This window comes from Perognathus longimembris, chromosome 17, assembly GCF_023159225.1.
Source record: "Perognathus longimembris pacificus isolate PPM17 chromosome 17, ASM2315922v1, whole genome shotgun sequence".
Classification (NCBI taxonomy): Eukaryota; Metazoa; Chordata; class Mammalia; order Rodentia; family Heteromyidae; genus Perognathus; species Perognathus longimembris.
In genome coordinates, this window is record NC_063177.1 from 9,127,283 (window position 1) to 9,197,923 (window position 70,641).

General features: G+C 51.0%; 1 protein-coding gene across 4 annotated transcripts; it reads left to right on the forward strand.

Annotated features, from left to right (window-relative positions):
• Positions 1–4,138: 4,138 nt before the first annotated feature.
• Wscd1 (WSC domain containing 1) lies at positions 4,139–54,339 on the forward strand. 4 transcript variants are annotated; one of them, XM_048366181.1, is made up of 11 exons: positions 4,139–4,171; positions 9,297–9,383; positions 21,180–21,864; positions 27,960–28,074; positions 29,527–29,711; positions 32,527–32,648; positions 45,708–45,867; positions 47,286–47,450; positions 49,918–50,118; positions 52,548–52,976; positions 53,008–54,339. In XM_048366181.1, the coding sequence occupies exons 3-10, from the start codon at positions 21,444–21,446 to the stop codon at positions 52,898–52,900; spliced, it is 1,722 nt and encodes a 573-aa protein (XP_048222138.1). In that variant the 5' UTR covers positions 4,139–4,171; positions 9,297–9,383; positions 21,180–21,443; the 3' UTR covers positions 52,901–52,976; positions 53,008–54,339. The 4 variants fall into 4 exon arrangements, with proteins under 4 accessions (XP_048222138.1, XP_048222139.1, XP_048222137.1 ...); XM_048366182.1 differs by lacking the exons at positions 4,139–4,171; positions 9,297–9,383 and adding an exon at positions 9,873–9,919; XM_048366180.1 differs by lacking the exons at positions 4,139–4,171; positions 9,297–9,383 and adding an exon at positions 11,115–11,314.
• The last annotated feature ends 16,302 nt before the right edge of the window (positions 54,340–70,641 follow it).

Sequence of the window (70,641 nt, forward strand, 5' to 3'; positions counted from 1 at the left end):
TGTTCTGGGCTCAAGAGTGAGCATGGTAGATACTGAGCTTCCCCACGAAGGTGGGGTGAGCCTTTTTTGCAAGGCTCAGTGGTTTGAATTTAATCCTGTAGGGATTGAGGAACTGGTGAAAGATTTTAAGAAAGCAATGATCCTGTCTGAGCCCGAGCTTACACGTGGGAAATCCTCACAAACACAGAGAGGGAGTGAGGAGAAATCCCAATGGTGGTTTTCTTCACACAGCCTGTTGGGGATCTCTTGACTATTTAAGAAGCTCTGCCCAAGAAAGTTCAGAGGCCACACTGGGAAAATCCTCATTTAGGATGTTGAAACCATTAACAGTGTTATTAAAAAAATCTCAGCTGGAAGAAAATATTTAAATAGAAGTCATTAGCAAGTGTATTTTTGAAGCCAACAGTGCCTAATAAGTCAAAAATTGCTTTTCCTAAAAAAATGTATGGAAGAGTTCATCCCCTCCTTTCCTGAAGTGCTCAATTAGGAGGAAAAGGTATTGAAAGGCAAGGAGTGCTTTCTTGTTAGGCGTTGTCCAACCATAGTGATAAAAAGCAGCCCTTTAAGTATAATTTATGTCTGGGACAAGAGTTTGGAAATGGGTCTGCTTAGAGCTAAAAGCGTCATAAATAAGCTGGGGAGGGAGAAGGTGCTGGCTCTGTGGGGAGTGATGGAGTATGGTCTCGGCTGCCCCCACCAGAGATGAGGGGGCTGCTGCCTCCCGGGTGGGTGGGCGACAGGACATACGACTGTCCTAGTGGGAGAGGACGTCTCTCAGCCAGGCAGGGCCAGAGCTTATGCAAAGGGCCATGTTCTGACACACCTCCTTCGGCTTTTTGCCAGCCACTGGACACAGGACTGTCTCCTCCCCATGGCCTGGCACTTGAGGTGAGAGAAAAGCCAGTGCCAACAAACCCATGACACTATGACAAGCACAGTGTGCAAACCCATGGCACCATAACAAGCACAGTGCCAGGTGTTATCAGGGTCAGACTGCGCACAACACAACAATAAGACTGCATGGGAGCTGGGCCCCAGTGGCTCAGGTCTGTAATTTCAGCTACTCAGGAGCTGAGATCTGAGGATCGTGGTGTGAAGCCAGTTTGGGCAGGAAAGTCTGTGGGACTCCAATTAACAAGCTAAAAACCAGATATAGAGGTGTGGTTCAAGTGGTAGAGTGCCAACCTTGAGCAGAAAAAGCTAAACAAGAGTGTAAGGCCCTAAGTTCAAGCCCCAAGACTAGAATACACACACACACAAACACACACACACACACACACACACACACACACACACACACACCCTGCTTTTCTGTGTGCATGCACATGCCTGGGCTCCTGTGCGTGTGTGTCTATGCTCATAGGTGGCTGTTAATCACCGAGCAGCCTCTGCATGCATACTTGCATTGCTGAGGGTGCCTGTGTACAGGTGCGCAGATGCCCTGTGTATGCATGTGTGTACATCCTTGTTGCATGCATGTATGCCAGAGCATAAGAGTGAGGAGCATTATGTGTGTGTGTGTGTGTATAGGTCTACCATTCGATTGGAAACACCATTTTGAGCACATCTGAATTTTAGATACCATAAATTCCTACAGGCAAGAAGACATTTTTTTCTCTCAAACTTTGCCACTGGACCTGCTGCTCCCCAAGTCTCTCTCACATAACAAGCAGAGCACATTAGACAGTTTCAGAAAGTCATGCAGGATGGTTTGGAGAAGACACAATAGCCTAGAATTCCCTCAGTCTGTCGTAGATGGTAGAAAGTAAGAGAACTTGAACACAGATGGAGCAATGCATTATTCCCTGAGTCTGACTCCATAATGTTTGGCTGTTGTTCTAAGCAAACCTTTAAAGGTTGTTTTAATAAAGCAACAAGGAGAGTTATTTATTCTGAAGAGACAATCCTTAAGATGAATAAAGAAGTGCTCTGGCTGTGGTGGAGCCAGGCCTGTCTTCATGGAAGATGGCCGGTGGGGGTTGCTCCTGGGAGGGAGGACTGAGGCTGAACCCTGGTGGGGTTCCAGACCCCAGAAGCATCTGAGCCTGTTGTGGGGAGGGACCAAGGAGGTGGGAGGGTGGTACAGGGCCACAGAACAGAGCCCTGGAGCCAGGTCTCACTGTCCCCGTTGGATTCCACAGGGGCACAGTGTCTCTGAAGTGGTGCGTTCACTCAGAGCCAGTGCTGTCAGCCTGGAAATCGAGGTGACAGAGGCTTAGTGACTCCTGGCACTTGCTGTCACTTCCCATTTCCTTGCTCCTTGCAGCCTGGTTGGAGCTGGGGGCAGGCTGATTCCAGTCTTTCTCTCAGGTGTGAGGAACCAGGATGGGCCCTGGGCCAGCCACCCAGGGCTTTGGCTGCTAGCAGGGGCTACAGGAAGACAAGCAGGCTGTGGAAGCCCCAGTTATTTCCCCCCAAACACAGCCTGAGTTTCTGAAGGTCCTTCATGAACCCAAAGACACTTCTCTGCACTCTCCATCCCTGGCTGCCATAGCAACCTACAGGCAGGCCCAGAGATGACGGTGAGGACCTGTCACCCCTCCCTTCTCTGGTCCATGGCTCCATCCCTGGCTGCCATGGCAACCTACAGGCAGGCCCAGAGATGACGGTGAGGACCTGTCATTCCTCCCTGCTCTGGTCCATGGCTCCCATCCGGTGGTGAAAGATGTATAAAGGCTCCCAGGATCTGGCCCCAGGACCAGGGCCAGATACTTTTAGGGTGCCCTACCCTCCCTTCCCTTGAGCATTTGATGTGCTTTCTTGCTTTAGGGTTGGTTAAACCATACCTTTCTCTCTTCATCCCAAAATATTCTGCACTGTTTACTTTTTGCTTCTTTAAAGTGTTCTCAAATTCTACTTCTCTTTCTCCAAATGTCTTCCTTGTTATTATGAGCTTCCCAATTGATGAAAGCAGAGTGAACAGGGCTCTCTCTCTCTCTCTCTCTCTCTCTCTCTCTCTCTCTCTCTCTCTCTCTCTCTCTCTCTCATTTTATGCCAGTACTAGAGCTTGAACTCAGGGCCTGGGCAATGTCCTTTAGCTTTCTCCTTTCTGGCTTTTGCACAGACTTTCTTATCTGGGCTGACTTCAAATGGTCACCCTCACATCTCAGCCCCTTGACTAGCTAGGATCACAAGTGTGAGCCACTGCTGACAGAACTCTTCTGGTTAATACAGGCACCTTCCCCGTCCTCAGCTCCCATCCCAGCCCACTCCATCCACCCTCCAATTCTGTAGCTGAGCACATGCTTAGCTTTCTCAACCCCACCCCAGGGGCACATGCTTGGCTTTGTGTAGAGTTCTAAGACAGAGATGAAGTGAATGGACAGAGACAGTGGGGTGCACAAAGCACTGGGCCTGGGACCCATCCTCCCTGAGCCTGCCCCGTTCAGATGCCACCCTAGTCTGGGCAGGCCGCTTTGGTGAATGCGAGCAGAGTCCTTGCCTATGGGAAGGTCCAGAGAGTTCCACCATTAAGAGGCAGCACCCAGGCCCCTGTCGATCTTTACTCCGCTTGATTCCCACTTCTCAGAAGTGGAGACTGAGGCTCCAAGAGGCAAAGTAACATGACATGCTCTGGGTTGGCTTTGAACATGGATCCTCACAGATCTCAGCTTGTGGTGCTTGGGGAGCAGATTCTCCTGGCTTGCTGAGCTGCCTTATGTCACCTCCTTCCTGTTCCTTCTTAGCTCCCTTCACCTTTGGTTCTGCTGGGGGAATACATAAAGCCACACAGGAGGAAGCAGATAACTGGTTGAGGAACACTGCACCCGTCCAGGGAGCTTTGTCTTTCCCTTCCTGCCCCTGATCTGGTGAAGGGTGGGCACATGGCAGGCATTGAATTGCCTTTCCTCCTGCATCTCACTCTCCAAGAGTCCCTTGATCTGCCTCAAGGGTTCAAGGAGAACATTGGCATCTTCCTCTTCCCACCCAGCTTCCCGTCCCCTGGGCTTCAGCAATGATGACTGCATCCTCGCTTAGAAACAACCCAGCAGTGCTCTTCCTGTGGAACTTCCTCCACCAGCTGAACCTGGGGAAAGTGCCAAGATCAGCCACAAGGCGACCGCACAGAGGCAGGGCCCCAAACTCCTTTGGACAGCGGAGCTGCGGGTGTCCCTTTGGGGCCTGTGGGTGCTGAAGGTGGGGTGAGGGGTGAGTGGGTGTGATGATCCAGGTAGAGCCATAGGGATGAAGTGAGCTGAGTCCAAATGGACTGGAGCTCTAACCTTGCTGTCCTAACTTTCCTGCTGTGGGATCTTGGTGTGGTCTCTGAACCACAATGTGTGTGTGTGTATGTGTGTGTGTGTGTGTGTGTGTGTGTGTGTTTGTGTGTTGGCACTGGGGCTTGAACTCAGGGTCTGGGTGTTGTCTCTGAGCTTTATTGCTCAAAGCTGGTTCTCTACTACTTGAGCCACTGCTCCACTTCCAGCTTTCTATGGCTAATTGGAAACAAGAGTCCCAGGATTTTCATGCCCTGGGATGGCTTTGAACATGCAGCCTCACAGATCTCAGCTTCCTAAGTAGCTACAGCTTTGCAAAATGGACCCCAAACCAAATGGATTGCATAAGGCTGTGAGGAGGCTAACCAGCAATGTCATACAAAATGCCCAGCAAAGGACCCAGCAGTCCATGGCTTATTGGCAATAGCGGCTTCTCTGCTGCTTGGCAAAGGCCACGTGGCCAACATTGGTCCTTTCTGAATGATGAGGATGGGAATGGTTCTGCATGGCACACACACACACACACACACACACACACACACACACACCTGCTTTCACACCCAGGGGTCTCCACCTTGACTTTTAACCCAGGAGGAAGACTATGGGTGCACTGGTGGGGACGGGGGATGAAAACCACATGTAGAGTCCAGTAGGACTTCCCAGAGGAGGGAGAGACTGTCTTGGGGCCCAGAGAAAGGGAAGCCTTGGGAGATCGGGAGAGTGTAGCGGCACCAGGCAGTGGTTTCAGGTGTGACCTCTTCTGGATATGGGGCAGCACAGACTGATGGGAACATGGGAAAAGCCCAGGTTAGCATAGAGTCTAGAAGATGAAGCAGGGAGAGAAGAGCTGGGATGACTGGCTTCAGTGACTGCACTTGCTGTCCATGGGGAGGGCCCACCATGAAGGGATGAAGAGAAAACTGGCAAGAGCACACTGGCACCACCAGATAGGCAGGGGCTTCAGGTTGAGCTGTTGGAAGGATTTGGAGCATCAGGAAGTGGTCAAGATGGTGGAAAAGAGAGCCCCCCAAAAGGGACTTAGGGATACGGGATGAACGGGGGGCAGGGGGTCTGTAGTGAGCTGGGCTAGATGCAGAGAGAAGTATGGGAGGTGTACCCAGGTGTGTAGCTCAGGTCCTTGCTGGGTTGTAGAACAACTGACCAAGGGGTAAAAGAGGCTCAGGGATGAGAAGGGGAGATGAGCTGTCAGGTGGGGTCTGAGGTGGGCCGGTGGTAGGCTGTGCAGGGGCAGGCATTGGGCTCAGAGCAGAGATCAGCCTAGGAAGAAGCAGGATCTAGACGAGGAAAACACTTGGAGCAGGAGCTGGGCACAAAACTTTCAGGAACATCTTGAAGAGACGTACCTGAGACCTGAAAAGAGGACCTGTGACTGAGATGGGGAATACCACAGAGGGTGAGATGGAGGGAGAGGCAGCCCCTCAATCTGGTGTTCATAGAGTACTTGCACCCCAATTGTGCCTTGGATTCCTGTCCACCACAAATTTGAAATTTGATGTTGCACCCCTCCACTCCCCACCCTGACACGCAGAATTTTATTTCAGCCTCCAGCTACCCAACCACTCCTGTTCTGTTAGGATTCCTCCCATAGCTTTTCCCTCTCCCTGTCTCTCTCCAGGACCACTTGCTGGCCATTTCTTCATTTCTGGAGCTTGGTCAATGGCCTTATACCTCAAGAGACAACATTTGTAGTCACATAATGCCATCAGCTTCAGAAAGTCCCTCCAGTGTATTTACCTGCTGCCTGGCAGTGTTTCTTGAGACTGACAAGGCTGGGGGGGAAAGCAAGGAATTAATAAGACATCATTACAAATCAGAGGAAACTGAAGAGATGTGACAATTCGTGTCCTGTGCGGCCCTGCATGTCTGCCTGAGCAGAAGGGGACAGTGATGGGGAAAACAGTGATAACAGGAGTCTGTTAACAATATCATACCAACAGCATCGGATGGCATAGTTTTGATGGAAGTACCACGGTAACGCAAGATGGCAATTGTGGGGAGAATGAATATGAAGGGCCGGAGAAGCAGGGGACTCTTCTCTTTGTACCTTGACTGCAAATTTAAAATGATTCCAAAATGAAAAGTTTATTAACGTTTCAATGCTACATTTCTGGTTTCAGTGGTTTATACTTCAGCTGTTCCAGTGACTTAAAATAAACCACATGGTAGTTCAAGACCTTTGATGACTGACTTACAAGGAAAGTTGTAGCAAAGATGAAGCTTACCTGCTCCCCACACAGGCAGCAGGGAGCCGTGGGAGTGAAGCAGAGTCCACTTCTGCCATCTTCCTGTACCATAATCAGCTGGCAGGCTATACCTACTTACATCTTCCACTTTTTCACTTGGAGACATTCTGATTATAAGACACCTGCAAAACTGTTGATTGCAGCCCTCTCTACAATAGCCAGACAATGGAATCTGCCAAGGTGCCCAACAATGTGTGTGTGAGTATAATACATATGATATGAATATTTTACAGCATAAAGAAAAACAAAATCATATCATTCTTCAGGAAAATAAGTATAATTAAAGGACATCATACTGGGCGGGAAAAGCCAAGCTCAAAAAACAAAATATCATACGTTTGCACTGATACCTGAAAGATATATGAACCCATGGACTTGTACATACCTATAAATATCTATGTACATGACTTTATATGTGGATAAACACAGAACATGAATCTAACTAAGGAACTACTTAGGAAGAGACAGGGAAGGAGAAAGAGAAAAGAAAAATAGTGAATTCATTTGAAATACATTTTAAAAGAAGCTGAATATGGTCAAAACAGACTGCAGCTATAAAAATGGATCAAGGAAACCTGTTGAAATTGTTTGAGGAAGGGGGAAAGGAGGAGAGTGATAGAGGGATGAGATTGATTAGAATGTATTATAAGCATGTATAGAAATTATCAATAAACTCTCCCTCTATATAAATAATATATGCCAAGTCAAAAGCTTTGAAAAAGAAGACGTAAACAGTTCTTCAAGATCAGTCACTCACTGCCTCTGGAGGCAGGAGGGAGGACCAAGCAGATGTGAACCTAGATCTAACAACCATTATTCTAGCCCCTGCCATGTTATTAGACTCTCTGCTGGGTGGACCTGGAAAATAGTCAGAGATATCACTCATTTTACATATATGATATGTACATATGTGGAATAGATACATTATATACCATGATATATTTCATACACCATGTCCTATATCATATATATAACATATAAATCATTGTATATATTTTGTCCTTAAAACTCCAGCCTAGAAGAAAGCACTCTTCTCCACTTTTCAGATCTTAATGTCACCTTAGCATTTTACCCACAACAGAGCTCCTTTCAAAATTGGAGTCCATCCTCTTAGTTCTAAATGCCTTGGTGTATTTTGAGCCATGTGCCCGGCATCTCTACCAGGAGTACATTTCATCTTGAGAAACCACGTCCTCTGCTCACCCACAGACAGAGCTCTTCATCGGTTCAAGTTCGGTCAGGAGGTGGCAGAAGTCAGTTGCAGCTTGTGGCTCCACTTCAAACCCTCCTTATTTTAGTTGGTCCACACATCTTCAGTTACCACCTCCAGGGAAGTCTCAGCTGCTCAAAGCTCTCCATGCGGGCTGAGCTCCTTCTGCCAACCCTTCTTAATACTGACACTCCTCTCCCCCCACAAACCATGAATCATTAATAGCATCTACCATTGGGATTGCTATCTATGGCAGCTACTTCTTAAATAGTAAGACTTGAAAATCAAGATTACTTCCTGGTCCATGGGCTGCAGAATGGATGTTGTGTTAGAAGGCATAAAACCAAACCCAAATCTACTCCTGGGAGAGATGGTGTTAATTAGAAACCAGGACCCAAGGGGGTAAGTTTCAAAGGAGGCTGTACAACCTGCTCAGGTCCTGCCAGAAAAGGAACTGAGACTTTCTCACCTTTGCTTCCAGTCCGTCTGATTCTTACCATTCACTGGCTGCCTCTGGCACACACCTGGGGAGTCCAGCTGCTCCCAGAATAGGCCAGGCTCAGGGTCCATTGTGTCCTAGGCAGGCCTGGATGATCCTTCCTGCTCCAGAACCCCTGTCATTTCCTGTCTGCAGGCCTGGCTCACCAGGGGATGCGATTGTCACTGGCATTCAAGTGGCTTCCACATTCACAGAATGCAAGTAAATACACAAATCCCAGCAAAGTGTTGGTGCCAGCCTCTGGTCCTCCCTGTGGGAGCAGGCGTCAGACAGTTCACAGCATCCTGGGGGAAAGAAAAACACCAAGAAAGAAAGAAGAACCTGCAGCTCCCCTTCCAAGAGTGGCCGAGGTTCTCCAGGTCCCTGAAAGATGCTTCCTCAGATGAACAGGAATGAAAGGCTCCTCGGGACCCTACAGGCAAGGGAAGTGGTGGAGCCACAGCCAAGAGCTGTGTGGGCAGAAGAGGAGCTGCTTCTCATTCCCACCACTGGCCTCAGGCAGGGAGATGAGAACAATGAGCCATCCTCACTCTCCCTCCAGGTCTTTCTGGTGGTGTGCAAATGTGATGGCTAGAACCAAACAGCCAGAGTGAAAAGCAAACATTCCCTTAAGGTGGTTGTTGTTGTTTTTAGAAACATAGTGTCCATTGTGAATCCATTTCAGTTCATTAAAAAAACCATGTCACTCTAGACACACTGCATCTCAAAAATTCAATTTTTTTAATTTAATAAGTATTTATCAAACATGTTTATGTGCCAAGATTTAAGCTAGGAACTGAAAGGAATGCTCTGCATGAGAAAGTTCCCGAGCTATATGGGAGATCAAATTCTAGCTGGGGGGCTGCCAGGGTTGAGGAGGAGGAAGAGACATGCATAAACCTTTAAACATAGGAAATCTTTCCACCCCAGGCAGAGCTTCCCTGGGAAAAAGGCATTGGATGAATGGAGAGATGTGACATGGGTGGTGTTCTGGATGTTAGCAAAACCCTGGAAGAACCCCTTGTGGAGTGTTTACTCATGTGTGATCTGTGACTTGCTAATTCTGTGGCAGATGCTGTTCTATTTACACACTCATCAGCCTGAGCTTTGGATGTTTTCCTGTCCAGGTCTCTGGGCTGGTGACACCTGCAGGGAACTTCTTCCTATTGGAGTCTCCTTTTCAATGGGAAATCTCACAGCAGGCATTTTGCTGGGTGAGTAAGTGGAAGGAAGGGGGGAGGGAGGGACAGGGAGGAAAATGCACAATGAGTTAGTGTGTTTGGTAATAACAATATGAATATTCCTATTCTATAATGGATATGGATTTGTCAGGGGAGGGGCTGGAGTTTCTACAGGCCTAGAATGTGGAGGGTGCACAGAATTGGCCACTGTTTTCTCGCTCCCTGGATCCTGAACCAGGCACCTAGAGGGCTACAGAGAGCTCAGCCTTCATTCCTAAGCCACAAGTTCGGTTCTAGCTCTGTGCTTTCCTCCACTAGCTGTACAGACGTCAGCATCCATCCCCCAGCTGGGTGCCACTGTCTGTCATGCAAGAAACTGGTCCCCATCGCATTCCCTCCCTTCTGCCCTGCACCTGTTGAAAGCTTGCTGTTGGAGTCAGGCTGAACAGCTCTGCCCCTAGCGGGAGTCAGAGGCAGGAAACTTCCCTCTGGCAGACCAGTTAAGAGCAACCACCACCTGCTCCTCCTCTGCCCTCAGCCTCCAAGAACATCTGAGCAGCCAGCCCTGGGTGAGAACTGAGCCCACAAATGCACCAGCAGGGCAGGTTGGAGGCTGTGACCTGGGGCTCTGGGGGACAGGGGAGGGGCTCCTCAGTGGGAGGGGGGACCCTTAGAGTTGGATCTAGCCTTTATTGAAAAGGGGAGATTGTGTCTAGACCTGGGTGTTTGTCAAGCATCTGTTCATGTGTGTGTGTGGTGGGGGGGGGGGGTGCACACGTTGTGAGGCAAGGCTGTGGTCCCTCTAGGAGAGTATGCCTGTTAGTGGATCTGACTGGTGTGTGGCACCGATTGGATGAGTGAGGATCGGGGAGCTGGTCTGTCGCTGTGTGCCAGCGCAGGGCAGTGTGCAGCCGCTGGCTGAGCCGGAGTGCACAGCAGGGAGATGGTGCTTGGTGAGCGTCCTGTCTGGGCCGTGCTGCTTCTGTGGACCGTGGTTGGGGGATACTGAATATGTGTTCTCACACACACACACTGGAGTGGTTCTGTGCAGGGTGTGTGTGTGTGTGTGCACGCGCGCGTGCGCCTAGCCCTCCATGGGACACTGATTCTATCAATCATAGTGACAGGACACTGTGTGTGTGTGTGTGTGTGTGTGTGCGCGTGTGCGCGCGCGCGCGCACGCGCCCGCACCTGCCTCTGTCCTAGCTGGTGTCTGAGTAAGTGGGACGGAGCCCCAAGTGTGAGAGTGTGGGTGTCTGGTGATTCAGTGTGTATTTGTATCAGACTGTGCGTCTGTCACTGTGTCTGCATTTGGGTGAGTGTGGCGGTGTGCTCTGTGTCAGTGCCCGGTGTGTGCGTGCGCGCGTGTGTGTGTGTGGGGGGGGGGGTGTAGGGTGTTGGCGCCATGGTGTGAAGGCAGTGTGGCTCCAAGGTAAGGCTCTTGCTGAGTGTGTGTGGGGGGCACAGCGGGCAGGGGCCTCTGGACTGTGCGAGTCTCGCGGGCCGGGCTGGCCGCGTGTGAATCCCCGCGTCTGCGGAGCCGCGACCCCTCCCGAGCGGAGCGGCAAGCGAGGACGCCTCTAGGACCCGGCGGCCGGCCGCTGGGCCGCGCCAGTGAGCATGTGCAGACCGGGGGCCCGCCGCCCGCCCCGCGCCCGCCGCCAGGCTCGGCTGGGCGCCCGCCCCGCGCCCGCCACCCGCCCGCTCCGCCGCCGCGGCTCCGCGGACGCCCGCAGCTTCCGGGCTCTGGGAGGCGACCCCAGCCGGGCGTGCGGGCGCCGGGGCACCGGGGCACCGGGGCTCTGGACACTGCGGGGCTGCGGGCTCAGCCCGGGACTCAGGGAGCCCAGGTGCGGGCATCCCTGCCGGCCGCGATCTCCGGGGTGCCCGGCTGGGACCTCCGCGCGGGCAGACAAGTTTGTGTGGCGGCGGCTGCGAGCGCGGCGGGACGGCACCCACTCAAGGTTCGGGGGGCACTTACGGGGGGCAGGGGAGCGGGGAGCGGGTGCGTGTTGGGGAGCACTTCGCAACCATCACGCCGGGTGGGGGGCGCGGGGCGGCGGCACCAGCCACGCTCCCCTTCCGGAGCCGGGGGCCGGAGCGGGGCCGGGGTCGGGGACCGAGGGAGGCGCCGGGGCAGCATTTGGGGTGCGCACTGCCACCCTCCTCCTCCGCTGAGATGCTCACCAGAGGCAGCCCCCCTCTCCCGTTCCGCTGCCGCCGAGCCGGGCTTCCGGTCAGCCCAGGCGTTCGCAGTCCCTTGGTGAACTTGAACTGAGGCAGAGACAAAATAATCATCAAAATAATAAACGTATGCATTTTGTTAGGAAAATTCCGGGTATCGCGCTTTGCATCTTTCTAGGCAGGGATGGAGACGCTGGTCATGGTGCCCTGGCCGGGTCCCCTGTCTCTGCCTGGGGCGGCCTGAATGCAGCCTGGGCGCTGCTGGCTGGCTCTTGGGGAGTTGGGAGAGGGAGGGAGGGAGGAAGCCTGGTCCCCTCCGCAGATCCTGAGGGGGGCTCAGGTCTGGCTGCCCACTCAGGGGTGCCCTGGAGCCTAGCTCTGGCACTGGCGCATGGACACATTTGGTTACTCTACTGTACTTTTGTTGCTCAGATGCCCTCCACCTTCCTCCCTCCTCGCTGGCCCATCCTGCATCTATGTAAGGAGGCGCTTCAGCCTGCTCAGGGTGGGACCCCTGATTGGGATCAGAAGTGGGACACTTCTTTTCCCCTAGGAATTACTAGGTGCTGGAAGTGAGGGCTGGGAGGAGGGAAAGACTTCTATGAGGTTGAAGCTGGAGTCCTGTTCTGTCAGCCTCATTGACAGCTGCTAGGAAGAAGACCAGGGAGTGTGTGGGGGGGTGCTCCTTAGGGTGGGAAGAGGTTCATTTTTCCCAAGCCTGCTTCTCCCTACACACAGCTTGGCCTTTAGAACCATGAGAGGGGTGTGGGCCGGCCCCTGGAAAGAGCAGGACCTTTCCCCCACCCTCAGAAACTAGGCAGCTGTGCCTACTGCTCCATCCATAGGAAGCCACATGGTGTGGCCCTCACCTGTGTGTCCCGACTCCAGGCCTCTCAGGACAGTTCTCGCAGCCCCCCAGAAATAACCTCCTCGTTTGAGGTTCTCTTCAGCAGAGGTTGAAGCCCCAGATGTTACTGTCCTGTGACCTGTATCAGGTCTGGTAAGAAGCAAAGAACAACAACCTGCGTCAGACAGGAGGTGGCACTCCTGTTGGTAGGCCTGAGTCCCCAGCCCAGATCCCACAGCGTGAATCTGAGTTTAAGAACTGGCCCTTTTTAGTCAGCCTAGACAAGGTGCTTTCCATCTCCCTTTGTAAACACCTCTCCCCCCATCTCTGCCTCCCATCTGGCCCTGGTCCCCATCAGTCTTAGTAAGACCAGCTGCCTATCCTCCCCTTGGAGCCTCAGTGAGGTCAAGGCCACCAGGCAGCTCTCCAGGGTGTCACATCTGTAAGAGGATGTGATGAGAATGAGAACCATCCTAACATCTGAGCTAGGTAGCCATGTCCTTCTCCTTGCTTCCCCTGCACCTCCCTTGCTTGCTTTCTCGTTGCCTCTGTGGATCTATCCTCACCTTGGCTCAGAGAATCACTTTTTAACCTGTGGCCTAAACAGTTGCCACCAGTAATCTACCTCACAGAGGTGTGGGCAGGGAGGAACTCTGAGCGTGGAAGGAAGAATGTCCAGGCTACTGCACACCATCCATGAGTGCTAAGCCTCTTTCTCCACTGGGTTTCTTCCCCTTCCCTCATTTCCAGAGATGCCTGGGGATGCAAGCACCCTCCCTGGGGACTGCTCTTGGCACGAGGCATCTGTGTGGATTTTGAAAAGCAAGAACGCCCAGGCTCTCTTGGGCCTTGTTCCATAACATAAATCCTTCCCCCCTCATGGGCATGAAGCTGGAGAAAGGCAAAGCCACCTGGCTGGCTGAATGCCCCTCCCCTCTCTCAGACCTAACCATTCCCTCCAAGAAGTATGAGCGCTGTTTCCCATCACTGTGAACCAGGCTCAAGAATGCTCAGGGATTCATCTCCAGTGGAGGAGACTGGAAAGCATGAGGGTACCGCTGGGAAGGTGGTCCAGGGGCAGCCCAGAGAGGTTTGTGATTGGCTGTGCCACGAGTGGATGAGCTCTGGGTCAACCCACTAGAAAGGGAAAATGCAAGCCTAGCCGCCACCTCGCCTGGTGCCCTGTGTCCAGCTCCAGTCCCTAGCACTGTGGTTAGAAGAATCCACATCTGGTGCTGAGCCAATAAGGGCCGTGTGATCCCATAGGGTGGAAGCGCGTCCATGCATTTGGAATCTGAAACTTAGTTTTACTTAGCTGTTAGTATTTGTTCACGCTAATTAGATCTCTCTCTTCTCTCTCTCTCTCTCTCTCTCTCTCTCTCTCTCTCTCTCTCTCTCTCTCTCTCTTTCTCCTGGCTTGAACTAAAGTTCTGGGTGCTGCCTTTAGCTTTTTTACTCAAAAGCTACTCTACCACTTGAGCCACACCTCCTCTTCTAGCTTTTTTTTGGGGTGGGGGGGCATGGTGCTTGAACTCAGGGCCTGGGTACTGTCCCTGAACTTTTTCGCTCAAGGCTGGTGCTCTACCACTTTGAGCCACAGTTCTACTTCTGGTTTTCTGGTGGTTTATTGGAGGTAAGAGTCTCACAAACTTTGCAAGCTGGCTTAGAGCCTTGATCCTCAGATCTCAGCCTCCTGAGTAGCTAGGCTTACATGTTTGAGCCATTAATACTTGCCTTCTTTCTCTGTCTTAAATTCTCCATCTACATAATGAGGATAGTGACCCATCATAATAACTCCTAAGTTTATGGCAAGGTGCCTCATTTGTTTGCTCTTATATTCAATACCTTTGATTGTGTGCAAGGGTACCTAACAAGCACTGATGTATGAAGCAAAATTTTATTGCTCATATGAACTTCAGCCCTAGATTCCCTGAAAGGATTTTCTCCCTTGCATTGAACAGAGTTTTGACCTTAGTATTTTTTTTCCATTTCTTACGATTGACAAATAATAATGATCTCCATTAATGGGATGCAACAGTGATGTATGATGTACCAATACATCGTAAAATATTTAGACTAATATTTTAGTCTGATACCTTTGAAAAATTTTTATTGTTATTAAGGTGTTGTATTTATAAGTCAGGTAATGAGCATATTTTGGTTGTTTTTGACAATGGGCTTAGACTAATTTTGTGTGTGTGTGTGTGTGTGTGTGCGTGCGTGCGTGTGTGTGTGTGTATGTATGCTGGTCCTAAGTGCTGCACAAAGCTTTTTTTGCTCAAGGCAAGTGCTTTATCACTTGAACCACTTCTGGCTTTTTGGTGGTTAATTAAGCGTCTATGGGTTTTCTTGCCCTGGCTGGCTTTGAACCATGATCCTCAGATCTCAGTCCCCTGAGTACAGGTATAAGCCACTGGCTCCTGGCTAGACTAATTATGTTTTATACATTTAGATTATTATGTCTTTTACCATGTGAGAAACCTTTTTTTTTTGTAATTGGAGTGTACCCTTCCGTTCTGCTTTACTTTTTTTCTTTATTGTCAAAGTGTGATACAGAGGGGTTACAGATTCATATGAAAGGCAGTGAGTACATTTCTTTTTCTACTTGTTACCTCCTCCCTCATTTCCCCTTCCCTCTTCCCCTGTCCCCCCAAGAGTTGTGCAGTTGGTTTACACTGAATGGTTTTGTAAGTGTTGCTTTTTGAATGGTTTGTCTTTTTGTTCTTTGTCTCTCGATTCTGGTATTCCCTCTCCCTTCCCCAGTTCTAATACCCATATAAACAGTATCCAGGGTACTCAGATGTGATACAGTGGTAGCAAGGGTACAGCCACAGGAAGGGAGTACAAGAGAAACAAGACTAAGCAAACCAATCAGTCAAACAGACAAGGAAGAGAGGGAAAAAAAAGTAGTACGAGCTCACATGGCATGTTGAAAATAATTACAACAGTGGTATAACTCTTGTTTCCATAATGTGGAGTTCATTTCACTTGGCATCTTCTTTTGTGATCATGAGGTGTAGCTATTGGGGTATTTTGATCTTCTACCATGACTAGTCTATTCATGTACTAGCTATTCCCTATGAGGAACACCATAGGGTTTATGCTTCTTTAGGTCTGGGTCACTTCACTTAGTATGATTTTTTCCAAGTCCTTTTGAAACCTTTCTTGAGTTCTGAAGTTTAAAAGATCCAAAGATTTGCATGCCAGGTACTGGTGGTTCACAACTGTAATCCTAGCTACTCAGGAGGCTGAGATCTGAGGATTGAGGTTCAAAGTCAGCCAGGGCAAGAAAGTTCCCATGAGACTCTTACCTCCAATTAACCACCAGGAAACTGGAAGTGATGCTGTGGCTCAAGTGGTAGAGTGCTAGCCTTGAGCTGAAGAGCTCAGGGACAGTGCCCAGGTCCAGAATTCAAGCCCCATGACCAACAAAAAAAAGAAAGAAAAAAGATTTGCTTCTTCAGAGACAAGGGCCACACCCCATTCCCATTTCACAGACATAATACCTGCCACGATCCCAGAACATTTATATTTAGTGGATTCCCACCTTTCTTCTCCATCTCCAGGGCCAGGGGTGCAGGACCTCGATCTGAAGACACCATGCCAGACGTGGTCAGTGGCCCTGGCTGGCCCTGCAGGGCTGTGCTGTCCATGGAGAGCCTGAGAAGGATGGTAGCAGACAGTCTGACTTAAGTCACAGATCGATCGGTGCACAGTCTTGCCTGGCTCTCAGGCCTGGGGACGGGGCTCTGCTGCTGCGGTCAGGAAGGCTTCTCAGAGGAGGTGGCATTGCAGTTTGAACTTCCATGTCTGGGAAGCAAGTGGGGGCTGTGAGCTGAGGCATAGGCATTTCTGGCCAATGGAAGAGCATGCCTGGTGACAGTGGAAGGATCTCTCACTGTGCAGAGATACTGGTTGCAACACAGGGTTCTAGAAAGTCTCGACTGAAATGGGGCCAGGCTGGGGGACTCGTCTGAGACAGGTCAGGCTGAGGAGCTCAGCTTTGTTCTTCCCATGGAGCCCCATGGCAGGCCTTACTGTAGCTTAGGTTGCCGGAAGCCGTCCATTCCCCAGGGAAGACTGGGGGTAGGGTAGAGATGCGGTGCCCGGGGGGAGGGGTCCCTGAGCCCAGCACCCATGTACAGCTCCCCTGAGATCACAGGCTGAGGCCCTTGGCTGCCTTGCCTGAAGCTGGGGCTCTGAGCTACCTCCCTCTCTACTGGAAAGCAACCTGCTGGGCCTGGCTTTCCATCTCTAGGATATTTGCCTTGCACTAAGTGCACAGCTGTAAGTCCCCAGAGCTTACGATCCCTGTTCTGTGACCATGGGGTCACCCAGGGGCATCTGGTGTCCTCTCTGCAGCTACCAGTCTTAGCTCTGGCTAGGGAGTGGAAGGGAGGTAGAGTCACATAGCTAGAGCCAGTAGCCACTGGTTAGACCTGGCCAGCCCAAGGGGCTGCCTCCATTCCCCTCTTCTCACTGCCAACCCTCAGTCATCCACCCCTAGCCTGGCTGAGAGGGTGGTGCCACCCACTCTATACCATTTCCCCTCCCCACCTTTCCTCTCTGGAGTCCCCCCACTCTGGGTTCCTTCATTTTCCTCCTCTGCTTCCTAAGACAGTACTCAGGCTCTCCCTCCTCTGCCCCTGCTATGCTCTAACACAACCCCAGCACCTCTAGGAGGCACTGGGCAGGGTGTAGCTCAGGGGCCCCTCCTGACAGCTGAGTCCTGCGAAGGGTAGCAGAGCCTTGTAGCCCTGCCTCAGCCCATCACAGGATGTCAAGATGGAGTGTGCATTGGGGCGCCTCTTTGCCTGCAGGAGTCTAGGAAGAACAAATCTTAAGCTGGCACCAGTGGCGCACACCTGTCATCCTAGCCACTCAGGGGAGCTGAGATCTGAGGATCAAGTTTTGAAGCCAGCCAGGGCAGGAAAATCTGAGAGTCTTACCTCCAATTAACCACCAAAAGAAAAGTCTGAAGTAAAGGTATTGCTCAAGTAGTGGAGGGCTAGCCTTGAGAGGAAGAAGCTAAGGGACAGCACCCGAGCCCCAGTACCAGCACAAAATAAGTAAAAGAATAAATCTTGTCCCCTGCATAGCTGAAGCAGGGTAGAGAGAGGCAAGGAGCTTGATGGCGCAAAGGCAGATTCCAGGAGCATGTGGCCTGGGTCTCAATACTTGTCCTGACTGGCTGGCTTTGGGCTTCAAGCTTCATCCAACTGAGGTTTAAGGTCCTAGAGCTCAGCTCTCACGTGTGAGGAAGTGGGGCCTCAGTCTCAGCCAGGGTGCATGGGGTACACAACCCAACTGACCTCTTTACACTGCAAATCCACAGAAGCAGGGAGAATAAAGTCACTGCCAGCAGTAGTCTTAGCACAGGAGCTGGCTCCAAGCCAGTAGAGGACCCTGGGCCGGAGTTGGGAGGGGATCTTGCCAGGGACTCAGTCGGCAGGTCTGGCCCCGGGATGGCTTCATCCTGCAGCAGTGCCCATTTGCTCTCAATTGACAGATGAACTGTGGCCCAGCCCAGGACACTGATTTCCCCAGGGGCAATTTGCGTGGGGTCCTGAGGGCCTGCTGGCTTGGGGCTCAGTGGTTGGCCTCCAAGCCCAGCACAGACAGCAGACAGGCAGTAGCCAGGTTCCTGCCCAGGTCAGGGTTTGCTTTCCACCTTGCCTGTGACCCTGTGCAGCTGGTGTGAGTATCCCGCCCTCGGGGCTTTAGTCTCCCAGAAGCCTTTACCACCAATGGGGCTGGTAGATTGTGTGGTAGATTGGTTCTGGGGACAGTGAGAAGGGTGGATGTGTGCAGGGTTCTGGGGTCCTGAGGGACTTCCAGCCTCATGCAGAGTGGGTGGGGGTGGGGTAGAAAATGTGATTTGTGGCAAAATGAGGCAAAGACCAGAAGAAGGGACAGAGAAGGTGTCCAGGCCTCCTTGCCTACCTTGTCTTTACAAATTATTTCTTATTGTTATTAAAAAGGTAATGTACAGAGGGGTTGCAGTTACATAAGTCAGGTCATGAGTGTATTTCTTTTTGGACACTGTCACCCTCCTCTAAGAATATCCTGGTTTCCCAGCCTACCTTGGATGCATGTTTTGGCCGAAGAATCAACTTTGTAGTTCAAAAAGTTGGAATGGCATCCTGCTTTCTAGCAGCCCAGAACTGTGGAACATGTGGCCTGTGAATGGCCAGAGCCCCTTCCCCACACCAGGGAGGCCACAGCCTGGAGGGGCGTGCCAGAGATGACTGGGGCTCCGGATTCATTGGCCCTGAACTCTGAACCTTTCATTCTATAATGGGTGCTGTTCTCCTCTGATGTACTGGTAGAATTCCCTTTGCACGTGGGTCTTCAAAATCCTGAGCCTACCTTTCTGTTCCATCTCTCCAGACTTCCTTCCCATGACAGCCGACCCACTTCTCCCCTGTACCTTTAGGTGCATAGGGATTTGCACCCAGAGGAGCCTCCCACCCCACTTTGTAACCCTCTGGATCTCCTCTCCTCATAGAGCCAACACATAGGAGAGATGCCAGATGAAAGCCAGGGAAGCAGCTCTGAGCACATACCCACTGCCCTGTTTATACTGCAGGGGCTTCATCTGGATGAGTGGAACTGGAGACTTCTCTTGGATCCCACAGGACTCTGATACCAGGGTTTGCCTGTGCATCTGTCCATCCTTTCATTCACTAAAAAAAGATATAGATTTACAAAGCTCACCTGGAGGTCCTTATGCCTGGCTTCAGGCTAGGGGCCACAGTGTCAAAAAATAAAGGATGATTGGACCTTGAGTCCTTTGAGGTGACTCAAAAGCAGACAGACAGTGCTAATTGCCCCAGGATGGAGTGTGCTGAGGTAGGGGTCCACACAGGCTATGGGAGACCCAGGAAATGTGTACCTGTGGGCTGATATCACCAGCCAAGGAATGAGGATAACATAAAGGCAGCAGGTGTAAAGGCACTGAGGTTGGCATACTGTGCTTGTGGGTGTCTCTGATTGACCATGAAACATACATGGTGGGACACCCAGGCCCTGCACCTGGCTATGTACACACAAGGCTGGACAATGTGGGTTACAAATGAGGCCTCATGTGTCATGCTAAGGAGCTTGGAGCTTAGCCCCCAAGCCTTGGGGAGCTATTGAAAAGGCTTTTAGGCAGGGGAGAAGCCATGAGAAGATTTTCATGTTAGGAGGATCACCCCAGCAGTCGTGTAGAAGGTGGATTGGAGGGGGCCAAGCAGGAGGCAGGGAGATAAGTCGGGATTTCGTGGGATTTTCTCTGTGGTTTTACAAAGCTGAGGCTGGCTGTGGTGGACCTGGCAGACAGACCAGCTCAGGGAGAAGCAAGGATGGTAAGAAGTCCGAAATGGCTTCCTGGCTCAGCTTCATCCCACCTTCATTCACTCAGGCCAGTGGCTTGTGTCCCGCACTGCTGCCCTCCCCGGCCTGGGGCCTGGCTGGCCTGTGCAGGGCCCTTGGGCGCAGCTAGGCTGTCTTTGCTCTCCTTTGCATTTCCCCCTGGGCCCCAAAGCCCAAACATTGTCTTTTTCCCACAGGAGGCAGGCTGGGGCTCCCCGCACATAGATGGCCATTGAGTGGTTGGCAGGGCTGGCCGGGGGCCCGGCCCTGTTCGTTATGGACAGCAGCTTAGTCACGCTTCCCAAGGCTTTTCTTCTGAGACAAGCCTCTCCTTGTGCTTAGAGCCTGCCTCGCACAGCAGCCTGCCCCGGCAGCTGCAGAGCCCGCTGCCAACCCTCACACTGCCTCAGAGGCCCTGCCAGTGGGAGCCGGTGTCCAGCGGCCCTCCGTGCATCCCAGGGAGTGGAGGCCCCTGGGCAGGGAGGCTGGGACCTTGCTGCCCCACACCAGGTGCCAGGCCCAGAGGCTGATCTGGCCCTTTGTCTCCTCAAAGCCACTCCCTTCATGGGCCCCTGCCTTTGTGGGAGCCCATCCTCCCCAGACTTCTCACGAAGTGTGGCCTGCAGGCAGTCATCTCTTCCTTGCCTGCATTTATGGAGCACCCACTGTATGCTTGTGCCAGGCCAGGCCAGGCCAGTGTACTTGTGTTTCCTGATAATTTCATCATCTATGCTGTCTTGATTTGTAGTACTAATAGGACAAAATCTGAATAGAGACTGAGAAATCTTGGCTCTTGTGTTGGCCAACCGTGTGGCTTTGGAGGAATTAATGGCGGCGGTGGTGGTAACAGTTGTAGTATTTTGTGTGTGCCAGTGCTGGGGCTTGAACTCAGGGCCTGGGCGCTGTGCCTAAGTTTTTTTTGCTTAAGGCCAGTGTACTACTACTTTAAGCCACAGCTCCACTTCCAGCTCTTTGGTGGTTAGTCAGGGATAAATGTTTCATAGACTTTCCTGCCCGGGCTGGCTTTGAACCATGATGCTCAGATCTTAGCCTTCTGAGTAGCTAGGATGACAGGCATGAGCCACTGGCACCTAGCTTTGGAAAAACCATTTTATCTTTGTATTTCAATGTCCTCACTTGAGAAGTAGGGTGCTTCAGTGCCCACCTCACTGGGTTACCGAGAGGGGAAAGGTCGAAGTGCCTGGCACACACTTGGTGCTGTTTTTCCTTCCTCCTGCTTATGAATATTGCTCATGCTGCTACAGACGAGGCCCAGAGAGGTTAAGCAACTTACCCAGCGTCACACACCTGGCCAGTGTGAGCCCTGCCACCATCCAGGATTCTTCCAACACAGCCAGTCCTTTCAGTAAATCGAGTCACTGGGGTAGAATGGCAGATAGACTCTCCAATTGCATCTAAATGTTCATTTTGTGCTTTCCCAGGTTTGCACGCTGAGCACTGGGGCTGGCTAGAGTGTGATGATGGGGAAGATGGTGACCCTCGGGCAGAACTGGTGGCCGCACCCAGGGCCCGCAGCATGGGGAGGAAGTGATGGCACCTTGTGAATACCCACAGACACAGTAGGTCGGGAGACACAGCAGGACCCAGGATGCGAGGATGACAACTCCCCAGGCCCTGGCCTCTATCCTGCCCGGGTGATAGGAGCCATCCCCGAGCTCCAGCCGGGAGCCCTGCCGCCCAGGGGCATGGCCAAACCTTTCTTCCGACTCCAGAAGTTTCTCCGCAGAACACAGTTCTTGCTGCTCTTCCTCACAGCCGCCTATCTGATGGCTGGCAGCCTGCTGCTCCTGCAGCGGGCACGAGTGGCCATTTCGCAGGGTCCCCGTGCACCAGGTGCCCTGCAGGCCTTGCCAGTGGCCACGGTGGCTCTGGGTGTGGATCTGTTGGGTAGCAGGGCCCTACAGGACCCCCGAATCAGCCCAGACCTGCTGCTCAACGTGGACATTGTACGGAGCCCAATGCCCCGGGTGCCGCCACCAGGACTCCGCTGGCCCCGGAGAAACCGCAGCTCACCCAGGCGCCGCTGGTTCCACCGAGTCACCAGCGACCTCCAGCCACCACCCACGCTGGCCCCAGAGACCCCCGGGCCTGCTGCCCGCAGCCGAGGTAGGTGCTCAGACTCTCTGGTGGCTGCCCTCAGACCCTTCACTGGGACTAATTTAGTCTCTCTCCTCTGCCCAACTCATTTCCTGCTCCTACTGTTTCATTGTTGTTGCTCAGTTGTGGTCCTTGAACTCAGGTCTGGGGCACTGTCCCTGGTCGTTGAGTCATGGCGCTACTTGCAGCTGCTTAGCTACTTGGAGATAAGAGTCTCATGGACTTTCCTGCCCAGGCTGGCTTCAAACCATGATGTTCCTATCTCAGCCTCCAGAGCACCTGGGATTACAGGCGTGGCAGTTGGACTAGAAGGTCCCGTAAACAAGTGGCCTTCACAGATTGTCCCTGTGCCCTTTTCCATAGGGACAGCAAGGTGTGGGGCTCTTGTGTACATTTTGTCCACCTGCTGGAATTTCATAAAGCTGAAGGCCAGAAATGAGTGAGCTGGCCACACAGAGCTCGAGTGTGGGGTTCAAACGGACCTCAGCTTAAATCTCTAGTTTAGTTGGGTGACCTTGGATGTGTCCTTCAACCTCTCAGGGGTCCTTATGAAATGGAGCTGGAGCCCCTGGTGCCAATGTTACTGGGAGGATGGCACTTAGTCCACGAGAGCAGCTATGGGCAGCTGTGGTCCAGATGCAGTGGTGGGAGCACCATGGGGAGGAGACTGGTGGTGTGGTTTCAGGCCTGCTGCTGGCAGGCTCAGCCATAGTCATGGTCACCGTGGCAGTCATGGTCATGGCCATGTTGCTGGTTTGGGCCCACAGAGGCTGTCTAGCTCGGGCAGGTGCTGTGTGTCTGAGGGCATGGGCTTTTGTGCAGGGCCCAGCAAATGGATGAACAAGCCAGCTCCAGGTGCTCTCCAGCAGTGACTGCCTTCCCTGGCTCTCAGCATCCCTCTCACCTCCACATTTGCCAGGACTGTGCCCTATGTCACCACGGGGGGCGGGGGGGGGCTGGGCTGTGTAAAGCCAGGACAGAGGGACAGAGCGTACCACAGGACAGAGCGCTGGAGGTGTGTCGGGTCTGCTTTAGACTTGGTTTAGATAAAAAGCAGTATCATCTTCACAGGAGTTCAGATATGCCCCACTTCCACACCTGTTGTCCCTGCCCCCAAGCCTCTGGCAGTCCGGCCCAGGAGCTGGGCTTTGTTCCTGCTTCTTGATTGATTCTAGAACTAGGAAGAGAACCCAGGGCCTTGCTGCCTTCTGAGGATGATGAGAGGGATGGAGCCCACGCCTTCTTCTGAGGCTTGAGTCTGGAAGTCCACAGAGACTAGAGAACTGTGCACGGGGTCTCCCAGAAGAAGCCTTCCCAGCAGTTACTGAGGTCCTGGTCTTGCTTGTCTGCCACTCAGCAAGTCTGGCCTATGCATTCTGTAACTTCTCCCAGGCATACCAAGAAGCGAGGTCCTGCAGGGCTCACCAGTGCAATTTGTTTAGACTAAGGTGTAAATGGCCGGAAGAGACAGCATGGACTTCTGGAGGAAGCCACGGGAGGAGCATGAGCTCTGAGCGCAGATGCAGAGCTCTTCTCCTGGCATTGTCACTCATGGCTCTGTGACCTGGGGCAGATGGGCCTCCATTGCCCCTCATCTCCTTCTCACACCCACATGTGCACACTCTCCACACAAGAGTTTGTGCTCTCCGCGGTGCCCTGGTGCCCAGGCCTGTGGTGGACTGGCCATGTCCCTGGATATCCTGAGCAGTGAGTGCAGAAGCCTGGCACTGTGCTTGCAGACTGCCAGGCAGGAAAGGTCTAGAACTACCAGGGGAGGAGGGGCTCAGGTGACAACTGTAGCCCTAGGCTAGAATGCATGTGACCAAGAGAACCAATGCATGACCTCCTGTGACTTAGCACTGGAGAGATTGTGGTTAGATGTTAGCAGGACAGGGACTCAACTGTTTTCCAACAATATTGTCTTCTTGGTGGTTAAAATAATGACATACTTGCACACTGTTGACAGTCCTGCCTCTGAGCCTCTGAGTTGCCTCTTGTTTCTCAGCAAGGAAGAGGTTAACTCTTGGGGCAGCCAGGGGCAACTGGTACCACTTCCAGGGCCTCCGGGTGGCTGTTCTAAATGCTCACCTCCCTCACAGGCAGTTCAATATTTGGACTATGCCCCAGGTTTGAGGAAGAAGCTGTTCTCTGTGAAAAGTATCAAAAGTGTTTCCGAGGAGGCTGGAAGTCTTCAGAGGAAGGAAGGCCGGGTACCAGCAGCTCACGCCTGTAATTCCAGCTGCTCAGGAGGGTGAGAACTAAGTGTTGAGGTCCAAAGCCAGCCCAGAAAGGGAAGTCCGTGAAACTCTTATCTCCCATTAACCAGACACAATGCCAGAAGTAGAGCTTGTGACTCAAGTGGTATAGTGCCAGCCTTAAGTGACAAAGCCAAGGAAGAATGCCCAGGCCCTGAGTTCAAGACACACACACACACACACACACACACACACACACACACACATACACACAGTGGGGAAGGTACAACAATGGCCCAACAGCCCCAGAGCAGCCCCTTCTCTCCCCTCCCCTCACAGGGCCCCCGGCCTGCAGAGCCACACAGCCCTCATTGGTGGAGACTGTGTCTCTGGGGCCAGCTGCTGGGGCTGCAGACAAAGCAAGCATCTCTCCATGCTGGGCAGCCTGCCATCCCCCTGAAAGGGGATCCTGCAAGCCTCCAAAGCCGCAGGAGGCTCCATCAATCACCGCACATTTCATTATACCTTGGACAACATCCATAATGGAATAAAATGTCAGTAAGTTTACTAGGGGAGAAATAGTAACTTCTCCATCGCCGGTTTGTGTTTTTATTGATAGTAATTTCCAAAGACATCCCACTATCTCCAAAGCCCCGGTTAATAGCCTCACGGCTTGTCCATTTCGATGTGCAAATGAACAGATGTGGAGTCACAGGCAATAATCCATCGCCTCCATTTCAGCCGACAGTAATAAATCCGCTTCAGATGTGTCCCAGCGTATCCTGAGAAGTTCTTTCTTCTCTGCACATTCTCCCCTCTTGTCGGGAACTTGGAAGTCATTTGTTATGTGGCAGGATAAAAGGGTTCACTTGTTTCACACAAACACAGAGGAGCCATCTGTGTATCCAGCCCTAGCCGGGGCCAGCAGAGGCATGTATGTGGTATGTGTGCATGCACGCACCTGTGTGTATGTGTGTGCACATGCACACACATTCCATCCACCCTGGCCAGTTGGCAAGTGTAGCCACTCCAGCCATCCGGCATGAGATCATTGTTTTTCTCTCTTCTATTAGTGTGCTAATTATTCAGCTAATATTTACTGGCCCCTCCTCATGCGAGGTCCCAGGTTAGAGTGTGGGACCAGAATCATAATTGCTGTTACTTATCGGAACGTGTGCTACATCCCAAGTATTGTTCCGTGAAGACATGTATCCATCATCATATCGCATGCTATCTTTACGCAGCCTTATGACAGAAGCAAGACTCTCGTTACTACAATGATGAAGAATTTCAGTCTCAGGGAAAAGTCATTAGAAGTTTTTATTATTAATAATGAGCTGTTAACAATAAATAATTGCTGAGTACGCACAACCTTATGGAGGTCTCACAAGCAGCCAGTGGAGCTGGTTCCCTTTGACAGATGGAGAAGCTGGGCTCAGCGAGGGTGAGCTGCACATCCCAGGTCACACAGCCAGCTTGTGGTGGAATCTCACTTAATTTCCACCCATTTGCCCAGTGTTGGAAAGTCTTGAGTTCAAGCACCTATAGAACTTGGTGATTATTTTCCCAGCTATACTGATAAACACTTAACAATCCTTTGTGTTTGGATTTTTTTTTGTTCTGGGGCTTGAACTTGGGGCCGGAGCACTGTCCCTGAACTTTTTCGCTCAAGGCTAGTGCTCTATTCCTGGAGTCACCGCATCACTTCTGGCTTTGTTGCTGTTGTTAATTGGAGTCTCACCGACTTTCCTGCCTGGGCTGGCTTCAAACTGCGATACTCCGATCTCTGCCTCCTGAGTAGTTAGGATGACAGGCGTGAGCCGCCAGCACTCACCTTGCATATTTTAACTGACATTTGTAGTGGACTTTTTGTTCATCTTTGCTGGGCACCATGTGAGACATTTCTCAAGCACTCAACTCCTTTTACTGTGGAAGGAGACAGGGAACACTGAATATGTGCTGCCCTGGCTGGACGTCTCCTGCAGCAATGCATGCTAAGCCCAGCAGTCCTGGGATTCACAGGAGGGGAGCCTGTGGGCCCAGCCATAGGGGAAGCCATCCCCAGGCAGGGCAGGGCAGTGGGAATGCCTCACTCACTGCTGCCTGGCGACAGCTGGCAGGTATAACCCTGTGTGCTGGTCAGAACATGCAGTGCAGAAAGATGCTAGCCCCATTTGGTAGGTGCTCATGGAGCCTGCTTGCCCTCTCCCACTCTGTTGTTCTCTGTGCTGAGGGGTTTTGGGCCCTGGGTCCTGGGATGGTGAGAAGCAGAGTCACACAGTCTGCGGGCGTTCCCATCCCACACAGGATTGTGATGCGCTGCCACAGGTGGCTGAGCAGAAAGGGAGACATCCTGAGGAAGTTTGTGGAGCAGAGCCGTCGCCACAGGTGCCCCATCCAGAGCCCCATGGGTGGTGGGTGTGCATTCACAGCTTGGGGACCACGTGATGGCGTGTTTGCAAATTCCCAGTGCGCCACTCCCTCACAACACTGTGGCGCATGGTGTTTACATGCCCAACGCAGGGGGCGTGTGCTCACATTCTCTGAGCTTCCTGGCCCACTTTGGAGAGGCTTCGCCCCCCGCGAGGGGATGGGGTGGGACTTCATAGAGCTGTTGGGCATATGTGGTCAGTTCCCACAGCGTTTCCATCCAGGTGTGCCAGGGGGCTGGAGATGCCTGCCTGCCCTTTGATTGGCCACTTACTCCCACCCACGTCAAAGGGTCCAACTTAAGCCAGCTAATGCCACTCCTTCCTGGCTACTGCCCCTCTTAAGGGGGTGGGGGTGGTAGAACTTCAGAACCTCCTTCCTGGGTCTTGGAGGGGACAGAGGGGTTTCTTTGAGCTTCAGAAGGGTGGGGATCCAGATGGGCCACATGAGGTCATTAAGCTGTCCAATTATTGCATCTACACAGGTTTTTAAAGCTTGTTCATTGTTAATGGATTCAAATCCAGTCAGAGCAGACAAATCCATGAAACTCTTATCTCCAAAATGTGGGTTCATATGGTAGAGCGAGCCGGCCTTGATCAAAAAGCCAAGCAAGCGCATGAGGCCTTAAGTTCAAGACCTCTCCCCCAGTATTGGCACCAAAACAAACAAATGTTTATGGAAACCTAACCACCCCGATTCGATCATCACACCTTGTACACATGTATTGGATGGTTACAGTGTACCCCATAGATAAGGACAACTACTAAGGGTGAATTAAAACTTCAGATCCAAATGTGGGGAGCTGAGTGGAGAAAAGCAGTTTCCAGGGCTGGGGATATGGCCTAGTGGCAAGAGAGCTTGCCTCGTATACATGAGGCCCTGGGTTCGATTCCCCAGCACCACATATACAGAAAATGGCCAGAAGTGGCTCTGTGGCTAAAGTGGCAGAGTGCTAGCCTTGAGCAAAAGGAAGCCAGGGACAGTGCTCAGGCCCTGAGTCCAAGGCCCAGGACTGGCCAAAAAAAAAAAGAAAAAAGAAAAGAAAAGCAGTTTCCAGGCAGGTGTACAGCTCCTAGCTGGGGGTGCACAGGGAGACTAGTAACTAAGAGACCAGTAACTAAGAGAAGGGGCAGGAAATGACTGAGATGAAGCTGTCTCAATGCCCACTTGGCTCCTATGCCCAGGGGAAGTTGGACAGCAGCCCTGGGCCACTGTATTTCTCCAAGAGGTACCTGGGCCAGAAAGGGGGGGCACCCAGGCCTGCCTTGAGATGCTTCTGACAAGCCCTCTCCTCCTGAGATGCCCCTGACCAGCCCTCTCCTCCTGAGATGCCCCTGACCAGCCCTCTCCTCCTGAGATGCCCCTGACCAGCCCTCTCCTCCTGAGATGCCCCTGATCAGCCCTCTCCTGAGATGCCCCTGACTGGCCCTCTCCTCCCACCCTCCAGCCTCTGATCTCAGCTGTGCTTCCCACTTGCAGGCACCTACCTTGGCTGCTTCAGTGACGAGGGCCAGGAGAGGACTCTGAAAGGAGCGGTGTTTTACGACTTGAGAAAGATGACTGTGTCCCACTGCCAGGATGCGTGTGCGGAAAGGTGAGTACTGGAACCACATTATTGCCACCCCTGGGAATGAAGCCAGGGGTCTTGTCTTGGTGACCGACCATCACAGTGTCATTAGACCCCAGATGATCAGAGAGATCCATCCAGGCAGGGCCGAGAGGCCTGGCCTCTAATCCCTCCACGACAGATGATCAGAGAGATCCAGGACTCCGGAGGGGAGTTCATGGCAGATGGCCAGGGCACCAGGCAGGGCCAGGAGGCCCAGCTTCTAATCCTGCCATACCGGATGCTCCCTGTGGGACTTGGTTGACTTCTTTTCCTTCCCTGGACTTCAGTTTGCTCGTCTGCTTAAAATAGAATTGTTATAAAAGGCTTCCACCTGCAGTTTTCTGAAGCCAGCTTTTAGGAAAGGCACCTCTACCTTGTGTTTATAATGAGATTTGCTTTTTTTTCTGGTGCTGCCAGCGTCCCTATCGTTTCCCAGATATTCCTCACAGGCCTGGATGGCCACTACCACCCAGTACCTCAGGGTCTTGTGTGGACACAGGTGTGGGTTAGGAAGACAGGCAGAAGAACAGCACATGCAGCATGACGCGTCTGTTTCTGTCACCTTAGAGCCTTTCATGGTGTGTGTGTGTGTGTGTGTGTGTGTGTGTGTGTTGGTACCAGGGCTTGAACTCAGGGCTTTATGCTCTTGCTCCTCATCCTTGCTCACAGCTAGCTCTCCCACCATGGGAGCCACACTCCCAGTCAGGCATTTTTCTGGTTAAGATGAGATAGAATCTCACAGATTTTTCTTCCCTGACTTTAAACCACATTTTTCAGATCTTAGCCTCCTCTGTAGCCGGATTACAGGCATGAGCAACCAGCACCTGGCTGTCTTTCACCTTTTTCTATCAATAGCAGCTAATGGCCCCTCATGTTATGGATGGGAGAAACTGAGGCTGGAGAAAGAAAGGACAAGGTCCCCAATCAAATGCTTCGTAACCTAGAGCTGAAACTGAGTATGCCATGATCTCCTTTAGTCTCCAGCAGTTAAGGAAGTGGAGACAGCAAGTGACATTCAATGGGCCAGGAGCTGTGTGGGCTTTGCCTTCTGAGCCATTCATACCACCGTACTTGGCAGTCACTACCGTGTTCTCCTCGCCCATCACTGAGAACCTGATCCCAGTACCACCAATTTAGTCCCTTGGTGATGGCCCCTTAGTCGAGAGGCTCCAGAATGCTACGACAGGCCAGGGAGACTATACTGTTTGTTACAAGTGCCGTTGTTCCCTAGACTTACCGAGATGACTGTTAACTTGGATGGATTCAGACTTCCTTGCCTGGCCAATGGTCCTGGCTCCTGCCTCTCCCTCTCCCAGGCTCAACTCTTCTCCTAGCCCAACACTCAGCGACCACTGAGGGACACAGCCCTTTCTGGGTGGTCCCCGGGTGGGTCGGAGCTCTGAGTGAGGGACTCAGCCAGGCCCGATGTCCCTGCAGGTCCTATGTCTATGCGGGCTTGGAGGCTGGTGCAGAGTGCTACTGTGGGAACCGGCTGCCTGCCACGCGTGCCGGCCTCGAGGAATGCAGCCAGGAATGCAAGGGGGAGAAGGGCACGGCATGTGGTGCCAGCGACCGGCTCTCCGTCTACCGTGTGGACATGCTGCAGCCGAGCTCCCAGAAGCGTGAGTGTGCCAGTCCCTGCCCCTGCCTTGAAGGTCCCTCACCACGGCACATCGTCCACACGCAGGGGGCAGGATGTGTCCTTCCCTCTTACCTGTGAGGGGTGATGGGCTCCCAGAAGGGTGTGGATGGGGTTCGAGCCCACCAGTTAAATATGTGAGTTCTTCACTAGGCATACCTTACCTGTTCCTTGCAGGAGACATTGATCTGGACACCCAGATATGCCGCACACATGCTGTTTGGCCCCAGACAACTCACTTGCCCTTTCTGGGTTTGTCAGTTTTGCAAGCTGCCTCTGGGAAGATCTAGATTTCCAGCAATAGGACAGAACCAAGGATCTATACAGTCCCGAGCTATTACACATTTAGAAATGCCAGACTGGATTTCATCAACATTATTTAAAATGGACAGTTTGACTAGCAGGAAGGGAAGGCACCCTCTGGGCCCAGAAGTGGAAGTGAAGAGGAAACTAAGAGCCACACTGATAATAGAGACCCACAAGCTGTGCCTCTCTGGGTCTCAGTAAGGAGATACTGTTGTCTTGGTCGTTCCAAGGTGGAGGTGTCAGTGTCTAAACAGCACAATAAAGGAGGCCTAATAAAGTTAGAACTCAGTAAGAATAAAGCATAAACCAGCCAGGAATGGGCATTAAAAAATAAGTTCAGAAAGACAGGAAGAAAGTTGGTCTGTTTTGACTTGTATTTCAAAATGAAATGTTCTAAGGGTTTATAATTATCATCTTGCATTAATGACTTTGTGGCATTCCAATTTAAATGATGCACCTCATCGTGAGGGCCCCAGAATAAACATTGTCTCTGGGCTATCTAGAAGCACCTGCTAGACACTTTTGAGAGTTAGGGACCAAGGGTTCCGGTTAGAAGATGCGCTTTTAATTCAAAATAACAGAACTCAAGAGGAAATCCACAACCATGAGGATGAACACAGAACCAAGCAGCAGTAAGAGAGCTGCCAGACACTACTGATGCTGCCGAATCCCAGGCACATGGATGGCCAGCCCAGCGTCATCCTGTTGAAGGTGATGGGTCCCGGTCCACACCCTCGGTACAGAGTCTTTCTCCTGGGATCAGAGGGCTGCACACATTTGCAGAGGCTGGGGGCCATTAATTACTCAGCCTCAGGGACCAGGCTGGGAAGAAATGGTACTTCCTTTTCCCTGGCAGAAAGGGGACTATGGGTGACCATGGCACAGCTCAAACCCATACCCCAAGCAGAACTCACATACAAAACCACCGCTGCCTGCGGTCCCAGGAACAGGGATCCAGGAGCCTCCTGGTTTGGTTCTCAAGTGGAGCAGAGCTGGGGGCTAAGGTGGCCTGATGAGCGCTTTACGTCCCCTGGGCACTGGCTGAGGGGCGGCTGGCTTGGTCATTGAAGCCAGCTCCTGATCTTGAGTCCACTCCACCCATGACCATGAGGTCAGCACTGCCCCTGTGTGGCTGACCTCTGTGCCCCCACGTTGTCCCCAAAGGTCACTGTCAGAGGCGAGCAGGTGACCACCCGTGATAATCCGCAGCTGCCAATGAGCGAGGTGCCCCACACTCACAGGGAGCTGCATGCAGCATGAGGGTGGCCTTGGCCCCATCACAGCTCATCAGTGTCTCCCACCAGCAGGGTCCTCCGGCCCTGAGTGTCCCTCAGGCTCTCCCGTGGGAACACACCTGAGTTGTAAACTAGCCACGGATGGTGGTGGCTCAAATCCAAGGCCAGAGACTCGGAGCTCAGCTGTGTGCTCTGCGCAGGCTGCTTTCCCTCTGAGCAGCCTGGGCCCTGACTCCTGGGTGCAGGGCTGAGAGCATCACATCCCAGAGGCTTCCCAGTGTCAGTGGAGAAGGGACTGCATGGAGCCCTGGGAGACCTGCGTGGAAAGGTATAAGGGTGTCAACCAGCGTCTCTCAGAGAGACACGATGGGCCTGGCGATCAGTGCCAAATCTTCCAGAAGGTTTGCTCAGTGCCCACGGAGCCAAGAAGGGATCTGGGTTCATCCCCAGAAGGGCTGGAAAACAACGCAGCAGGAACCCTGCTTTGTGGCATGGGTTCTGGAGTCCTTGTGGAAGCTCAGATCTGATGAGGCCGGCCATGCTGAGCAGGGAGCTGTGTGACCTGACTCTGCCACAGAGCGGGAGGGAGTGGCAGGATAGCACATCTCCTCGTCTAGGTGACTCCTTGTGCATATTCTCAAAACCTCCTAGAGAGGTTCCTTTCCTCTGACAGGATATCAGCCTAGCCGAGTGATCATCCCTGTAATACTAGCTACTGAGGAAGCTGAGATCTGAGGACCATGGTTCAAAGCCAGCCCAGGCAGGAAAGTCTATGAGCCTCTTACCTCCAGTTAACCACCAGAAAGCCAGAAATGCTGTGGCTCAAAGTCACAGAGCGCTAACCTTGAGCAAAAGAGCTCAGGGACAGCGCCCAGGTCCTGAGTTGAAGACCCACAAGTGACTAAATAAATAAAGAAACAAACCAAGTAACTAAAAAAGAATAGCAGCCTCTCAGGTTACTTATTATGGAATGGAATACAATCTAAATTTGTTGAAGGAAGGAAGGAAAGATGGAGGTCATCTCCAGAGAGAAGTGAATGCTGTGCCAACAGCTTCAGTGACGTTGTCTGTTGTCAGTGACGCTGGGTGACCCCATCTCCATGCCTGACTTCTCTGAGAAGCATGGCTCACTTGCACTCTGACCTAGATGGTTTCCTTCCCCGGTCCCAGTCTGAATCCAAAGCCAATATTTTCCCTGGCGATCGGCACCAGCAACCACAGACACATCTCACCCAAAGCCCATGTCCTTTCTTATAGGGCGGACTGCTACCCACCGCGGGTGCTTTCGACTGCCGGAGAACAGCACCAACGCCTTCTCCGCCACGCTGATCCATGCCAATGTGACGGTGGAGACATGCTCAGAGTTTTGCTCCCAGAAAGTAAGAGCCAGTATGGTTTTACAGCCCTTTGATCATGTGGGGTACATGGTGGCTCCAGGGGCTGGGCAGCCAGGCTGTGCTTCCCTCTCCTAAGTGCAAGCTGAAGAACAAGGCGTGGACATCAAACACCTGACGTCCTGGAGGGCAGGGCCAGCTCACAGCCAACACTCGCAGTTGGAGGCTGGTGGGGGAATTGTCAGTGAAGGTCATGAAGCTGAAAGGAATTTGCTTCTCTGGATGTGAGCTCTTGGCTGCAGTATCAAATGGTAAATTGACTTTGTGCAGACACAAGGAGCTGTTGGCTTAGGGCATGGGAATTACTGATGGATTTTTCCACTGTGACTGTGTTAGGCTTGAACCTAACTCAGTGGCCACGGTCACACCTGCTTCTTTGGTCCAGCGTGGAGTGAAGAGGGAGCTGTGACCGCAAGGGCTGGGCTGCACACTGAGGCCACTGTCCCCGCCCCATGCTTACTCTGGGAAAGCAGCTGGTCAAGGGCAGGTGGGACTTGCACATAAGCATGGCCGGAAGTGCGTGAGGCCAGCTGCTGAGACCCAGAGACCAGGTCTGGAGAGCACTCAAGCCTGTGCTGGGGTCCAGAAGTCTCTAGATTGGGGCAATTGCTGTGACTGCACATGTGGGCCTAGATGGCTTTGGGCTGGGGACCTCAGCAGCTGGGCTGTTCTGATGTTCGTAGCTTTGATGGGCTGTGGTACCTGATACATAGAGGCTAAGGGAGAAGGAGGGCCTGGCCTGTGATGATGCCAGGATTCCATGCAAGGCGTATCCAAAGCACCCTGTGGTAACTCATTTAATCCTCCCAGCACCCCAATGGAATAGGCGCTATGGTTATCTATCTTTGGCAAGTGAGGACACTGAGGCAGAGAACACAAGCATTCAGTACCAGTGGGGCCTGGACTTGACCTTAGCTGGCTGCCCACCCTTTTGATGGTTTGGAGGATGCAGGGTGGGTCTCATGGAGGTTGACATGATGGAGTGATGAAATGGGCCCCCTCCCTGCTTATACACACCTTCACTGGGAGCTGCTGTCTTCTCTCAGATCCTTGGCTCTCTGGAGAGTCCCTCCCGTCCCCCGCTGTGGAGGGAGCACAAAGCCATGTACAGGCACCTTCCTCCGGCTGGAGGTCATCCTTTACAGTGTCTCTGTTGTGTCACCAGCACTTCTGCTGATTGCCAGGCATGTGTTGGGCATCAGGCTTCTCTGAACACAGAGCAGCCAGCCCAGCAGGCTGCCAACATCCAGCTTAGGGACCTGTTGCTCTCCCATCCTCCAGGGAGCAGAGCTCTCAGGGAAAGAAATGAGAGGGGCAGTAGAACCATCTGGAAACAGCTTGGCTGACACCCTGGCTTCTGCCTGCTGGGGAAGAGACCCCCCCCCCCCGGTCAGGGCACCCACCCCTGCAGTTCCTAGCCATGCAGAGAGACCACACCACTGAAGCGCCGGAGTCAACAGAATGCAGACCTCCCTGGCATGGCACTCAGAGCCTGTAGAGGGCTCTGCAGGGCTGGGCTCTTCCCAGTGGGCTAACTATGGTTGGGGCAGTGACGGGGAGATGAAAAGAAAAGGGGCAACGGGAGCAGGCCATCCTCCTGGCTGTTGGTCCTGAGTGCTTTTGATGAGTGCTGAGCGGGTTATACATTCATACATTGATTTCTTTTCTTTGTTTTGTTTTGGTGCCAGTCCCAGGGCTTGAACTCAGGGCCTGGGCACTGTCCCTGAGTTTTTGTGCTCAAGGCTAGCACCCTACCACTTGAGCCACTGCTTCACTTCCAGCTTTTTTGGTGTTTAATTGGAGATAAGAGTCTTGCCCACATTCCTGTCTGGGCTGGCTTTGAACATTGTTCCTCAGATTTCAGCCTCCTGGGTAGTAGGACTCCAGGCGTGAGCCACTGCCTTCCTGTGACTACCCTGAGAGATGGAATATTCAGTCCCTTGCATTCTCACCTCGCCATGTCAAACCTGAGGTGATGGAGGCTTTCCCCAATCCCTTTGTACACCTGTGGCCGCCCATCCATTCTGGAGACTTCCAGGTCTCGGTGGAAAGTGATCTTCTGGTCTTTTCTTTCCTCTTCCACAGATAGCCTGTGGTGCATTAGCCAACTCCCTGCTATTAGGCACATAGGTTGCTTCTGGTCATTTTGCTTTTTATAAACAACACTGCTGTATTTATCACTTTTTTTTTTTTAATGCTGGTATTGGGGCTTGAACTCAGCCTTGTGCTCTTGCTTGTTTGTTTTTTTCACTCAATATTGTCACTCTACTGTTTCAGCCACACCTCCACTTCCAGTTTTTCTTATGGTTAATTGGAAATTAGAGTCTCACAGACTTTTCTGCCTAGGCTGGCTTCAAACCATGATCTTCAGATATCAATCTCATGAGTAGCTCCAAGTAGAAGTATGAGCCATCAGAGCCTGGCTCATTAGTCATCTTTCAAGTGAGTGAACCTATAAGAAAAAAAAATTACCTTCCTAACAGATGTTGTGTATCTTTTATCATTTTGCACTATTGCCCTTGGCAAAAGCTGAACTAACTTCACCCCTGGTCCCTTCCAGCAATGTGTGGGAATGGAGAGCAGTCATCTTGCCGGCCAACCCTTGGAAAGGGGTTCAAGCAGCCTGGTAGGCAGCTACTTCGATATTGCAGCAGCATTTCCCCCTGGGCAGCCCTTCAGGGCCCAGAGATTTCTGCCTTGTGGTTACAAGACAAAAACTTCAAGACCTGAAACTCCTTGACTCCTATTTTCAGCCTTTCTTCATACCGACTGGCACAGATCCAGACTTGCAGCGAGTACGTGCCAAAAAGTACCCGCAGGCTCTCGATATCTTAAGCCACTTTATACCTCAGCACCTTATCCGGCTCCCCCTTGGGATTCATTTCAAGGATGAGTTGCCTGCTCTGCTCTGGCCTGGGCAGCTGGGAATTTTCCAGATTAGAAGCACACAGAAAGGGCGCACGGGGCTCCCAGAGCTTGACCCTTCACCCGGCCCCATCCGGATGGCCCAGGGGGTGGGAGGATGAGTTCTCTATTATTTAGAGCAGCAGGGTTTTGTAGCTGCAAGAAAAGTCACCATGTTCCAGCTTAGCGGCTGAAAGTGGGGCTTAGCAAGGCACATTTAGTGTGAGATTTAGCAAAGCACAATAGATAAGTCAAGCCATGTGCTGAGTTCCAGCAGAGCTTGGAGAACACTGAGACCAGACTCACCACTAAGGTGGAGGTCATGGCTGTGCAGCGGCAGAGACAGAAACACAGGTGACAGATGCTTGGTAGAGGAAGGCAGTGCTGAAGAGGTGAGGAGCTGGAGGCATGACTCAATTGGTAGAGCACTAGCCAATGAGCAAAAGCAGCAGGTAATGAGTTCAAGTTCTGGCCTCAGATCTTACAAAGAAGAAACAAATTAGGATGCTGGCGGGGTCTCAGAGGAAAGCAGACTATGACTTTGGGCACGGGATGGAGCCTGTGGGGCCATGTTGGCAGGTGGGCGAGGGAGGTGAGGAGTGCACTGGGAGAGGGGGGCAGGATGGAGATGATGGGCTGGGATACCTGCCTTAAAGTTCAGAGCCATTCAGTTTCCTCCTCCTCCCACACATGGTGGGAAGAGGGAGCTGGTGGTGGTGTGGTAGAGCAGAGGGGTAGAGGGGTCTTTCTGACCTGGTACTGCACAACAAGGCAGGAAGAGGAGTGGAGCTGATAAATGAGGGGGGCCATCTGGGAGATGCTACGGGAGCAGGGGACAGCAGTGACAGTGGTGTGCCTGTGTCAGGTGTGAGGAAGAGGAACTTTGGGTGGATCTTTCTTGGGGACAGTGTTCCTCAGGGTTGCCATGGAAGTGAACCTAAGAGCTGGCTCTGGAGTGAGCAATTCCAGAGGGGAAGAACAGAGCCTGGATGTCATATAGCCAGTGAAAACACCACCCACCCAGCAGAGTGAGCCCGTAGGCCCCTGGCTGGCCGGCCCTGGTCCTCATGGGTTCTCAGCCCTGAAGATTCCTGATGGGAGTCCGGCTTTGGCCCCAAGCAGAGCCCCAGCTTGGGAATTGTCTGTACTTTCATATGAAGAATCGTTTGCTATAGCCGCTCTCTGCAGCATCAGGTACTTAGCCATGTCCCTACCCTCTACCCATGAGATGCCAGTGAATGAGTCACTGGTAACAGCAACTCCAGACCATGGCCAAAGTCCCTGTAAGGCAAAGTAACCATCTGGTTGTGGCCCCCGAACCAGGTGCTGCCTCCGGCTACCAGCATTGAGTCTGGAGATGGAGCATCAGCTGGAGCCGGCCCGCTCTTGCCTGCAGGAAGTGCCTTTTTCCTTTCTCTCCAGAATGCTGAGTAAGTCAGGGGCTCCAGTTGACACATGACTGCTCCAGAGCAGCCCTGCCCCGCTACATTTGGCCAGAAATCAATCTGGCAGGCCCTCTCATGGGGGAATGGCTACACGATGCCAGAGCCACTCAGTGGACTGTCACACAGCCATTGAAAATGTTCCCGAAGTCCTTGATGGGGTACTGCTCACAGCAGAGAAGGTAGGCTCACAGTGAGCAGCCAGTGGGAGGCAGGGGGCTTGGAACTAAGAAAAAGGGGATCCCTCCCTGCAGCACCCCTCCTTTGAGTCTACCCCTGAGGTTTATTTGTGGCCTCAGACATAAATCTCTGCTGCTTCTTAGTAGTTACTAAAACTGGATTTGGAGAGCTTCAGAACTATAGTTGAGCAAAAGAATAAATAAAAAAGCATTTTGGGGAAGATACCAGCTTCTTAATGACCCAATTCTCTGCCAGTGTAATGTGGTTTTAAAGCCCCATAAAATGATCCTGTGTAATTGCTGGTGATCATATCAGAGGCAGCAGGAAGCCAGCTCCATGACTTCGCCTTCGGGCTCCCATAGCCCCGTCCCTTAGATGCAAGGTGCACTGAGCCGAGGGGAGGAGATGTTTGCATTGCTACCAGATTTGGATCTGGAGCATTAATTTTGGAGTCTGCTATTGGTGTGCAGGTGGACCATTTGGGGAAGCCAGTGTTCTGTGATGTAGTTGAGAAGTAAGATCTACACCATGGGCACACAGGCTAAAGATGTGACCGACACCAGCCATGAAGCCTGGGGAGCAGAGCTGTGCCCTCCTGGCAGCTGCTGGTGGCTCTGCTGAGAAAGGAGCCAGCGGGCAGTGACAAAGCAGATATTGTGGTATGGTGTTTTCTTCCCCTCTGCTGGGTGTCTGAGTTGTGCATACAGAAGAATAAGCACCTGGATGCTTCAATCACTGATATTTCTCCTAAGGTGAACTGGAAAGGTATCCCCCTACTGAGCAGCTGGGAGTCTGGGTCAGGTGAAGTTCAGTGTGTGGGCTCCAGGCTGCACCTTGGGGGCCCCATGTCTTCCTTCTCTACGCAAAGCCCCCACTCTCCAACCCCCTTGGGTCATGGCACTGGTGGCTCTCATATATACTATGTCAATGCTGAGCTGCCAGTCCTAAAGAGATGAGAGAGGGCCTGAGTTCCAGGGTCCCCCACAGATGTGGAAGGCTTGGCACTACAGGGACCTGAAGCCCAGCCAGGCCCAGAGGCTTGTCCAGAGGCTTGTCCATGTGTGGGATTCAAAGCTGGCAACAAGGCTTAGTTATTTCCACATCCCCGTGGCTGCTTCTCTAAGCCCCACAGACCCTTCTATTTAATTAACTTACTTATTTTTGTCAGTTGTGGGGCTTGAACTCAGGGCCTAGGCACTCTCTCTTTCACTCAAGGCTAGCACTCTACCACTTGAGCCACAGCGCCACTTCCGGTGTTCTGGTGGTTAATTGGAGATAAGAGTCTCACAGACTTTCCTGCTTGGCTGGCTTCAAACAGTGATCCTCATATCTCAGCCTCCTGAGTAGCTAGGATGACAGGCATGAGCCACTGGCACCCAGACCCTTTCATAGATTGAGTTTATGGGAGAATATTTCTTCAACTTGATACTGACCTGATAACAGAGACACCCCTTCCCTGTCCCTGCTGCCGCTACTGTGGCTATCATTTATTTTTGTCCTGGAGTGTCATGATGTGACCTGAGGTAAAGGATTCAGCCCTGAACCCTGGACAGACCCTGATCTCCACGCACCCCAGGCTTGTGTCTTTTCTAAGGCACGGTCTGTGGGAGGAGTTTACTCCCCCAGAATCACTGCCTTGGAGTGAAGAGTTTGCCTTTTGCCAAGCTGTGTACAGTAGGTGGCTGGAAGGCGGCACAGTGTTTCTCATAGGACATCCACAGAGAGCTTTCCATGCAGGATTTTAACAACATGCATCTGGGCCAGGCACCAGTGGCTCACACCTGTAATCCTAGCTACTCAGGAGGTGGAAATCTGAGGATTGCAGTTCAAAGCCAGCCCGGGCAGGAAAGTCCATGAGACTCTTATCTCCAGTTAACCAACAGAAAACAAAGTAGAGCTGTGGCTCAAAGTGGTAGAGTGGTAGCCTTGAGCAAAAGAGCTCAGTGACAGTGCCCAGGCCCTGAGTTCAAGCCTCATGAGTGACAAAACAAAAGTGTCTGGGTTTTGAAGGGTTACAAAGGTGACATGTCTATTTTAGGAAATTTGGAAGTGTAAAAGTAAACATAAAACCCATGATTTTATATCATCAGAAAAAAAGAAGTTAGTTTATATCATATTACATCCATTAGTCTCTTACTTGTGAATTGGTTTTTATAAACATTGAACTTTTTCTTCTTATATCCACTCCATTTTCTTTCGCCATGTTGTACCTTCTGTGGCTTTGTCACTCTGTCCTCTCCTGAGGGTCACACAGGCAATTTCCTGGGTATTTTTTCTTCTTCTTTTTTCTATTTCTGGTAGTACTGACTGGGGCTTGAATTCAGGCTTCACCCTGGCTAGGTTGCTGCTCCACCACTTGAACCATACCTCCACTCCTGTTTTTCTGGCTATTTGGGGGATAAGGTCTCGTTTCACTCCTGAGCAACTACCTGAGCTATTAAGTACCCACTTTAGTCCAAAGGACCCAGCTGTTGCTATTTAGACAGTGCCTCAAGGACATTTCTGTTGTTTTTTTTGTTGTTGTTTTTGTTTTGTTTTGTTTTGTTTTGTTTTTGGCCAGTCCTGGGCCATGAACTCAGGGCCTGAGCACTGTCCCTGGCTTCTTTTTGCTTAAGGCTAGCACTCTGCCACTTGAGCCACAGCGCCACTTCTGGCCATTTTCTGTATATGTGGTGCTGGGGAATTGAACCCAGGGCCTCATGTATAAGAGGCAAGCACTCTTGCCACTAGGCCATATCCCCAGCCCCCCCTCAAGGACATTTCTACCTGAGCTGGCCTGGTCCCATAATCCCCTCAACCTTAGCCTCCTAATAGCTTGGATAAGAGAGGGGACTCTGTCTTGCTATGGGGTTGAGATGGGGTCTCATGAACATCTTTGAAGACAAACGCTACGTTCATTGATGCTTCCGTGGGCTGTGTGAGCAGGTGTGGAATTGTGAGGGAAAGGGCTATGTGCACTAGGACTTCCCTCTGACTGGGGGGGGGGGGGGGTCTCTGCCCTCGTTTTTCTCAGGTTGATTGAAAGTAGGCTTGCAACCATGTTGACCTGAGTTCCTTTCCCTGCTTTGACACTTCCTGGTTTTGTGGTCCTGGGAAGATCACAGATCTGCTCCATGGGAGCCATGGGGAAATGCCTCAACAGATGGTGAAGGGCTCGCTGATTCAGTGCACGAGTGTCTCTTGAATATGACGATAAACAAGCATTCCTCTCCCCCTAGTGCAAGGTCATTGCAACATGGAGATGTGTGAGAAAGCATTTCAGAGGGAGCCCGCAGCCGCTCCTACCTCTGATGCCTGGTGCTTTGATGTTTCTGAGTGGCATGGCTCCTGTCAGCTCTTTCTGGGTCTGGTAGGGTCTGGCTTGAGCAGACTGTGGGCCTGGCTCTGGGTCTTGTAGGCTGCTCTGCTGCTCATGTCTATCAAAGCCTTCCATGCAAGCGGGACCCCCGCCCGGCTCCAGAGACCCTCACCTTCGCCCCAAGCCCCTTCTCTTCTCCATAGGACTGGTAGTGCAGCATCTAATAAGAGTGGACCAGGGAGCCAGAAGCCAGTGGCTCACATCTGTCATCCTAGCTACTCAGGAGGCTGAGATCTGAGGATCACAGTTCAAAACCAGCTCAAGCAAGAAAGTCCTTGAGACAATTATCTCCAGAAAACTGGAAGTGGAGCTATGGCTTGGAGTGCTAGCCTTGAGCAAAAGAACCCATCCCAGGCCCCAAGTTCAAGCCCCATGACCGACAAAAAAAAAAAAAAAAAAAAAAAAAGTGGCTCAGAGGCCCAGGCACCATGAGCTGAAACCACAAAAGGGACGGAAGTGCCAGCTTTGCACAGGGCATGGGGGAGGGGGAAGAATAGCCCCAGGTTGGGGTCCAGAAGGCTGGCTTCTATGCCCATTGATCCGCCAGGCAAGAGACAGGGGCCTGTTGTTTTCCTGCCACCGAGCCTCAGTTTCCTCTCCTGTGATCTCTGAAACCCCTAAAACTGCGTGCATATCTGGAGATCTAGCAATAATGGTTGAAGAAAGACGGACAACCTGTGTTCACTCCATGCTGTGTTTCATGGTCCTGGAGCCTTGAGCTTTGTGGGCGGCCCCCACCCTCCCTAGGCAGAGAGAGCCCTGCCGTGGCTGCTCCCCATGCCAGCCCCACCCCCAGACACCCCAGCACAGGCTGAGGGTGTCAGCTGTGCAGGATCAGCTCAGGATGTCAGCTGACCCAGCTGGACCCGCGTCCTCACCCTGCCTTACCTCCTTCCCCACCCTGCTTCTCGCAGCTCTTCCTTTTTCCCTCACTGAAGCGTGGAGTAGGAGGGGGAGCGGAGGGGGAGCTGGGAAGTTGGCAGAGAGATAAGATTCATCAATATTTAATTTTTATGGAAATCATGTCCTAGAAATCCCCGAGGGGCTGAAAATTGTTCTGTGTTTTCAGAACCCAGTGATGTTGCTGAAGCGGTTATGTTGTAAATAAAACCACATTACTGTCTGCGGCTCTCCCGGCGCTCGGCAAAGACCCGGAAACTTGACAGTTTAATCCACTCAGAGAAGCGAGAGGGCTCGAGTCATGGGTGGGGGAGGCCTGCCCGCCTCCCTGGGACCTGAGACCATCCACATGAGCGGGACTGGCTGTGAGGACGGGGCCCAGCCGGAGTCTCCCAGTCAGGCTGTACCCCTGATGTGTACCGGCTGGCATCTCCCAGGCAAGCTGTCCCCCCGATGTGGACTGGCTGGCGTCTCCCGGGCAGGCTGCCCCCCCGATGTGGACTGGCTGGCGTCTCCCAGTCAGGCTGTCCGCCCCCCATGTGGACTGGCTGGTGTCTCCCAAGCAGGCTTTCTGCCCTGGTAAGGGCTGTTCCCCCGATGTGGACTGGTGATGTCTCCCGGGCAGGCTGTCCACCCCCCCCCCAATGTGGACTGGCTGGCGCCTCCCAGGCAGGCTGTCCCCCCCATGTGGACTATCTGGCATCTCCTGGGCAGGCTGTTTGCCCTGGGAAGGGCTGCCCCCAACCCTCGCCGATGTGGACCGGCTCTCTAGCTCTGATAGTACAGGCTTCCCCGAGCTCATGCCCACAGATACTTTTGACCCACAGTCAGCAGTGAGGTCTGCGCAGCCAACAGCGTTTGAGGGTTCAGGGTCTGGAAGGGTCCATTCACTCACTTGTGCCCCCATCCATCATTTGTTGAACAGATGCACTTCAATTCTTGTGGACCCAGGCAGGCGGCAGACCGAGATCTTATAGAGTGGGGTTACATGGTGGTTAAGAGAAAATGCAGAGGAAGTACAGGTGGCCGCCTGTGCCATAGGGAAATGTGTGTCCACCAAGAGAATAAGTGCAAGACTACCTAAAGCCCCCTTATGTACCAGGGCTCAAAACTAGAAACAGATGTCCAACAGCATGGCCAGGCCCCATGTGGAATACTATGTGGCAGTGAAAAGGAATGCTCACATGATATAGGAAATAACGTGGAGGTTTAAAGCACATTTTTTTCTGAAAGAAAGAAGCCAAGTATGCAAAATGCCACGGGATTCTCTTTATGTGAGAGTCTAGAATATAAATTATGACAGTGGGTTCTTTGGGTGAGGGAGGGATGCTGGCAAAGGGAGGGAGGAGCCTCGAGGGACCAGAAGTGCTTTGTGTCCTGACCCACATTCATTAACACCAACCGAGCTGTACATTAGGGGTCAGAGCATTGCATCCTGGGAGTGGTTACAGTTAGGGCTAATGAAGGTGGGAGGGGCACTGCCGCCTGATAAGGTCTGGACTGGGGAGGGGACTTCTCACCCAGAAGGTGACTTGAAGGAAATGAGGAAGAGAGAGCAGAAGGAACTCTTAAGTGCAAAGGCCCTGAGGCAGAAACCTGACTGGGCTGGTCAGGGACCAGCCAGAGTCATTGCCATAGATGGCTCAGGCTCTGTTAGATCTTGTGTCATGGAGTAGCTGGCTTCCAGGTTCTGGAGGCTGAAGCTCTACAGGAGCTTGGGGTTGGTGGGCTGGTTACTTGGGTTGGGCTCCCCCGTGTCCCTAGTTCTATGCCGTGTGTGTCCTCCCTCCCCTTCCGAGAGGACTCTGGTCATCCTGGATAAGATCCTCCTTTGTAGATTTCCTTTCATTCACTTTGTAAAGACTGTGGTCGAAACAGCCCTCACTCTGAGCTCTGGGGTTAGGGCATAAACCTGTGAGCTTGGTGGACATCACAGTCATTGCCAACAGGAGTATGTGCAGCTTGCCCATGCTGCTCCCACCTGCTGAGTGGGGTGCTGCGCGGGGTGCTGAGCTGCTGCCCTTGCTGCAGGATAAAGCTGGGGTTTGGAGCGCGGGGACACAGCTTCTCCAGGCTGAATGAAGCTGTCGCGTTCCCAGGATCAGATTGCTCTCCGCCAGCTCACAGCAGCAGGAAAACTCGCTTCCGGCAAAGCCAGCTGGGTTCCGATTGAGATCAGACCACAGATCTGGCTTTGTGTTAGGAAATAGCCCAAGTTCCTCAAAAACCCAAACCTAGATCTTCCCTACGACCTGGCCATACAGTACTCCTGGGCATCTACCCTGAGCATCACCAGCTCAAGTACGACAAGGATGACAGCACATCCACGTTCACAGCTGCACAATCCACAGTAGCCAAGATAGGAAACAATCCCGGTGCCCCACAAGATCCAAAACGTGGTGCCACACATAATGGAGTTTTACACGGACATTAGAAAGAATAGTTTTATGTCATTGGCAGGGAAATGGATGGATCTAGAGCAAATGGTGTTACGTGAAGCCAAGATCAGAGAGACAAATAGTGCATGTTCTGTCTGATATGTAGAAATTAGATCTAAAATACTAGATATTCACTTCACACACAGTGAGAGCAAAAGAGGATACTCAGGAGAGAAATGCAAAGGCGCAATGCCTAAGTGCCTCTTTGTATTTATACAAAATAACATATATATCGAAACAAACTCCAAGACATGGAAACATGGTCTTTCTCTTTTATTTTAATATTTTGATGATTCTGTTTTCTTTTCCTTATATATGGTGTCTTCAGAAGGATTTGGGGGAGGGTATGGAGCTCGAGAGAAAAAGTGAAAAGTGCAGCAGTGGAGTGCACTGGACATTGGAGGAGACGAGAGGAAGGGACTGGGAAAGAGTGAGGGAATGGAAGACACTGTACACAAGAAAATGTACTCGTTACCTGATGTGTGTCATTGTGATCCCCCTGCATGTCACCTCTGTTAAAACAATGAAGGAAATAGTAGGTTTTAGAAAAAGAAAAGAAATGGCCTAGGGACTGGCTGGACATGGCAATGGGCTCTCCTGCCCCCAGGCCTCTCCGCACACCTGAGCAGCAGCCTTTATCTGAAGAGGGATGGGGAAATTCAGACCAGTTCCCAGGAGGGCTGCTGGGTTCGAGGAGAGGAGCACATGGGGTACTGGGGGAGGGGGAGGGGCATCATCCATCAGCACCCCTCGCCCCAGGCCCTGCGTCCCTCTCCATGCTGGGATACTTCTCATCTTACAAGAGCACCAAGAGTCTCAGCCGTCCCTAGCCACGCACAGAAAACACTATTGATTTTCTTTATTTATTTATAAGATTTCTTGCTGTGGGCAAAAAATATGAAAAGGTTTGTGCAGCGTTTTCCCTTGCACTGAGTGCTCTCCTCCGCCCACTATCCCCCTTCCCCTTGGACCATGCTGAACTCTGGAGGCTGGCAGAGGGCTGGTAAGGGGCTGGCAGGAGGCAGGGGGCAAGGGGCTGGCAGGAGGCAGGAGGCTGGGGGCTGGCAGGAAGCTGGCATGGGGCCTCTCGGGCCCAGGACACCCAGGTAGGACAGAGATGAAAGGGGGCTTGGAAAATCTCCTGCCTGGTGTGGAGTGAGTGCTCAGAACTCTGTGTGGGGGACATGGCCAGGTACACTTGAAGTGTACCTAGCCAAGTGTACCTTGAAGTGAACTCTAGCCAACATCCAACCGAGTAAGGAGACGGAGAATGGCCAGCTTCTCTGCAGAGCACTTCCTGTGTGCTAGCCCAGGGCTGGGTGCTTTGTCCTCATGTCATCCAGCTATCACCATAAACATTCTGGCACGACTGTGATCCTCTGTCCTCTAGGATGCCTGTTCGCCTCACTCTGTCAGGAAGCTGCAGCCGAAGGCAGCAGAGCCCCTGAGCCCCTGGGTGGGAACCAGGCCTGTGCTTTCCCACCCCTTCCGTCTTTGGGAAGGTGACATGGCCATCTGTCTCCACCAGAAGTGCCACTTCCAGACCAAGGGGCAGCTTTGGTCTCTTTCTAGGGAGGCTGGGCCCAGGACTCAATCCCAGGCTCCGTTTCAGCTCCCTGCACTCAGCCACCATCTACCATAGCAACATTTAACTCCAAGGGGCAGAATCCTGGCTGTGCTTGGCTGAGCCAGGTCACCCTGGGTGTGGAAGGACTGTGGTCACCTATGTTGGCCACGTGGCAGGGAGTCAGTCCCTGCAACATGTTCAGCCCCGTACCTGTACGCTTCCCTCACCTGAGCCTCTCTGCTTCCTTCCCTGCAGGAGTTCCCCCTGGCCGTGCTCCGGGCCTGGGAGTGCTACTGTGCCTACCCCACCGCCCAGTTCAGCCTGCGGGACGCAGTGGACAGCTCCCTGTGCGGCCAGGCCTCCAAGGCTCAGAGGCTGGAGGGCTACTGTGATGTCTACCAGACGCCTGTGCAAGGTGGGCTCTGTGGGCTCAGGCTGGGACACCAGCATAGGGTTGAGAATGGCTTCCAGGCCTAGAGATGCTGGGCACATCATCCGAGTACATAGCCTGGGGTGGAGAGGTGCAGAGGGGATTGCCCAGGGTCCTGAGCAGCTACGGCAGGTTGCTGGAGCAAACAGGAGGGGGCCAGGCTGGGGCTGGAGAATCTGAGTCCAGCCAGGTGCAGGTGGCTCCTGCCTGTAATCCTTGCTACTCAGAAGGCTAAGCTCTGAGGATCGAGGTTCAAAGCCAGCCCAGGCAAAAAAAAAGAAAGTCCATGAGACTCTTATCTCTAATGAGCCACCAGAAAATCAGAAGTGGATCAATAGCTCAATGGTAGAGTGCTAGCCTGGAGCAAAAGAGCTCAGGGACAGTGCCCAGACTCTTGAGTTCAAACCCCAGTACCAAAAACAACAACAAAAAGAATCTGAGTCTCTGTGGGGATGATGGTGTGAATAGGTGAGTAGAGAGGCAGTAATGACAGGCACTGGGCAGCCCAGGACCAAGGCCTCGGGGCCTCGGGCTTTGGTGTCCACTTTTGCATGAGTCTCAGGTCCACCCCCAGCTGACCTTAGAGTGTGTGAGGACAGGCAAGTAGGGAGGAGTGCTCCCGAGACAACCTGCCTCTGCTGATTTCCTGCGATGCTTTACCTTTTTATTCTTAGTTCCTTTCTTTAATTATTTTAGTTTATTTGTTTATTTAACAACACAAGAGATTAAACTCAGGACATTATACTTGCTAGGAAGGTGCTATTCCACTTGAGTCATGACCCCAGCCTTTTTGGTCTGCTCTAATTGTTTATGGAATATACTTTCAAACTCATTCCCTGACCAGTTGGACTGAGATTCCCCTCTTTATTAAGCTTCCCAAGAGGCAGGGACCAAAAGCATCACCATGCCCAGCTATTGGTTAGATAGAATTTCATGAACTTTGAACTGTGACCCTCTCAATCTCTGCCTCATGAGTGTCTGGGATTACAGGCATGCGCCCCCACTCCAGGCTCTCCTGTGCCTCCTGCAATAGCCCTGGGAAGAAAGATCAGGCATAGAGCACATACCTGCAATCTGCTCAGCCTTGCCTCATGACACAGCCCAGCCCAGCCACCCCTCCACACATCCCCTAGCAGAATCTGCAGTTCCCTCACCATTGTAGCAGTCATGATTTGTCTGTTACAGTTGTGTTAGCAGAGTGAGTGCAGGTCCTCCGTGTGCCTGACCCCACCCACTCTCCGGGGGGACAGATGTGACCTCCTGTCATGGGACTTCTCTGGACAGCCACCAACCTGTACAGCTGGGATGTAGGCAGCAGATCCCTGTGCCTGGGGAAAGCAGCCCTGCAGCGGGCCCCTGATTGCAGAGGGCCTGTAACTGGGAGGTGCCTTCTGGGCTTTCAGACACCCGGTGCACGGACAGGAGGTTCCTGCCCCACAAATCCCAGGGGTTTGTGGCCTTGTCCAGCTTCCCAGGCGCTGGGAACACGTGGGCCAGGCACCTCATTGAGCACGCCACCGGCTTCTACACCGGGAGCTACTACTTCGACGGAACCCTCTACAACAAAGGTGAGTGTCAGCCTCCTGCTTCTGCTTCCCCAGTAAGCTGGTCCCCAGGGGCCAGGCTGTCCCCTCCACTGAGCCCCTCCTCCAGGCACCAGTGTGCTTGGTGAGAATGACCTAGAAAGCTCTAGAACAGCTTCCCAAGCCACCCCCCTGGAGTCTGCCTCAGCTCGGCTACTGTGGGCCTGACAATGTGTATTCCTGCCACGCCTGCAGGCAGCAAGACTGGCTCCAGCACCAGGGCTGCTTGCCAAGTGGCCTTTCACGAAGGAGATAGAGCCTGTTCCAGTGCAAGCCAACGGCTCACCATGTGCACTCCCCTTTCACAAACATTTCTTGAATTTTCTTTAATTTTCAGAACCCTTAATCATTAGGAGCGAATCTCATTTAATCTACTCATTCCTTATTTTATTTTTTTAAGACAAGGACTAACTCATCAAAATGCAATTTTCTTTAAATAGATCCCGAAATCTTCAAGAGTTTTATGATTTCTAATCTTTCCCTTGTAGAAATAAGAGGCTTCATTATGCCGAGTAAATTAACTTAAATATCTCGAGCTTGTGTGCTGTTTAAGAATGAAGACCTCAGACGAGTCAAGTGGCATCTAAATTTGGCAAGATTTATTTGTCTGTTGTCAAGTGTTACAGCGCTTTCTCGGGATTTCTCAACCAGAGTTTGGTTTAGGAAAAGATGCTACTACCAGAAACATTCTAGAGAAACAGAAACTTCCCGACCTTGGGTTCTGTCTCACAAGGGTCTGGGTCTGGTTGAGAAAAGCCATGGTGGCCCCTGGTCATCTAGACAGGGAGTCCTGAGGATGACAGATGCCGGCATGAAGGGAGGTCGACTACATGCATGGCCCACTTTCTGTGGCTCAAGCTATCCACCTGGTCCATCTAGAAGGCCTCTGTCTTATTGACACAACTGGCTCCTTTGGTGTCTGTATGACAGAGGGGCCCAAAGACTGTAGCCAGCCTTTAGGGTCATGATGACTGCCTCAGGGATGCTTCAGAGATGGGCGGTTTTACAGTGGAAAGCAGTTTCTCAGCATGAGATTTGCAGGACTGGATGGCTGTAGCCAGTGGCCTAGAGCACTGTGGGGTGCTGACACACACACACACACACACACACACACACACACACACACACACACACACACACACACACACACATCAGCTCCAGGGACAAAGCAACAGCCTGCTGTGGTTAGTGAGTGAGCTGTGCAGCATGGCTGTCGGAGTTCTGTGAGACATCCCTCGCATCAGGGCCCATCAACATGCAATCACAGGTGTGCTCAGCCTGATGGTTGCCTCCTTCTTTTCATAGTGTTTCCTGGCTGTGTGACCAAATGAATCAAAGCAAGGGTCTTTGATGTGTGGCCCAGGAAGCAATGAACTGGGAACTTGCATCAAGTTTCACTGAGTAAACAGACTCCCAGGTTTGAGAGGCTGGCGTTTTCCTGGCATCAGGTCCCTGGTGCTCACTGTAGATTCAGATGCTGCACATGGGCACATGAGAGGATTCGTTGTTTCCAAACACCTAAGACAAGCGTGGGGACATGAATGGAGCTGGCTCTTGGCACCTGCTGGAATCAGCTTCATGAGGACATGGCCTGGAGGCAAGGCTTGGTGACATTTTCTGGGAAATTTTTCTGTGTAACACACACACACACACACGCACCCAACGTCTGCACTCTCGTTCTTGGTCACTCTGCCACTAGGCTATGAGCTTGGAGTAGGGGTCTGAGTCTTATCCTTCACTGCTGATTTAGAATTTGACACAGTGAGCTCACAGCAAGCTGGATTGAGTCCTATGTGGATAGATGGGGATGGGGTGGGAATGCTGGCCTTCTCACCAATTGTCATGAAGATTCTGAGTGTCCACTGCTGTGCCACGGGCCAAGGCAGGAGACCAGCTGCAGAGAGGCTGTCTCCACTTGTCGACAGCAGGCCCTGCCAGGCTTCCATGCCGTGGATGGAGCAAGACCCTGTGTTGGTGGCAGTGGAAGCTGCAGGTCCCACGAGGATGTGAAGAGGCACACAGGAGAGGCCTGTTTCCATTGTGTGATATAAAATCGAGGAATTTGCAGACTTGCTCTGAGCCTCAGTCTCCTCATCTGGCTGAGCACCCAGTGATGGTTACCTTGCAAGTTTATTTACAATCTGTGTGAAATTATCTCTGTAAGAAACTCACAATACATGGATGCGTCTCCACTCTGGCCAGGCCTTTTGCCTCCCAGCTCCCGAGCGCTGTGGGAGGAGACATTCAGGGTCTCTTGCAGGCCTCCAGTCCTCACACCTAGCACTGTGGGAAGAGACATGGACTCTGATCCTCACACTGCTTGGCACACAGACACCAGCTTTGCCTCTGGGTGCAGGTCAGCACCAGAGCCCTGATGCTGCTCGGGCAGTGGGGGTGTCCATGTGGGAGCCGGGTGCCTTGGTCCACAGGATCCCTCCTTTCTCCCGGGCAGGGTTCAAAGGTGAGAAAGATCACTGGCGGAGCCGCCGCACGATCTGCGTGAAAACCCATGAGAGTGGCCGGAGGGAGATAGAGATGTTCGACTCAGCCATCCTGCTGATCCGGAACCCCTACAGGTCTCTGGTGGCCGAATTCAACAGGAAGTGTGCCGGCCACCTGGGCTATGCACCTGACCACAACTGGAAGAGCAAAGGTAAGGGGGAGGGGGGACATCCCAGCAGGCACTCAAAAGCTGCGTCAGAAGGCTTGATGCATCATCACAGCCTCACAGACTTTCCTGCCCAGGCTGGCTTTGAACCTCCATCCTCACATCTCAGCCTTCTAAGGAGCTAGGATTCCAGACATGAGCCATGGTACCCAGCAGAACATCAGCCTGCACCCTCCCTGCTGTGGGACCAGAGTCCCCCTCTATAAAATGATGCCAGTACCCACATCTCAAGGGGCCTCTGGATCCATGAGATAAGGGCTGTGCCTATTCTGTGCCCCAAACACCAGTCCCCTCCCTCGCTGCCTCGCTGACTCCTCAGCGTGTCCTGTGGGAACTCTCATCCACTCTGCTTTCCAGATGAGCCCGCAGAACATGGGTGGGTGGCAGGGCTAGGACTCAAACCCTCTTAGGTACCTCAGGCTGCCATGGCAAAATACCAGGCAGGGTAGCTGAAGCAATGGGCGTTTGTTCCTCACAGTTCAAGCTGGAAGCCCAACGTCTAAATCTTACCTTCTCACTCATGTCTGGCCAAGGCTTTTCTCCGATCTTACAGACAGCTGCCTCTCACTGTGTCCCCTTGTGACAGAGAAATCAAGGCTCTCTAGTGTTTTCTCTTACAAGGACACTAAGCCCATCACAAGGGCCCCACCCTCACGACCTCATCTAACCCCAGTTACCTATCCAAGGCATATCTCACAATAGCACTGCACTGGGGACTATTGCTTCTCTATGCTGATCTCCATCAGGCTGCAGACATTCAGACCACAGCATCCACATTTTCTTATTCTGGATCTTGTTCACCACAACAGCCTTCAGCATGGAGTCCATCTGTGGATTCACAGGGCTTGGGGTCCTACTGTGTGCTCGGGTGGATGGTCCTAGAGTCCCTACACCTGAGGCATTGCAGTCTAATCCTTGGGAAATGGATAACGGAGGTTCAGGTCAGGTGGTAAGTGATGTCAGTTAAGTTGGAAGTGAAAGGTGGTGTCGAGGTGCTGCAAGGTGTCTCCTTGCAACAGGTGGGGCCGACTGGTATCCTGGGCTGGCTTCCAGTCCTCCACCTTCTCCCTCACTTTCCACCTGGGCCAGTCCCCCACAATTGGCTGTTAAGGGCATTGGCAAGAGATCAGCCCTTGCAGTCAGGCAGATTGAGCCCGGATCCCTCCTGTTCTTATTTTAGGGTCATTGTCATGTTGAGAGCAGTCAAGCTATGGGACTTGAGATGTGTCGGTAACCCAGTTATGGAAACTTTCTGTGTATCCAAGTCCTGAGGCTTGAACTTGAAGCTGTGCACTCTTGCTTGGCTTTTTTACTCAAGGCTGGCATTCCACCACTTGAGCCACAGCTCCACTTCTGGCTTTTTGCTGGTGAATTGTAACGTAAGAGTCTCATGCACTTTTCTGCCCTGGCTGGGTTTGATCCTTGATCTTCAGATCTCAGCCTCCTGAGTAGCTAAGATTACAAGTGTGAGCCACTGGTGCCTGGCAATTATACAAGCTCTTGAGATAGAGTCTTGCTGGGTAGCCTAAGCTGACCTGGAATTCTCAATCCCCCTGTCTCCATCGCCAAAGTACTCTCATGCATGCCCACACTTGACTAGAGAGTCTTTCAATCAGGGGTAATTCTTGACATTTGTACTCTACCCTCCATATATGTACATATATATATATATATTTTTTTTTTTAATGCAGTGGCAAAGACACCCTGTGGAGTGGATCACAGGCTACAGCTTGAAGCTGTCTGGTCTTCCATTTTATTGTTACCAACCCCCCACCAAGGTGACAGATGCACACTGACAGTCATACTTGCAAGGGACCTGTGCCATCGGGCAGTACATTTGCTTGCCTTGTTCCGGCAGTGCCCAGCGGGTCCGCTCCTAGGCGCACGCTGTTGTAGTGTGTGATCCCCCATCTCCAGGGCATCCAGCAGGTCACGGCCTAGACAGTGAGTACCCACTGTGAGACCCCAGCGGCCTCTCTTTCCTTAACGTTGGACACACATGGCAGCAGGGATGATGTCAAGGTGTTTGTGGGTCATCTGGACCAGTTTCTGGTGGTGCTGTGTTGCCATGTCTGAGCCCTCCATGCCCACTTGGTCTCCCCTCGACCAGGCATAGGCTCAGAGGCCGAGGATCTCCACACCGGAGAGAGAATGTGCTCTTTCCTGCAATAGGCCACACTGGTTTGAACCTTCCAAGGAAAGGATCCAAGGTCACTGTCTCTCAGAGCTTAACCCAATAGAAGCTCTAGTCACCCTGGACCAGTACAGGGCCCCATTTCACAGGGATACAGGTTGAGTGGCCCTGGGCAGTGGAAACCAAGAACTTTAGTGATGTCCCTCTCCAGGGCAGGTCCGATGGGAACAGAACCCCTGGCAGGCCACCCCTGATGACTCCTCTTCTTTCCCTGCCCCAGAGTGGCCAGACTTTGTGCACACCTATGCCTCGTGGTGGTCCTCGCATGTCCTGGAGTGGCTCAAGTATGGGAAGCGGCTGCTAGTGGTGCACTATGAGGAGCTGCAGCGCAGCCTGGTGCCCACGCTGCGCGACATGGTGGCCTTCCTCAACGTCTCCGTGAACGAGGAGCGGCTGCTGTGCGTGGAAAACAACAAGGAGGGCAGCTTCCGGCGGCATGGCCGGCACCCACAGGGCCTCGAGCCCTTCACTCCAGAGATGAAGGAACTGATCGACGGCTACATCCGGACGGTGGACCAGGCCCTACGCGACCACAACTGGACTGGGCTGCCCCAGGAGTATGTGCCCAGATGATGGCGCCAGGCCCGAGTCCCTGGACCCTGCTGAAATCACAGTCACACCCCGGGGCTGCCCTTGCTCCATGCGCTGGGCCCTGTGGTGGCCCCTGCTCCACACCCCAGGCCCCTGTGCACAGTCTGCAGGGGGCATGCTCCCTCACGTGCTACCACCAGTGCAAGGAGACCTGAATGTAAAGCCTGTCTAGACAGAAACACGCCACAGGACAGATGGACGTGCATTCCTAGCCAAACACACTTAGGTATCACTCCATGCTCATAGTTCCCACATCCATGTGCCTAAGGCATCCGCTCAGGGTGTGCCAGATGCTCTGAGCCTTACACAGATGCACACACCCCACAGGGGCCTGGCTCAGTGCTTCCAGAGGCTTCTTGTTTTTCTTGTACACGTGTGTACACACTCGCCCTGGACCGTGGAGCCACAGCACAGACTTGCTCGCTGGGGCCCTTCACTCTAGAATGTTGGGTAGGGACTGGCATTTGTGCTCTGAGTAGTGAGGACCGTGGAGATGGAGGTGGGTTCACACAATGTTGCCATTTTGCCATGTGGCCTGACCACCACATGTCTGACATCCCATAAATGTGTGTGCTGGGGACTCCCAGACACTGCCAACGCTGCAGCCCTGCCTCTCTCTCATCTGTCATGGGCAGCATGGACTCTGCCCCCTGCCCGGCCAGCATGTACCTCAGCCCCCACAGCTTCAGCTCTGTGCACAGCCCTGCCTCCCTTCCACCTCACCCTGCCTCCTCCACTGAGGCCGTGACCTGGCGTCTTCCTCGGGGGAAGTCAGAGACTCCCTGCCTTGCCTGATTGCAGGGTGTCTGCTGGACCTCCATGGGAGCCCAAGACCCCAGGGGGTGCATGCCAGTGGAAGGGGTGCATGGGAGATGCTAAATGGCTGTGTTTCAGGAACCACTGATGCTGCTTGTGCCACACATGGACAAACTCCTGTTCCCTGGGGTCCTGTGCTGGTTGGAGAGGAGAATGCAGTGGGTGACTCCAGGGGGAGGGGGCGAGGCCGTAGCGAGGCTTCTGCCTGACCCCTGACGGCACAGCCCTCCCTGTCATTGTCCCTGGGGTTGCCATCACATCTGCCAGCTTACCCGTTTCCTTCACCAAGGAGAAGGGCCATGCGGCACTGCTGGTCCTGTGCACCAGCCCGGGCAGGAGGATGTGAGAGTCCCCTCCCCCACTCTGGCCCATCTCAGGGTCTAGGGGTGGGGGAAGAGCGGCTGTCACAAGTGAATCTGAGGAAGCCATCCTGGGAGTGTGTGCTGGTGGCCTTGGGCGTGGGCACGGTGGCCAGGGCCTGGGAAGTGGCTCACCTCAGCTTCCACATGGTCTTGAGGAGGCTAAGAATTATCCCAGCCAAGGGGTGAAGTGAACCACACACAACAGAGCTTCAGAGACCAGGGTGACCGGGTGCTCATAGAACAGGTGGAGTGAAGGGTGGGTGTTCCCATGTTTGTGAAGTGGGAGGGAGGGAGGAGTGGTGGGGGCACGATGGGGCACAGGACACAGAAGGGAATGTCACTCTCCATGCAGCCCTTAGTGCCCAGCCCAGCTGTGCTCTGCCAGCCTAAGGCTGGGAGAGAAGATGGTGCCCACTCAGAGCCTGGGAGACACAAGTGGGGAGAGTGAGGTACAACCTGGGTGCCAGGATGTCAAGAGCATTGTGGAAATGGGGTGACTCATGCCCTGGCAAGGTAGGGTGTGGGAGTTGGCCTGAACCCAGGCAGCCTCTGTGACTTCTCCAGACTTTGGTGGTCCTGGTAAGGCTATGTGTCCCTGTGCTGGATGGCCATCAGGGAGACCTCCCTCTGCCAAAGCAAGCTGAACCAGGAGAAAATGGTGAGCAGTTAGGGAGAGCAGATATTGAAACTCACTAACCCTCTGCTCTCTGCCTCAGAAGTGGGACGCTGGGGTGGGGTGGGGTGGGGTGCTGAGGAGTTGCTTCCCCCAACATCTCTGTCCCTGGGACCCTTCCTTGTATAATTCAGTTCAGCTGGATGCTGAAAACACCAAGGTCTCGAGTGATGTGTATTAGCTCAAAGTAACTCCATAGTCAGGTGTGATAGCCCTGAGGAAGCTGTGTCCCCAGTTTGTGCATGAAGAGTAGTTCCCTCTGCCTGGGAGAGGAGTCAGGCCATGCCTACTTCACAGGACACACCTAGAATCTCAGGGTAGCAGGCCTGGTGTCCATCAGACCACTGGAGAAGAGGGAGGCTGGCCTTCTCTGAGACGGGCCTTACAGCCCTGTACCAGACCATCCAGATGGTTCCCAGAACAGAAGACTGAAGCCATGAGGCTGGGAAGGACAAAGTGTGGAGTAGGAACAACCAGGCCTCTTCAGCCAAGCCTGACCACTGGGCTTCCCTCACTGTCTAGAGTCTGGGGAGGGCTGTGAGAGGACCATAGGCCTCATCTCTCAGCTCACATGGCCTTGGGGTTCACTGAGTTGGATAAACAAGAAAATGCAAAGGCCCTGTGGCAGCTGTTGATCCATGACAGCTTTCATCCCAGATTTGCCTCATTAGGGGATGGGAGGTGCCTGGAATCTGTCTATCCCATTGGAAAAGTCCAATTTGGTTGTCCCCTAGCTAGATTTCACCATGGCTCTTGGTTTCTCAGTAATGAGAATGCTGTCCTGACCAGCCGAAGCGAAAACACGGGTTTCTGTGGAGAGAAGACTCATGACGAATGTACCAGTGGCTACACAGAATGGAACAGCAGAGCCCCGAGTGTCTACTGATTCCAGCTTTAATAAAAAGACTATGGAGTGCTGCAGACCTGTGTTAAAACATGCAATTTTCATGGAGTTTATCTCCTGTTGTGGATCAATTTGGAAAAACCAAAATATATAATTTAAAAAAACTAAAACACATTCTGATAATCCCACTGATGTGTAAATGAGAGAGAAGAATAGACAGGCTCCCAAACCCTAGGAAGAAAGCTGCTTAATTATGTGAGCATCTTATAATGAAGCCTCTTGCAACTAAAATTAGATTTTTGAGTGCATGAATATGCAATAATGTTTGCATATCAAAATGCAGTTTTTCCTCCTAAAAGTAGCACTAGCTCATTGATTCTGTGGGAGCCCTAGGAGGGGAGGCAGAAGTGCTGGCAATGCTTGTGGATGCACAAATCCTTGGGGTGCAGATTGGTTTTCCTTGGACCTGAGAACAGTGGAGGTCTTTGAAAGTGCATGTTCTCATGGAGGAGTCCGTGGAGGGGAAAGGAGAAATCAATCGATCTGCCTTCACTCACGTTGATGGCCTCAGAATATGGGGTGTGTTGGTCTAAACCAGGTGGGAGTGAAATATGCTGTGAATGAGGAAGGTGTGCATGCCCTGGCTGGCTTATGGGCTCAGCTGGGCCGCCATCTTGGATAAGGCTTCTCCCCCTTCTCCCCACCATTCATCTGTATGGTGAGCCATGTGGTGGAGATCTGGTTGTATCTCCAGCACTCTTCCATTTCTTTTCCCAGGACCCTCCTTTCTGCTAGGGGTTCAAATAACCTGGTACAGACAGCTCGTATAACTTCTGAGGGTGGGACACTTGGCCTGGGCTGTGCCGACAGCACATTCTGCCCTTCAGGCTTCCTTTCCAGGACACAGCCAGGTGTGGCCCATGGGAGCAAAGTCTGTGTGGTCACAGTGAATGCTGAGACTTTCTGGCAGTGCTGAGGGGCTCTTAGAACCACACTGATGTGTGGGAAAGAGGAGGCCAATGAGACGAGGAATGTATAGTATTCATCCTGAACCATAGAGGGGACTCACTCTCAACATGAGGCTGACATCACCATGAAAGGGAGAGCTGAGAGACAAGGGGAAATCAGAAACCTGGTGAAATGATTGAAGTACAGGTTCAAGCCTTACCTGACAGTGGCCCTACCTCTGGACTTTTTTGATATACAAGCCAATAAAATCTCTTTATTGTGAATGTTGGATTGAGTTGGGTTTCTGTTACTTGTAGCTCAGAACACTGTACTCAAGGCTTCGGTTGGCAAGCCTCAGGGCTCCATTCTCTGCTTGTGTCCCTGATGGAGATAAAGCTAAAGGTTAGAGCTAGTCCTGGGGCTTGAGCTCAGGTCTGGTGCTCTGCTCTACCACTTACCCTGCAGCTCCACTTCCAACTCTTTTTAAAAATAGAGTCTTACAGTCTTTCTTGTTTAGGTGGGCTTAGACCTCAGTTCTCAGACCTCAGCCTCTTGAGTAGCTACAACTACAGGATCGAGACATCAGCACCTAACTCCCAACTCCGTACAGATATTTCCATTTGTTGATTTTGCTGGATTGGGGGGGGTGGTGAGGTTGGCTAAGATTTTGGTGAGTGTGCACTTACACGAGAAGAGATCTTGTAGGTGCCCCCATCCTGCTTGTCCTGAGTCCTGTCTTATTGGCCCTGTTGATTCCTTGTTTATACTTTGCTCCCCAATTCCAACAGAGCTCAGTAGGAAGCACCCATATGTGACGCAGAACTGTAAGCCATGACCAGAATGCCAGCTTCCTTCTTAGCTTCCCCTGAGTCTCTGTCTTTTAGTATTGGCTCAGTGTGGGGTGCAGTCCAGTGCCCTCTCTTATTCACAAACATGGCTGTGTTATTGTGTAGATTCAATTCTTCTTGCTTAACCTGCTGCCCTGAACACCAGATCCCCAGTGGTTAATGGCTCACCAGGAGAACTAGGTCATTGAGCTTAACAATCAGATCTCTGAGGCTCTCTGGTGATCTAAGAACTTCATACAAAAGGCAGGCATAGGGCTGGGAATATGGCCTAGTGGCAAGAGTGCTTGCCTCATATACATGAAGCCCAGGGATCGATTCCCCAGCACCACATATATAGAAAATGGCCAGAAGGGGTGCTGTGGCTCAAGAGGCAGAGTGTTAGCCTTGAGCAAAAAGAAGCCAGGGACAGAGCTCAGGCCCTGAGTCCAAGACCCAGGACTGGCAAAAAAAAAAAAGGCAGGCATAGACTGGGAAGACCTTGTCCTTCAGCTAGAAGTATTCATTACTCACTGTGTGGTTGTGGCACGTTACAGTCTCCCTCTTAATCACAATTCCTTCATTTAAAAAATTAGAAATTTAAATAATAATTGCCTAAATCCTCAGGTAACTTTGCTATCCTAAATTTCCAGTCAACTCACCTTCTGATTCAAGGGAAGCCTGTGTTCTGCAGCCTGCTCATGGCACAAGCTCTCAGGGTGTGGTCACTGCAGGTAGAGCTTCACTCTACAAAGATGGCTTCCCAGTGTCGATCAGGCCTTCCCCTGTGGATAGCATCCTGATGATAATAAAATACCCTGAAAATAAATTTTGTTTATTCTTTCCATTCTTTGTGTGTGTGCTATTTTCAATTCAATAAATAATTCTTTTACAGTGTGTTTATTTTCAAAGCTATACTTAGGTACTTCCTTTGATAGATTTTCAGCCTAGTGGAGGCAGAGACAGTATGGCTTTTTGTCTTTGTAACCTCAGCTGCTAACCCTGGACCTGAATACAAGAAGGTCTCCAGGAGATGTTAATAGAATGGAAGAAAGCGTCAGGAGCTGGTGGCTCACTCTACAATCCTAGCTAATCAGAAGGCTGAGATCTGGAACAGTGAGATTGGAAGCCAGCAGAAAGCAAAAAAATCTGAATGATGCCATCTCCAAATTAAACAGGAAAAAGCAGGACTGGAGGCATGGCTCAAGTGATAGAGCACCAGTTTAGTAAGCACAGGCACTGAGGTACTACCAAAGGAAGGAGGAAGGGAGGGAGGGAGGAAGGGAGGGAGGGAAGCCACAAATCATTTAATTTTTTAAATATTCCAAGTAAACAATGACATTCTTGGTCTTCCTATTTAGGAGATGTTGCTGAAGAAACTTGAATGACTTTTGCCACCGGCTATTTACTGAATTGCTGAGACTGAACTGAGCTATACCTTTTCAGTACTGCAGGTATATATTGTTTAAAAAAATGTATGACAGCCACCAAGTTCTCCTGAAGAAATGGCCTGAGCTATGGCACAGGTTCTTGCCACCCATCTGTTCCCAGCTTGGAGAACAGAATACAGATTGGCAAGGTTCAGTCAAAAGTCCATTTGTGGATGTTCACAAGGGGAATTCAATGGGATGCACACCTGTCTCTTCATCAGAGCCTCTGCTGAAGGTGGGCACAGTTCTTGTTTGCTCCAAGAGAGGTGGGGGGCAGCATTTCCCCATCTCCAGCTCCACACCCAGAGCTCACCAGTATGCCTATAGCAAAACCTTTTTCTTTTAATATTAACCTCCCTTTCATTTAAGCCCCAATGTGCCACATAAAGACCCCACCTACCCCAGGCTTGGGGCAGAATAAGTTCACGTGATGGGCAGGGCTGACAATGCCCTGGCTGGCCATGGCTTTCCATCCTGGGAGCATCATAAAGTTTCAAGCTTTGTTATCTCCGGCTGTGTAACAAATTAGTCCCCAAACTTTCCTACAACCTAAAAGAAGCAGTAATATGCTCAGAGCTTCTGTATGTCAAGGAGCTGGGCTCAACATAGCTGTGGGAACTCTCACAGGCTGCAATCAAGGAGTTATTCTGGAAAGCTGAGCACCAGTGGCTCACACTGTAATCCTTGCTACTCAGGAGGTTGAGATCTGAGGATTGTGCTTCAAAGCTGGGCCAGGACAGGTTGTGAGATTCTTGTCTCAGACCAGAAGTAGAGCTCAGGGACAGCTCCCAGACCTTAAGTTCAAACTCTAGGACACACACACACACACACACACACACACACACACACACACACGGAGAGAGAGAGAGAGAGAGAGAGGAAGGAGGAGGAGGAGGAGAAGGAGGAGGAGGAGGAAGAGGAGGAAGAGGAGGAGGAGGAAGGAGAAGAGGAGGAGAAAAAGAAGAATTTGTGCTGGGCTGCAGTCTTATCTGAAGGGTCACCTTGGGAAATCTGAAGTCCTGAAGGATTGTGGCACTGAGGTCCTCAGCCTCTTGCCAGCTGTTGGTCAGTGTCCACCCTTGGTTCCTTTCCACCTAGACCTCTCAGAAAATATCTCCTAATGTGGCAGGCTTGCCTCATCAGAATAAGCAAATGAGAACTAGAAGTGAGCAAGACAGAAGTCATAGTCTTCTGAACCTTGCACTAGAAATACCATGTACCTTTTTAATCATACTGTGTTTGTTAGAAGCAAATTACCAGCCCCATCCATGCTGGGGGGTGGCGGAGGGAGGGTTGCCCAAGGCAAAGGCGAGGCCTATGAGGAATATGCTCCTAGCTTCCTGTCTACGCCCATGAGAACCTCTCATACCGGAATCACAGCCCTCCCTGTGGCTGTGCACCTAGCCTCACCTCTGCACACCATCTTCTTCACAACCCTCTGCAAAGCCTCTGCACACCCATAGTTAGAGTGAGGCCTTCTTTATTTCTTTCCTTACATTCATCTACAGCCATCACTATGAAATACAAGGCTTGAATTCAAGGTTCTGGGCCATTTTCCTTTGGCTTATGTAAGACTAGTGCTCTAGGATGTGAGCCATAGCTTTATCTCTGGCTTTCTGATGACTGACTAATTGGAAATATGGATCTCAAAGACTTTCCTGCCTGGGCTGCCTTCAAACAGTGATCTTCAGATCTCAGCCTCCTGGTAGCTCAGAGTATGTGCCTCCTGGTAGCTAGGATTACAGGTGTGAGCCATGGGTGACCAGTGGGCCATCACTTCTTATTATGCCAACAAGCATGGACCTGATCTCCTCATTCAACCTATCAGGGAGCCAGGGGAGGGAAACTGTGGCCAGACCTCTGCATGAGATAGCAACGTCATAGGCCCACCCATGAAGCCCATTTTAACATAACCCATTATTCCCTTTTACACCAAGGCCTCCCATGTTCCATGAGCACATTAACCTCTATCAGATAATTAAGGGCTTGGCTTACCATGAGAGACCTGAAATGTCACCTTTCTGCTACCCAATACGTCTTTAAATGACACATACTCTAATGAGATAGTCAAATATAGAAAACCAAATGACTCCTCGCTTTCAACATGACATTTATTCAGCCAGAGTGATCTCACTATGCCACTGCGTTACTTATCATTTCCGCCTGACCTTGGGTGGTTAGTGTAATCTTTAAGGAAACTATCCATTTAATCTCCTTCGCCTTATTAGCATTTAATTACTGTGACAAATTTCCAGATGTACAAAAGGATGTTAGGATTTTAATTCAATTTTCCCCTCAAACGGCCCAGTAGCCAGAGATCCTCTGTCATGGTGGAGTTCAGAGTGGGCAGCAGCCTGGTTCTGGTGTTCCTACTCTTCCGAGCACGGCAACTGGCTCACGGCATGGGAGAGCGAACGACCTCTACCAGGGTCTCTCCCTCCTCTGTCTCTCTTAGTGGACTGCACTTGCACACCAAGGGACAAGTCCTTGGAAGTAGAGAATGAAGCAACTCCAGGGAAAGGGAAAATCACCCCACCGGGACTCCTGGGTATCCAGGTGGGAGAACCCAGTGTCAGGAGCCTTTAGATGACATGTTCTCTCTTCAAGCATGATGGAGAGCCAGCGCCAGGATCTGAGACTGTGACATCATCTCCTGTAGATCATTGGACCATAAGGGGCGAGAGTCTAAGCTGAGACAAGCAGACGCCATCTTTTATTTTTTTTATTTTATTTTATTTTTGTTTATTAATTGAACACAAATTTTTTTACAAGGTGTTGTGCAAAAAGGGTACAGTTACATAGTAGGGCAGTGTGTACATTTCTTGTGATATCTTACGTCCTGTTTTTCTATCCCTTCTCTAGGTCAGGTAGACATATATACAATATACAATGTATCAAGAACATATATAGTATTCACAGACTTGGTCTCTACTGTCTCTCCGTCTCCCTTTGTTAACAGTCATATATCAGGGAGATCATGCCCATTTGTTTTCTGTGTTCTAGGCTTGTCTCGCTCAAAATTATTTGTTCGAGTTCTGACCATTTCCCTGCGAATAACAATATTTCACCATTCCTAATAGCTATGTAGTATTCCATTGTGTATAAGTACCATATTTTTTGGATCCATTCGTCTGTGGAGGGGCATCTGGGTTGTTTCCATATTTTGGCTATTGTGAATTGTGGCACGATAAACATGGAAGTACAAATGTCTTTTTGATATCTTAGGTTTTGCTGTTTAGGATAGATGCCTAGGAGTGGTATGGCTGGGTCATAGGGTAGGTCTATATTGAGCTTTTTGAGAAACCTCCATACTGTTCTCCAAAGTGGTTGTACTAATTTGTGCTCCCACCAACAATGGAGAAGGGTTCCTCTTTCCCCGCACCCACTCCAGCATTTGTTGTTTCCTGAGTTCAGAGTATAGGCCATTCTAACTGGGGTGTGTTGGGCTCTCTAGCCTCTCCTGGCGTAGGGAACAAGGCTCAGCTACTCTTCTTTTCACACTCCCTTTCATGCCCTCTCCCCTAGTCACCCGGCCCGCAGATGAAGCTAGGGTGGGGTGGGGAGCCAGCACCATCCTGCCGCGCGCGTGGCCTATCCGAGAAAGCATGCCCACCTCCTTACCAATAGACAAAGTCAGGCGTAGGCAAGTCTCGGGGTCAGTTTCGAGAACCAACTGCTTTATTAAGACAAAGACACCGGGGATGATTCCGAGAGGAGGTGATTGGCCAGGATGCCGATAGGCTGAAAGCTGTCACATGATCTCCCCTTGAGCTAATGTCACTCGAGAGCGCTGAGCCAGGGCGGGGCTGGTAGGCACCGGGCTGGCTAGGCTGGGAGACGCCTGGGCTAGCTAGAGAGTTGGGGGCTGGTTGCAGAGCCGGTTACTCTGGTTTCTGACCCAGAGAGGGTAGCCTGCTTCTGCATTCCCCAGGGCTGGGGGAGGGGCATCAAGCCCCCCTCCAAGGCTAAAGACCGGATCCCAACAGGGTGAGGTGGTATCTCAGGGTTGTTTTTATTTGCATTTCCTTTACTAGCAGGGATGTTGAGCATTTCCTCATGTGTTTCTTTGCCATTTTTATATCTTCTCTTGTAAAATCTCTCTTTAGCTCTTTTGCCCATTTCCTAATAGGTTTATTGGGCTTGGAGGGGCTTAGCTTTTTGAGTTCTCTGTAGATGACAGATATCAGGCCTTTGTCTGTTGCTGTGCTGGTAAATATCCTTTCCCATATCGTTGGCTGTCTTTCTATTTTGGTGGCTATGTCCTTAGCTGTGCAGAAACTTTTAAATTTGTAGCAGTCCCATTTGTCAAGTCTTTCCCCTATTTGTTGTGCCCCTGGGACTCTATTCAGGAAGTTCCTTCCTGTGCCTATAAGTTCTAGCATCTTTCCTACTCTGTCCTTCAGTAGTTTCAAGGGTTCAGGTCTGATATTGAGGTCCTTGATCCATTTTGAGTTGATCTTGGTGCATGGTAATAGGCTTGGGTCTACTTTGAGTTTTCTGCATATAGACGCCATCTTTTAGACCCAGACCAGAGAGACTGGCATGTCTGTGGGGAGTACGACATGCAGATGCCTGAAGATGGGTCGTAGAGCATGTGTAAGGGTGCACAGAAGTCTCTGCAGGAAGAGGCAAATGACATCATTATGCAGAGGGAGGGAGAATCAGCAAGTTCATATGCCAGAAAGATTGAGAGAGCATTTGTTCATATTAATGTCAAAATGGCAACCCACGTCCAAGACAAAAATTGTGCACTTCACTGTGCATCAATGGCTCACAGTGTTCACAGTTCAAAGCCAGCCCAGGCAAGAAAGTCTGTGAAAAGCTAAGGACAATGCCCAGGCCCTGAGTTCAAGTCCCAGTACACAAAAGAAAGAGAGAGAGAGAGAGAGAGAGACAGAGACAGAGACAGAGACACAGAGACACAGAGACAGAGGAAAGAGAAAGAGAGAGAAAGAAAGAAAGAAAGAAAGAAAGAAAGAAAGAAAGAAAGAAAGAAAGAAAAAGAAAGAAAGAGAGAGGGAAGGAAGGAAGGAAGGAAGGAAGGAAGGAAGGAAGGAAGGAAGGAAGGAAGGAAGGGGGAGCAATCAGCTAATCAAGTAATTTTTCCCATTCATCTGCATTATTTTCTACTCCCTTCTCATGCTAATTTGCTTTTTGTTTGTATGAACTACTATGGCTCATAGGCATTCTCTTTTTTATAGAACACAGAGGTTTTCCCATTTTCCTATTCCCTTTTCTTTTATTGTTTCCAATCCTCTCCTCTTCCCACTCCCCTGTGCAGCCCCCTGACCTAATAACCAATCCTTTTGGTGAGAAGTAGATCTATATTTCAGTCTATGCCTCTGTATCTATAAATATATAAGAATTTATATGTAAGGTCATTTGACTGCCCCATTTAAAAGAAATATGTGAGTTCATTGAGGATATTATTTGTTTTTGCAAAAAAATGTGATTGTACAATGCACAGATATCTAAATTGTTTCTACTAAGTTGTGTACTGTATTCATTGATTAGATGGTAGCATGATATTTGCAGTAGAGATCCCTAAAATGGGTGAATCCACCCCACTGACACAAAGAAAAATACATTCCAACTTTTATCTCAATTTTATTTTTTTTGCCAGTCCTGGGGTTTGGACTCAAGGACTGAGCACTGTCCCTGGCTTCTTTTTGCTCAAGGCTAGCACTCTGACACTTGAGCCACAGTGCCACTTCTGGCCATTTTCTGTATATGTGGTGCTGGGGGAGTAGAACCCAGGAATTCATGTATATGAGGCAAGCACTCTTGCCTCTAGGCCATATTCCCAGCCTGATCTCAATTTTTATCTCAACTCTAAGATTTCTGTTTTGTGTTTGTTTATCCTTCACTTAAGATATTCATGTAAATAAATATATTTATTTATGTATCTAAATTGATATCTATATATCTGTATGTTGGTGGTACACATTATCACTAAATGAGCAGTCAAAAGTGTTTAGAAACCACTCACCTATAGCATCAGGGAACAATTTATGTACCTATTTCTCTTCTAACAGAGATCCAGAGTGTTTCTAGGTACTAAGAATTATTACAAACTAAGGATGTAAAGGGCATGTGCCAATTTAAGGTTGATGGAAATTGGTAGCCTGTTCTTCATGTACCTGTGTCAATCTAATTTCCGCCATCAACAGAAACAGGAATTCCATTGAAATTTCTATTTGAATGCCTGTTCCCCTCCATCTTTGCATGTCATAGACTTTACATATCATTACTCTTTTCAACTTCGGCTGTCCAATGGAAGGGAAAAAGAGACTTAGACAAGATGACCTCCAAGATCTTTCTAGGTCAAATATTCATGATTCTCGAATTACCTGTATTCAAGCTCTCCTTTACCAGATCTTTGTGAGCTCCAGGAATATCTCTGAAAAAAAATACTTGAAACCAACAATTGGAGGTCTGGAAAGAAAAAACAAAAAGTTGAACATGGGATGAAATATCACCTTGCCAGCACTGTTCAGCTAATATATATAGATATATAGATATATCTCCAAAAAAATGGGGACCAAATCCTTGTAACTTCATCCAGAACAAATAATAAAAAGCAGTGTGTAATATTTCGAAGTGAGCATATTCATAGTAAATATTTTAAAATCAATGGCTGAAAAAAAGATGCATTTTCCTTAGAGGTTCGCTTTTCAAATGGCTTTGTATTAAAGTGCTATCTCAATAAATATTCATGGGGGAAATCCACTGATGTGTTTTAACCATTTATAACTAATGTTTCAAAGGTCCTGGAGGGAAAAATGATGCATGATACATTTCTTACCTTAGGGGAAGTGGTGAAAAATGTATGATGTGCTTTGGTTTTCTCTCACCATAAACCTTTGCTGTCTGAAATGTATCCTTTCCCCCATGTTCTTCTTTAGCTTGTCCTGGGATGGACCATGGCCTAGGTAGAGTAAATCTGGCCAAATGTACCAACAAGGAAGGGGAGAGGAGGACTGTGGGGCCTGCATGCTGAACCCATTCAGACTCCAGAACTGCCCTGAACAGCGCCATTCCAGAAGTGCTTGACAGATGCTCAGCATCTTGGGAGAGTCTTTCTCTATCTTCTCATTAAGTGATCTCTATGGCCCTGGGACATGGTCAACACGATTCTCATTTCACAGATGAGGAAATCAGGCTTTGGAAGAGTTAGGCTATTTGCTGTTTGTCTTCAAGGTCACAGCAGCTAGGTGAGCAGTAGCAAGAGAACTGAGGCTGAAGCCCATCCAGCCCCATCTTCCTTCGCTACTGGTCCCTATGGGCTTCAGCACCCCGTCTGCAATTCCCCCATCTCCTCAGGAGCCCAACGGTCTGTAAAGATCTGAGGATGTTTGGTGCAGTCATAACTGCTTTCTTCTCCATCTCCTGTTTCATTGTCCTTGGGAAGCACAGCTGCTGTCTGCTCCAGACAGGTGGTGTCCTGTGGCTTCTGGGACACGTTCCTTCAGAATCTTTCTGCCTCTGACAGGGAGCAAATCCACACAGTCAAAGAAGTGAACCTCTAGCCACTTATTTCTGCCAAAATTACTCAGTCTTGAGTAAAGTTATTTATTCTCACAAATTTTATCCTTGACAGTGCCCCCTTCCTTAAGATATTAGAACCATTTTGGTGGCCAGTTGGCTAAAACCCAAACATCCAACTTGGCTTGGCATTCAAGGCCTTTCCCAACCTATCCACCTAACTCACCACCTCCTTGTGACTGTAAACTTCCATACCCTGCTGCCGTTCCACGTGTAGCTCTTCCATCTGCCTTAGGAGTCTTTATTCTTCCTCTCTGATTGCTTGAGTTATAGATATTCCTCAAAGTCCAACTTGAATGGACCTGTCTCCTCTTTCTTCTAGAAAGAATGCATTAGTATCTCCTGTGGAATCCTACAGCTCCATTTCCATCCTATTTCACTGTCCATTCCTATTATCTCTTCATATTTTTCTTGGCAGCTAGACTAAGCTCCTAGAGGTCAGGGGCTATGTTATTCAGCTGTGTGCCTCTGTGTGTGTGTGTGTGTGTGTGTGTGTGTGTGTGTGTGCCCATACATGCTAGGGCATGAACACAGGGCCTTGCACTCTCCCTTAACCTTTTTGCTCAAGGCTGATATTCTACCCCTTGAGCACACCACCACCACCCCCCCTCCCCCGACACACACACACTTCCCACTTCCAGTTTTCTACTGGTTGGTTGGAGATAAAGAATCTTCAGATTGATCTCAGCCTCCCGAGTAGCTAGGATAACAGTCATTCAAGCCAATGAGCCACCAGTGCCCAACTTTATGTTTTTAATTGGCATATATTAAATTGTCCATAATAAGGAATTTCATCATGACATTTCCGCATATGCATATGATGAACTTTTGTCATATGTATCCATCTATTACTCTTTCTTATCACTCGCTCCTTTTGTTTTCCCTTCCACCCTCTCAGTAATCCCCTTCTATTTCCATGACTTTCATTGTCTTGCTTTGTTTCTCTCCCCTCATCCCCCGCTTTCATAATGGAGAGCATGCCTGTAGTACTTGTTTTGTGGGACTGGCTTGTTTCACTTAACATGATGATCTCCAATTCCATCTGTTTCTCAGCAAGGAACATAATTTCCTTTTTCTTAATTGCTGAGTGAAACTCCATATTCACTCCACTGGTCACTTGGCTCAATGTGGTAGTAACAGGGATAAGATCAACATAAATAATAGTAACTAACACTATTTTTGGATTTTAACTTAGCTTTGAATGTTAAGTTGATTTTACTCAATACCTGGAACAATCCCATGAAGCAAATACCAAACTTACCAGACAGGGAAATGGAGGTTCAGAAGAGCATGTAGAAAGTGGCAGCTCCTGAGCAAGACCCTCCGGCACACCAGCTTCATTCTGTGCCCATAAAATGTTTGCTGAATTAAGAAGAAAATTCATTCATACTAAGTAATTGGTAAGAAAGTCAAACAGAAATAGCAGAATTGTGCCCACGCCCTGAGAGTGAGCCTTCTCCACCCATGTCTGCTCTCCTCCCATCTGGGAAGGTCCCACAATGCACTGCCTATTGCAGCCTCTGCTGCAGGGTCAGAGCAAGCCACTCACATGGCATGAGGGGAAGGTGCTCATCCCAGGAGAGTAGGACCCAACAGCTGGCCCAGGCCAGCAGGGGTGGTATTTCATGGGGCATGGTGATTTAAGCCTGCAGTGATAGGTGGCCCCAACTGTGGGGCCTGGTTGAAGGCAGTTGACCTCTGGGGTGAGGGAGGGAGAGTTCTCCGAAGGTGAATCTTCCCTGGTGCCCTCCTGTCTCTCTGCTTCCCCCAGCCATGAGGCCAGCAGCTCTGCTCCACTCCATTCTGCCTCCCATGATGCTCTGCTCCCAGGACTACAGCAAAGGGGGCAGCAACTATGGAATGAAATTCTATATCTTTGGGGCTTTTCTCTATAGTACTCCTTTTATCAGTAGTGCATTTTCTTATTAATTAAGGAAAGAAACATTTCCTCCTTTTAGTGGATTTTCTCAGGTATATTTTGTAGTGATAAAAACAAAAAGAAACATCAGCTAAAAAAAAAAAAAACAACAACCCACAAAAACCTGACTACAGTAGCGGCAGGAAATGTGTGGAAAAGGAAGAAAGCCAAGCAGGATGTGGGAACAAAAGAAAGGGCAGGTGCCTGGCTGCAGCTTCAAGAGTGTTGGTGGTGGCAGGACTGAGGGTGCAGGTGTGGGAATGTGGTGCAGTGTCTGCCCTTGGGTGCTGGGTTAGCCTGTGGCAGACACATTAGCCCAGGGTGCTCACCTGCCTGCTGGTGAAGCCCCAGCTTCCTGATGCACAGAGGCGGGGAAAGACTGGATCTCTGAGTACTCTTGTCTCCCCACTTGCCAGGCACAGGGAGAACCCTAGGAACACAGGAAGCAATGGCCACTGAAGGACAAGACACATGCAGACACATCTTCATATACACAGCCACTCATCGTACACGCACTTTCTGTCCCACACGTGGACAAACACACACATTTCTAACACACACAAACGTATCCCCTCACATACACCATGCATATCTGCATATACCCACTTACCCTGCATACACAGCACCAAGAAATGCATGCACACAATTTTGTCTCATACATAAACCTATCTTCATCCCCACACACCAGTGTGAGCACACACACACATGCATAACACACCTTGTCTCTTACTTGTAAACACACCCACACACACACACCCACACACACACACCCACACACACACACCTTTCCAAAAGGTTGTCAGGCTTCCAGCATGAATGGCTGGACCTTGTTTCTGGAGCGAGAGCAAAGCCAGCGAGCTGGGCTCTTTCCTCTGAGAGGCCAATTTGCTCCAGAATCCCCAAGTTTGTTCCACATGGTTTACTGGCCTTGAACATAACAAGAAAGTGGACCTTGGGACTAGGAGTCAATCAGAGGTCAGAGAACAGATCGCCATGGCTACAAGGAACAAGAAGAGAAAGAAAATGCATCCAAAAAGACCAAGAAGGGAATGGAAATTCATTTCATGCGGAGGATTTATGTTTTAGTAAGAAAGATCGAAATAATTTTCTACCATGGCTTTTTGAAAACACATGAAAGTATTTTTTTCTGAACTCGAGAGGTAGCTCCCAAGGCTGAACACTCCTAGAATGCTCAAGAATCTTGTCTTCCTTCCAGAAGAGCTGAGAACCAGTGGCAGTGGGGTCTGAAGTCTGCCAGGATCTCAAGGGATGGGATGTGAGAAGCCCCATCTGATTTGTCCCTCCATGCCAGCTCCAGTGCATTTGCCTATCCAGCCTGGGGCCATTCCCCAAGCACCTGCTGTGTGTCTGCCTTGGGCTTGGCTTGGGGTCCCCATCTCCCAGAAGGACTTCCTCACAGGGGCCCCAGGATTGTCCCCGATCAGGGAGGGATGTGGCTCCTCGTTCTCTCACCAGATGCCAAGTAGAGGATAAACTCCTTCAGGTGTGAAACTCCCTTGGACCGAAAGAGATGCGGTTTTAGCCCTAGCACTCACCCTGACCCTCTCTGGTAGGCTCACTGGGAGGATCTGCTGGGAGCATCTGCTGGGAGGACCAATGGGAGGAACACTGGGAGGATCATTGGGAGGATTGCTGGGAGGACCTGCTGGGAGGACTAATGGGAGGAGAACTGGGAGGATTGCTGGGAGGACCGCTGGAAGGATTACTGGGAGGAGAAGCTGGTATAAATGCTGGAAGGACAGCTGAGAAGACCACTGGGAGGACCTACTGGGAGGAGGAATGGAAGGACCACTGGGAGGACCACTGGGAGGATCTTCTGGGAGGAGAACTGGGAGGACTGCTGGGAGGATCACTGGGAGGACTGCTGGGAGAACTGCTGGGAGGATCACTGGGAAGACTGCTGGGAGGACTGCTGGGGGACCACTGGGAGGACCACTGGTTCAGGACAACTGACACCACCTGCCTATTCCCTGGGTGGATTCCATGCCTACCATCGCTGAAAGCCTTCCATAATGGAAGCAAGGCTGAACAAATGGGTAATGTTGTTTTCTGTGACAACTTTATGGGTACATTCTGAAGGTGGCAAATATATGCCTATTAAGCATGAGAGTTATCAGTGAATGCTTCTAAATGACCAATAAAAATGAAATGATCATTGCTCCTTGTTTTTTATGGATTGTTGTGTCTTCTTTTTTCTTATAGAAATATCTAACGAAGTCTCCTCCTTGGCGGTGGACACTAATTACACAGTTAGCACATCCATGCAAGTGGCTTCTTGCCTGTCCTCATTCATCATCATAAATGTAATTGGCCCAGTGAAAGAGAACACAAAACTATTCTCT

Excerpts from the sequence above, each read along its gene's own strand:
- Wscd1 (XM_048366181.1), top strand. The coding sequence starts at position 21,444 with ATGGCCAAACCTTTCTTCCGACTCCAGAAGTTTCTCCGCAGAACACAG. Across the intron at positions 21,865-27,959 it reads GCCTGCTGCCCGCAGCCGAG|GCACCTACCTTGGCTGCTTC; the intron begins GTAGGTGCTCAG and ends TCCCACTTGCAG. Across the intron at positions 45,868-47,285 it reads CTACCAGACGCCTGTGCAAG|ACACCCGGTGCACGGACAGG; the intron begins GTGGGCTCTGTG and ends CTGGGCTTTCAG.